This window comes from Pinus tabuliformis, chromosome 8 (genome assembly GCF_031772625.1).
Source record: "Pinus tabuliformis cultivar Carrire ecotype Pingquan chromosome 8, CPIR1, whole genome shotgun sequence".
Lineage (NCBI taxonomy): Eukaryota > Viridiplantae > Streptophyta > Pinopsida > Pinales > Pinaceae > Pinus > Pinus tabuliformis.
In genome coordinates this window covers 977,871,507-977,943,595 of record NC_142294.1, presented here as the reverse complement: position 1 = coordinate 977,943,595, position 72,089 = coordinate 977,871,507, and positions in this window count along the sequence as shown.

The following is a 72,089-nucleotide window of genomic DNA, read 5'->3' as shown; positions in this document are numbered from 1 at the left end:
CTCTTTTTTACCCTTTTCAGACTTCAAACTTTCAGATTTCTCATGGACCATTTGGCTTCTTTGTTCCTCATCTTTGATGTTGTCCTGTTCCTCCATTTCATGTTTGTCTTTTTCATAATTTTTCTCACTGTTTTCTTCTTCCGAAATTTCCAGAACAATTGATTTTATGTTGCTGTCTTTTTCAAGATATTTGCCCAAAATTTCTAAATTCTGAGAGCTATCCCTTTCCTCTTCCACATTTGAAACAGTCTCTTCATCATTAGGACAATTTGAATTGAACAACACAAATGAGTCCAGATCAGAGTGAACAACATACATCGGATGATTCACAAGTTTATCCTTACTACTGATCATGTATTGCATGAGTGGTTCCCTGTATAACCTTCTCAACTGACCTCCAAAAACTGGAATTGTGAGGTAGGACATGTTTGTTTGTAATGCTCTATTAAAATTTTCCATCCAGGATCTGGAAAAAACCATAACATACCTAGGAGGTATGTCCGCCACCACAATATCCATAACCATACACTTTGAAGGAATTTGAGTTAAGGACACTACGAAATCCTTAATTAATCCCAAACACTTCACCTTACTGGAATCAAATGAATACAGGTCCTTGTATGGTCTTGTAATATATAAGCCTAATCTCTCCATGATTACTTTCGACATTAGATTGTGTGCAGCTCCATAGTCTAGCATAGCATTATGCAGAATTTTCTCATGTACATTCAAGCTGACATAGAAAGGAGGAACATCTCCATCCTGCCCTTTGTCATCAATCTTTGGTCCAAAAATAATAGTTGGATGATCATCCAATATGTTGACTATATCAGAGGATTTGTCTACTTTATGTGCCTTTAAAATCTGAGACTTATATTGATTATTCTTTACCAATTCACCAAGAGGAATGGATATCTTTAATTTAGCAATTTCAACTTTAAGGTTAAAGGGATTTGATACCTTGTCAACTTCTTTATGGGAAACTTCCTTCTTTTTTGTAGCATCTTTAAATGTATCTTCCTTTCTTTGTAATATAGTGAGAGGAGGTTCCTTTCTTTGGGAACTTGTGCTAGGGACATCCTTCTTTTGCATACTTGTATTAGGACATCCTTCTTTACATTACTCGCTGCCATTTCTTTCCTTTTTGTACTGCTGATTGGTATTTCTCTCTTCGTTGTATTGTTGCCCACAGTTCAGTTCCTCAAATTATATTGTTGCTACACTTGCATGATGGAATTTTGATACCCCTTCCTATATTCCTTAGATTATGTCATTAACACATGATTTTAAGACTGAGAAAACAACAATTCTTCATCCTCTGCCTCAAAATTTTCAAGCAACTCCTACTCTTCATCTTCTTTAGTTAGATACACATCTTGTTTCCCATCACCAAAAAATAGAATTTGATCTTCCGACAATTTCTCGTCCTCCTCTTCTTGATATTGAGCATAATTCGGCTGAAAAGGTGGTCTTACATGTTGTTGTCACTGCTCCAGAACTTTTTTATCCCTTGGTTTATTTGGTAACTATGGTTGCCTTCGAAAATTTGGATTTCTGATTTGTGGACCAATCTAAGGTTCTCTAGTTGTTGTCCAGTCGGTGAGAGAGATTTTATCCATCATCTTCGTCATAGTTTTGATCAATGTATCAAATTTAGCATCAGTAGAAGTAGTAGGATCCTCTTTTATAGTAACTCTTTTTTGTGACTTCACTTTTGATTTCTTTGCTAAAAAATTAGCCTCCACATTAACTGCATCGTTTTCAATGTCCTCTAGTTTTGCTGGATTTATTTCCCTAAGCTGGTAGACCATTTCAGGGTCAAAAGCATCAGGATAATGAAGCAAGGTCAGCCCAGGAGGAGGCTTGATCTCTGCAGGAATTGAACTATATAGTTTATTGAACCTTACAAAAAAATCCTGAATAGTTTCTCCGGGATGTCTTTTTAGATTATTATACTCAGAGAGAATTTTCAAGGGATTCTTCTTCTCACCCCAACTTGCAAGAAATGCATCTTCCAACTCTTGATAATTGGAAAAATATCCCGGGAAGAACTCCTGAACCAATTATTGACATCACCAAAAAACTCTGAGAAAAGAATCTAATTTTAACATCATCGCGGTCCACTTCCTACAAATCTACAAAATCACTAACCTTATCAACATGTTGCTTGGCAGCAATTTCTCCTACACCCATCATATTGGGGAAGCCTCTGACCATAACTAAGAGGTAAATCATGAAGTTGAGAAAGAAAACTAGAGGGGCATATCTGGCTGCAATGACTACTATATGAGAAGCTGGATGACCGATGGATGGTGTGACTAAAACAACTGAGGACGGTACAACTTGTTGAAACAAGGTTGAAATAGATAATGAGGGATTTTGAGGTGATGTGATAACAAAACTAGGATTTAGACTAGGTTGAGAAGAGACCATTTTCTAAGATAAGATTGTCTTTTCAGCAGCTTTCTAAACTTTGTCAACCAAGCCTTTAAGTTTACTAAATTGTTGAAGGATATTTTGACTAGACTCTATCTCTAGGAATGAGGTATGAGAACTAGAAATGTATGAATATGCTAGAATTTCAGAGATATTTGAGCAAGATCTCATTTTGAACAAAGGAATTTTAGAGGAGATTTGTGGTGAAGAAATAGATCTCCCGAGAGGGAAATTACTAGCTTGACTTTCTACCACAACTCTTTCCTTCCTAAGTAATTTTTCAGGATCATAAACAACTATAGGGGGGTTTGGGTCAGGATTCTGCCTGGTAAACCTCCTAGAAGCCATATATTCTCAGACAAATTTTCATGCAATGAAATTAACTAGCAGCCAAAGCAATATTAACATTCAACCCATGATGTATCTATGAAAATAAAACTTCCTGGGAAAATTAGACTTTTCGATCCCCGACAACAACGCCAATATGTTAGCACTTTGTAATTCCTTTAGGCTAAGGAGAGGAACCAAGAGGTAACTAGAAACCGCTTTGGGTTGATGGACTAGTCTTCTCCAACCAGATGGGGCTCCCTCACTTGAAAATGTAAAGTTTGAAGACTTTATAGCACAATTTCTACAAACACTGTTGGGATGGGGTCCTGTGGGTCAGTTTTGGGGTTAAACCCGAAGTTTTGATGTAATTGTTCTAAATGATGTAAAGTCTCTACAATTTATGGATGCAAAGCGCATATATGGTTAGGAGTCCAAGGGGTTTTATCCCTTTGTTTATGTAAAATATGAGTCGGTTTTGAGATCCACCCATGGTCCGCAGACCATGGGATTTTATGTAAAAATCTATAAGTAGGTGTGTCGTAGAGAGTCTAAGGCATATATCTATTGTAATGATGGATGCAATGGGTGAATAGAAGAGAAAAATATTCAAAGGGGAATTTGTTGGCTTAGGGGTCCTAACCCAGGTTCATAGTTAGTTGCGCCAACCAACAAAACACTACACTACTGGCCCTTTCGGCAACAACCCGCATAGTGCAGGCTGCAGTCTCACCCGAAGCAATATGGGGAGATGCTGGAACCAAGTTTCCACATCCAGAGATCAGTGTGATGTCTTTTGGTGCCCTAGATTTGCCTTTGCGCAGATATATAAGCCCCTAGGGCTCGATACTGCAACTCTACTAAAACAGCCTTCAGACCCTCTTGAAGGTCCACAATTGGTCTTTGCGGACCTTTAACAGTATTTTTATCCACTTACGCACATCAGAGAACTACTCTAGAGTAGGGCTCGCATAAATAAGCTCGGGTTATTAATAAACATTAGATAATTCATCAAGGTCTTCGCAAAATTACATAAACATTCTTGTGTACATCATCTAACAATTATTCAATAGAATTGTGCATCATTAGATCAATATTTCATAAACATATTATTCTTCAACAACATAAATCATAAACAAAAGTAAATATAATACACTAAATTTCTCTAGAAACAACTTCTTTATTGATTTCTAGTTCAAAATACAGACTTAAAACTTCCTTGCGCACTTGGCTGCAGGGGTCTGCGCACTCAGCTGTAGACTCTACCTAGGCCTTTGCGCACTCAGTTACAGAGCCTTTCTCTCCTCTCTGACCCACTTCTCTACGCTAAGGCTTCTCTTCTATCGACCCATTAAATTTTTGATTATCTTATATCATTACATTAGATATCTATGCCTTAGACTCTCTAAGACACACTTATAACTTTTTACATACAATCCCATGGTCCACAGACCATGGGTGGATCTCAAAACCGACTCAAATTTTACATAAACAAAGGGCTAAAGCCCCTTGGAATCCTAACCATATGCATGCTCCACATCCACAAATCATGAAGACTTTACATCATTTACAACAATTACATCAAAACTTGGGTTTTAAACCCCAAAAATAACCTAGGGGACCCCATCCCAATAGGCCCCCAACACAAATATCGTGACTCACAGTTGAGTCACTCGGATGGCACTACGATCTTGTTGCGAAGATCCCCAGCTCCACCTGAACTACTGTAACCTCGGTAGCGTTCTTCGTAGCTTCTTGCTTGACTTCTTCCACTAGCTGTTGTTTAGCTGGTCCTTCTACAGCTAGCCTCATCGTCTGTGCATTAATGAGTCCAAATGGCATCATAGTGTATTGTAAGCAACCCCATTCCATCGCGAAGGTTGTTTTTCTCTTATCCTCTGGCACGATCTTGATCTGATGGTACCCCAAAAACCCATCAGTGAACGAGTAGGCCTCCTGGCCTCCAACATTATCTAATACTTCATCAGTAAATGGCATCAGGAAGGGATCATCGACACACACATCATTAAGCTTTCTCATATTTGCGCAGATTCTTATTTCATCCCTCTGTTTCTTTACCTGCACCACCATCGGACTTACCTAATCAGATTCCTCCACAGGTTCAATGATGCCCACCTCTAGCATCTTTTCCAACTCCTGATAAACCTTTTCCTTGTATATGGGATTAAGATGATATGACCTCTTCTTAATAGGATTCACATCTGGCTTCAGAATGATCTTCATAATGCCCAAGTATCCTATTATTCCCTTCAAGTCCAAAAACTTGATAGGGAATAGATTTTGATATTCGCGGAGTAACTCAACAACCTTATCCACAATAGCATCGTCTTAGTAATCTCCAATATTTGTAAACTTCAGTTCTGCTTCAGCCCCAATGTTTACTTGCTTGGTTTTCAATGATGCGATGATGTCGGGGTTCTCTATTTGTGGACCTTTGACTTTGTGATGCCCCTCTGCCTATGGAATATTAATATTCCTTAGATCATCATCCTCCCCTTCAGCTGACACATTACAACATTCCAGTGCATGGTGCAATTGGGTGCTCCAATCTGGTTGGACCCATTCTAGAGGTTCTTGTGGTATTCTGAAGATGGCTGCCTTAATGTTCTCGAACCCATCTTCAAAACTGAAGGTCATTAAGAATCCTTCCCTCAATATACCCCACTCCATGGTGCCATGGCAGAGCTCTATTCCAAATACCAATTCATAGGGATTGTGTCCAAGGTATGGTAGAATAAACATACCCACTCCGGTTGTGGCTCTGTCCCATAAGATTTAGTCCACTTCACTATATGATCGTGCGAATCATTTCTCCCATTGTATTTCTCGGTCAATTGAATGTTATTTAGACCAAACTACAATATCATCGTTCTTTTGTAATCGTGCCATCCATCCAAGTTATCCTTGTGCGTACCCCACGATCATGCGGGCGTAGTGCACAGTGCCAAGTCTAACGCTTGGAAGCGGTGACGCTCAGGGATTTCACATTCAAATGCATCCAAAAACTTATCCACACTAGTAAAACCATCATAATAAGATAAATTCCTTACCTCTGACGAAACACAACGCAATGATTTTGTCATCGTGTTACAACGTAGTGTAGATACTCCATGCCGTCGATTCTTCCAATTCCCCAACTCTTCCTCTGAATCATAGGTGTAGGAACTTTCCTAGTCCCATGAAATTTGTCCGTCTGCTGTCGGATTGATCCTGCTAAAGCTTTTGGCCAAATTTCATGGGACTAGTACCATGAACTTTCCTAGCGTGGCCCCCATACTCAGTCCTACTGAAGATTTTGGCCTCAGGGGAATTATTCCCACTCCTACGATATAGTTCACTAATACGGGACAATGGTCTTTATCCTGCGCCTGACTCTTACATTTCAGACACCAAACTTCCACGCGCATCTATGGATTAGCCTCCTTATCTTTCTTGAAGCTCTGCAATTCTAAGCATAGGCTCTATAGTTGAGAATGGATTTGATGTACCCTCAAGGTCGCATCTTGCATAGGCATCACATGCAACCTCATCGTGATTTCCAAGGCTTTTGCCTGAGTTCCTATCTTTTGCTGCGACAAAGCAATCCTTAGGTGAAGTAGAAGTGAGGCTATAAACCACTCATGATGTTGACCATCTGTGAGCTTCATATTAGCTTCTTGAATCACACATTTCATCCTTTGATCTAACTCCAAAGGCATCTCATCAACCCTCATCGTGATCTCCTTAAATCCAACTAGTGACTGCCAATCAGATTTAGGCTTACTAATTTTTTTTTTAAAGTAGCCTTATTCTCTGCTAGCGTCACCACAGGATGATCAGAACAATACTTAATATACCACATCAGTGCACGATCCTGCAGAGCAGTAACCAACTGTGCCTTATTTATGTTGTCATCAGTAATCTGTTGCACTTTCCACACAGAATTCACAATAAACCAAAACTGATTTGTATCTTCGCTCCCTATGCCCTTGAAAATTGGCAGCTTCATTGCATTCGACATGTTGAATGGAGGTGGTGGTGGTGGAGATGTGGGCGAAGGTGTATATGATGGAGGTGGAGGTGGAGGTGGAGTGGATGGCTGATGTGTCCATGGAAAACCTTGTCTTATCAGTTGAAAAACACTCCGTGGTGTGGCCTGTACTGATCCCTCATCGTCGCTCGAAGGAGGTCCAATCAATGGGCTATATTCAAGACCTGATCTTTCTCAATCTATGAAGAGTTTTTCACTTCGTGTAGCTCTGAACATCAAGGCAATGGCATAACCTATTTTTCACACAACAACATTTTAATCTAGGTATTCAAAGATATTATATACTTACCTCGTGATCCCTTGAAAAACCTTTGCTCCACCTCGCTGTAGCTTACTGAGGTATGAACCACGAATTCTGTGACAAATCCTCCTATAATTCGATCGAGCTAGTGATCAACGATGCATGTGATCTTATCTTCAGAGGCTTCTAATCATCGCACTAGCTCCGGAGCCCAAACTATTGGACCGTCAAGCTTGCAACTCCCTTGGTCATCTGCCAACTTAGCTAACCACTTGTATAATTCAACCGAGAAGGTGCAGAAGAAAATTTCGTGTATCTTCGTATATAAATACCTGTCCAACAACTATTCCTTTGGCAGGTGCAGATTCATGTTTTCCTGTGCCGCGAATTAGTGAATCTTTCTGTCCAACCACTTTTCAATTTCTTTCTTGGTTGGATTCCAGTGATGCGACATCACACATCTCCTTCTAGCAGATCCCTGTCTCGACAACGGAACCATTTGTTGGCTTAGGGGGTCCTGGCCCAGGTTCAAAATTAGTTTCACCAACCAACAAAACCCTACACTACTAGCCCTTTCAACGACAACCCGCGTAGCGCAGGCTGCAGTATCACCCAAAGAAATATGGGGGGATGCTAGAACCAAGTTTCTGCATCCAGAGATCAATGTGATGTCTTTTAGTTCCCTAGATCTACCTTAACACAGATATATGAAACCCTAGGGCTCGTTACTGCAACTCTACTAAAACTACCTTCAGACCTTCACGAAGGTCCACGATCGGTCTTTGCGGACCTTTGACAGTCTGTTTATCCACTTACACACATCAGAGAACTACTCTAGACTAGGGCTCACATAGATAAGCTCGGGTTATTAATAAACATTAGATAATTCATCAAGGTCTTCGCTGAATTACATAAACATGCTTGCGTATATCATCTAACAATTATTCAATAGAATCAAGCATCATTAGATCAATATTTCATAAACATATTATTCATCAACAACATAAATCATAAACAAAAGTAAATATAAATACACCAGATTTCTTCATAAACAACTTCTTTATTGATTTCCAGTTCAAAATATAGACTCAAAACTTCCATGCGCACTCAGTTGCAGGGGTCCATGCACTCAACTGCAGACTCTACCTAGGCCTCTGCACATTAAGCTATAGAGCCTTCCTATCCTATATGACCCACTTCTTTGTGCCAAGACTTCTCTTCTATTGACCCATTACATTTATGATTATCTTCTATCATTACATTAGATATCTCTGCCTTAGACTCTCTAATACACACTTACTTATAGTTTTTTACATATAATCCCATGGTTCGCGGACCATGGGTGGATCTTAAAACTGACTCAACTTTTACATAAACAAAGGGCTAAAACCCCTTGGACTCGTAACCATCTATGTGCTCCGCATCCACAAATCATGAAGACTTTACATCATTTACAACAATTACACCAAAAATTAGGGTTTTAACCCCAAAATAGACCCAGGGGACCCCATCCCAACAAAGACCGGGTCTGAGAAAAAGGATTTAAATGTATTGAGTTGAAGTACAAATGGTATGGAAGGTGACAACCCGTGATTAATTCTTCTTTCATTCATTTTACTGATGCAAGTAAAATCAACATTTTCTACAAGAGCTTGTTAGGCATGATTTTGGACATAATAGCAGGTTGTAGTATAGGGGAGAAAAACTGAAGAAATTGATCTTTCCTCTGCGAATAATAATACTATTCATTCATAAGAAATAAGGATTAAACAACAGAAATAATGGTGATGTGTATAAAAAATTTCATTTGCAACTGAAATCTGAAAGAAGTTGACTATTGAATTCTAATCAAGCAATATCATTATACTCATAAATGAAAGAGGATAATAGGATAACTGAGAAATACACAAACATAAATCCAAACATCATACCATAAGAATCCTTGCATGGTATAACCTATAACCCTTAAGTTATAAGTATTATAACCATGAATTGACCACAAATTTTGAAAAACTGAAAACAAACCCATGTTGAACCATCAACAACCATTTCATATGTATTCCTGAGTTTAAATAAGCATATAAAAAACATGATAAGAGTCTTAATTCACTGCATCCCAGATCCAAACAATGGATCGATCCAAAATCAAAAGAGTAAAATTTCTATTTTAAATGTTTTTCCTCAAAAGCAAAAACAATAAAGTGTTTTTTGAATTTAAAACATAGACTTTTTCTGCAATAAAATAAAATTGTCTTCGATGATGACTATCATGAAATGAAAATAGCAAAAGCTCAAAAGCTAAATGTTGATTGTGCAAACGCTACGCATCAATCGGTTCTTTTTTCTTTCAAAATTGGTACGTGGCTAATAACTGAAGGCTTGAGCTGGCTACCACATCTGCTCCATGTTAACCCCTTAAAATCCTGACAGGTGGCTCCTTCCAATATGCATGCAAGAGTGTGGGTAGGGACTGCCCATGCAGTTGCACAGTGCCTATGTAGTGAATTTTCAAAATTTCTTGTTGAATGCCCTCTAGCCTTAACAAAATGCCACTGTGCTATTAAATGCCACTCCAAAACACCAAATTCATACTATTGTTCTGAATAAAACAACATCAACAACTTTTGAAATTAAAACAAAATTTTAAACTTGAAGTGAGGCCTGATTACCTCCTCTTCCTTTTGCTTGAAGTCTTGCTGCTGGAGGCTTGTGTCTTTGAGGCTTGAAGAGTGGGGTCATTATGTTCAATGGATGATGACAGAGTAGTTTTAGCTTTATTCGTAAGCTTAGACCTCAGTTTAGGCACCCTTTCACGAGAAGATGCTTTAGATGCTTCTTTATACTTATTTACTAATCCCCATGCCTTGTCTAAACGCTGCTTCATGCTCTTTAACTTTGCATCCAACACCAAATTCCTGACATAGAGATTTTACATTTTTTACTCATTGGAATGGACCATTTTAAAAAATGATTACCTCTGTCAATGACCTTGGATGCCTCTCGAACTTCTTTGTCACAATTCTCAAGAATGTGCTGCACAGGCCTCTTGTAACTCTGATTTGCTTGTATGAACCTCTTGAACTGTTCTTGACTGTCCTCCATCTCTTCTAAGCATCACTAATATTCTTTCCACTAATAAAAATGTGGCTTCCCAAGTGCTTGAGCCACATTTTTCAATTGTTGTAAATAGTCGAGTTTTGATTTGGATGCTCTTGTTGAGGGTCCTCTGGATTCCATTGCCATTTCCTTGGCATGTTCAGAAAATGAGACATGTTTCCCCTTTACCTTAGAATTTTTTTTTGGAGGTGACTCTGCCTTATCATATGTGGGTTCAGTTGTTCCCTTCAGGTCCATGTTTTTACTTTTCAGGGATTCTATTTTCATTTGATATTTTGAAAGTGCTTCTTTCATCCTGACCATCTCGGGGTAATCTTTTTCATATTGTATAACACCTTGTTTAGATTTTGATATATCTTCCTCTTCTTTGGCTGCATTATTTCAACTCCTTTCACTTCCTCTCTGCTATCTTCTTGCTTTTCTCCATGTCTATCTTTAGAAATTTCTACCACTACTTGAGGGGCTACCTCTTCCTCATTCTTTTTTACCCTTGACCTTGTCCTATGTCTCATTACGAACTCCTCCTAGATTGTATCTTCAACCTTTACCTTAACCCTAGTAGATTGTGCTGATGCCACTTGCACTTTTTATTCTTTGATTGTCTTCTTACCCTTTATGCCTTGTTTCTTTGCCTTCTTGCCAAGCTTGCTAATGATTTATTTGATTGTATTTTCATCCTCCTTTTTCACTGATTTTTTCTCCTTGACTGAGTGGATGACTTCCTTCTTAGGTGTTTCCTACACTTTATTTTCTTCCTCATCCATTTTCACTAATGAGGACCCAACTTGAGGCAACAAATCAATACTAGAAAGGAAATTTGACCAATGCATTTTCTTCTTTTCAATTGCAAACTTGATTAAAATTTTGATAAGAGAGAAATGAAATAAACTGGAAACATGATTTTCCTTCTGAATATGAACTTTGGTTGTCATTCTCTCTAATATTTTGAGTAATAAAGAGGGTAAATTCATGGGTTTGATCTCTGTAAAATTCCACAACAATCTCAAATGATATTGATACACCCTACTAAATTTGCCTTCTCAGGTGAAGTACCTCTAGATGACTTTCAAAAGTTCAATATACTGCTCTTGAAGGTATATAGTGGGAAAAGTTGTAGAAAACTTATCCATGAATTATGTCTTAACAAACTGTTTGAAAGTTAGGATGTCTATTTCATCTCCTTTAAACCATTTCCCTCCTGTTGTAGGGAGATTAATGGCATCAACAATGAACTTTTCTGTCATGAAAATTCAGGGCAAACATAATGGTGAGCCTCGTATTGTGACCTATCTTTTGGAACTTTGAGAAAAAATGGATACATCCTGCATTTTCAAAAGCTACCCTAATAGCAAGTGAGGAATTTATTAGGTTTAGGGTGGTGGGCTCAGTGTGCACTAGATCCCCACCTTTCTTGTTGACAACAAGAGCCATTTAATCCTTATACCTGGCAGGTCAAGCACAATTTCACTTAAACAATTATGTCAGGAAATGATGACAGGGGAGGTTTTGTGATGTTGAAGGTGAGCGGGAAAAACTCAAATCCACTTTACAGTTTACTTCAACCTTTCAACATCATAAAATTACCAGATTTATCACTTATGAAACACGATTGAAAACTTGAAAATGTGACTATAGGCTTGATGGTAAAACAGGGTGTGCGTAGTGATTTTTCCTTTCACAGAGAATGTGCCAAAGCTTGGCAGAATTCGATCAGAATATAGAACAGTGGATACAAAGGCAAGGCCACTGGCTCATACCTCTCACAACTCTGAGAATGAACTATGCACTACTGAAAACCCTGCACAACACTGCATGACCTTAGTAGACTCTGCGCAACACATCACAGAAAAATTCCTAAACTTCTCTAATATATGCCTTCAATGGATGCCCAATTCTTTAGAACTCCTGCATAGGAACCATTTCACTTGTCTGTGAGCAAAAACAATCAAAATGGTGGTTCTCTTGGGTGGTTTGAAATTATTCAAATCCTGTGATGACATAATTGAACTAGTTGTTTAATTAGCACTTCACCTAAAATAAATCATATGAAAATTTTGAGAGTGTGAAAAGATATGAGGGTATGATGGACAAAATCATATATGATGTATTTTGGGTGTATTTCAATCACTACATGAAATGATGTTTGGTAGAGGAATTTAAGCGTAAGGTTAGGGGGCTTAGGATAAAGGGTATTTTAGGCCTAAACATAAATGTGGGATGAGATAAATTTTTTGAAATAGGGGATAATTCGAAAGAATGAGGGGATAAGGGAAATCAAATATGTAGGATTATGAGAACAGATAGAGAATAGGGAAAAATAGGGAATGTACGATGAAGGAGGAACTGGAATGTTTGTAACCATATTTGCTTTGTCATCATTCTTTTTTATTGTAAACCCACTATTAACTTGAATGACTTTACCAAACCCCCAAAATTCTGACTCAAAAACATAATGACAACTTTCTAACTCAGACACCCCTTCCCACTAATGATGATGACCTTGATGACCAAATGAAAAACCATTTTCATAATGACTTCACAGGGAGGGGTTAGTGATGAGGACCAATATTGCAGTAAGAATGTTACAACTCTTGGGCTACCAACTTTACTTTATCAACCTGGGGTTCGTACAAACTTGGAGGTGACAGTGTTGTATACACAAGTAATAGTGATGGTTCTGCCTTTTGTCACTATTCAACTGGAAATATACGACTAGGTTTTTTAAGATAAACTTATATGGATTCAGAAGAAGCTTGGTTCCTTGATGAAGGAAATAGAAATCTACTATAAGAGAGAGCTGATCTACTGCAATAATGAAAAAGATTGAAATTCAATGCTAAGGCACATCATTTCCTAATTAACTGCTAAGAGTTATGATTTGGAATGATGTTAAATTGACATGAACAAAATGTCCTAAGAATGGAAGTTAAAAACATCAAACAGAATTGTTATGCATGTAAAGGACTGTAATAAATCTGTTTTGTATTTTTATGCTTTTCATGAAAAATCAAGTGTGCAAGCTAATCTCTTTGGGTGATGTGGCATGTGGTCTAGGGATGCTGGTGGATGGATAGAAGGTTCAGGAGATGGTTGGAAGGTTTGGGGGATCCTTGGGTGACCTTGGGAGGATTCCTAGAGGTTTTCCCTCAATTCAGCCTCAAAACATGCCACTACAGGAAGACTTATAGGATGTACTAGAAAGCTACATGATTCCCTGTATTTCTACAAGATACAGCCATGAGAAAAACGATTGGTGTTGGAGGTGATGGAAGGCTTAGGGAAGGTGGTTAGGGTGGAATGGAGTGAGCAAAGGCCTAGGATCACTTAGAACCCAAAACCAAGTTTAGGAGATGGTTGGATTTACTCAAAATGATTGAGGAACTTTCTATGTAAAATGATGAAATTGGTGAAGGTTTTGATGAAAACAAGGAATGCCTATGGGTGGATGAAGTTAGAAGGTTATTTCTTGTTATGATATCTCTGGCTACTTTTGAAGCACCTTCTCTACATCAAACATGTGCAATTTCCAAAAATTCATGTAAACAAGAAGAATTCTCATGAGCTAGAAAAACAAAATTTAATGAACTAACTATCTAACTTATGCATGAAGAAATTGCTGAATAACATGGAATCATGGACGAGATATACTGCAAGAATGAAGATAGAAGAGATGGAAATGAAATCCTACTTTGCAAAACTGATCAAATGCTAGTTTAAGTACAACAAACTCTAAATATCATGAAAGAAATGGAAATCTGTCTTTTTGGGCTGCATAAGGGTCTTTTCCTCAAATCATGATCCCAGAAGGAAGAAGTGAGGCTAAGACACCTACTGAAATATTTGTGGTGCCTCTTTTATCCCTTCTAACTTGCTATTGAAGTAAGGCACAAATGGAAGAAAACTAGTACACAATTAATCAAAACTAGACTACTTGTAATGAAATACCTCTAAAAACAATTTAACCATGAATCTATGAAGCTAAGCTAAGAATAAAGATACAATAAGAGGAGCCTTGGCTACTAGGCTTGGGCCCTAACCCAAGAGCTTCAGCCCTCTAAGTTCAACTCAGTACTGAATCAAGAAAAAGCTCATTCTTATTACCAAAACAGAAAATTACATCAAAGTCTTCCACAAGTCTGGAGCTCGAAAATAGCTAGAGTTTTTACCACAAAAATTCGAATCCTAATGAGGCTCTAGGCCTCTCTACTTATAAAAATGAAGTCTCTAATGACTTCATTAAATTTAGGGAGGCTCGGCTCCCAAATTCAAGAAGAAACTAACTCTTTGTCTATCACTTGCTCATCTGCCTTCTAATGTTCATGACTTGGATGATTGCACTCTGAGCTGGTGGGATTAATGGAGGAATATTCGAATGGGGGAGGAATAAATGAGGAGGATTTACCTCCTACAATCTCTCTTCCTTGTCCCATTCCAGTTTCAAACCTTAGTCTTGCCAAAATTCCTTGATTTTATCTTCCAAACTTGCATTCAATGCATATTACTCTACTAGGCATAATATCTCACTTTAAGTCGTCTCATTAAACAAAATATAATCAAAACATGTAATAAGTTGTGAGAAGAGTTGGGTTGACTAAGCTAGGAGGTGAATTAAGGCTCATATAATTACCCAATGATGAGGCTTATCATCACCCCCTACTGAAAGTGTTGCTCATCCTTTGAGAAACTCAATCAATATCCATGTCTTTCATAGCTCTAGTGGCCTCCCTAACATCCCATGCCTCTGTTGTGGTTTCCTCTTCTTGTTCATAGAAACCTGCTTTCTTTTCTACCTCCTCCCACTTCCTCCTTTCTTCTTCTTCCTTCCTTCCTTCTAGCATTCCTAGGAGCAGTGGTGGACTGAGTCTCAAGCCAATCTAATTGACTTTGAGCCTTTGCATAGATTGCTTGTACATTGGTTTCCTTTTCAATGCTTCTCTCATTATTTGAGGAGAGTGGTACTCTCTTATCTTTAAACTGTATGGCAATGTGTTCCATCTCCTTAGGCAAGATTGCATGCTGTCATCCCCTAAAAACTGAACATGTCCTCAAAATGTGAAATTTCTTGCTCTTGGGAAGCAAGATACCTGGGTGCAAGTTGAGGATCATTAGCAATTAAATTATGTGTATTGATGAGGGCCATTGGATTGGACTGCTAAGCTCTGATCGTAAGAGGCTATGTTTGTTCTCTTTCCAATATCTTCTTCATTTCTACAACCCTTGCTTCCTCATGTTTCATCCATGATGCCAAAGCCATCAACTGTAAATCTCCTAGCTTGGCATTAGGGTCCCATACATTCATGTCTGTTAAGGCCATGTTATGCAAATAAAACTCAGACATATTGGCCCTGTCTTCCAATGTACTTTGATCACAAAGATTAATGAATTTTCTATAATCCTGAAATGGCATAGTGCCTCTCTATGCTAGGGTCTTGATTTGGAACTGCAACCATTGTTCCTTAAGGTATAGGGCATAGGATTTAGCTGGCATCCTACACTGGATTGCTTCCAAAGAGAGACTAACCATACATGCCAATTGGTTCTCTCTTTCTTGCAGCTGTCCTTTCAACCATGCATTTTCTGTCTCTAACTGATTTCTCATTATGGCCTCTCTGTCCCTCAAGCTACTTAGTTCTCTGCCCATCTCCTTGAGCTTCTCCTCCATGCAACCAATGTCCTCCACCCCTTGGACTTGGAAATATGCATCCATCTATGAGTTCTGGCTCTCTCCTTCTTAAGCTCAAAGAATAATGGAATAGAAAAATTTTGTGGAATGACCCTGCCCCCTTCAATAAATTTGTAGTAGGAGTCAAGGTTAGGTTGGGGTTAGGTTCCCTTAGCTCTGGGTCGTCTTCTTTAGTTTCTTGCTGTACGCTTCCCTCCTTAGCCAATTTTTGAGTCTCCTGTAGGTTTAGCATAGTCTCCTGTTGTTTTGGGAAGTTTTAGTGTCTATGAATAAACGCTTAAACCCCTAGACTAGTAGCTAAATCTAGAACAACAGTGCAAAGCATTCTCTACTTTTTCTATGACCAATAGATTAAATAAGAGGTAAAGAAGCCTATCTATAGCTTTTTATTACTTCTTATCTCCCTTGACCAATTCTGTCACTCCTTTCCATACTTAATCCGCTTGAAGAGTACCTACACACAGACAGAAAACAAAAACCGATCAAAGCATATGATAATGATCTATTAATTAAACATAATATGGAATCAAGTATATAGTACACATATGAAAGCATAAATGAATAACACAAGCATATGGGAAAATATTTTAACACTTTATTAGTAAAAGGAAGAGTTATAACCCAATTTGCTTGATTCAGTATCACTCCTCCAGTTCAATTCCATCCTCTCCTCATAACAAGCAAGACATTTTGAAATCATTACAATACTTGAAATCAACTCAAGTCTCATACTAACAACATCTCCCTATAATTTAATGATTTCCAGCCAAGCTAGCCCCTCATCACTTAGATGAGTGGTCTTTTTATAGGTGAATGAAGGAAGTTATGCCATAAATGGTGATAATGAATGCCCTCCCAAACTTAGAATTTAGTTCCATGGAGGAAGGGATAAAGGGATTGATGTTCCTTGACTCCCTACCTCATCCAAATTCGAGCCCAAAGGAGTATATAAACTTGGGAAACTTCTAGATGCATCCAATGGATAAGAATATTCCCAAAACCCAATGCAATTTCGCTCAAATTCACCCAGCACAGGCCAAAGAGGGCTCAAGTGCACTGCATAGCACCCTAGCAGTGTACTGGACTGCACTGCAACACACCCTAATGAATGCCTGCATGCGCTAATCTTCTTAGAGGCAGTTTTTGGATGATTTCAGTCATGGAACTTCTTGGGAAGCTAGGCATTCTGATGGTTGACTTCTTTAGGGCATGTAACAACTGAATTAGGGTTTGATGGGCCCTAATAGTACTGATCTATAGGTTGGGTTTGATGTGCCCAAATGGCTCTGTAACACCTATAGGACTGCTTTTGCTTCCTACAGGTCCTACTGTGTATCCAGCAGGACTGGTTTTCCTTTGGATGAGGTGAATCTAGTTATAGGCCTTCTCACATAGGTGATAGGAGACTTAGGAGGAGGCATTTTCTCCTACTGTTTAGGTGAGTCCTCAATTACAATGGGAATTTTGGTTGGAGTTTGGGGTTTCCCCTGCCTTATCCTTGTGCTTTTCCTTGTCTTGAAATATAAGGGGGTCTGCCTCTGTCTTTTGCCTTTCTATTTGATAAGGGTGCTAAGAGCAGTGAGGGAAACTGTTTCTTCTCTCTCAGTGGGTTCTGGAGACACCCTAGGTGACTCTTCCTTGTCTTCTACCTCGTCTTTTCCATTGCCATTTTCCTCTATGTTTTCACCCTCTTCTCCTCCTTCTAGATCCTCATCTTGTTTATCAGTACTTGCCTTGAAATATTCCTCTGTTTCCTCATCACCTTCCTTCTCTTTCTCCTCTTCTTCTTCCTCATCTATCTCATCTTCATCCCTATCTGCTTCTTCTCCATCTGTTTCAGTTTCTTCCTCATCCTGTTCACTCACAGTAGGACTAATGTCATATGTGAAGGCTTTGATATCCTCCTCTGTCTGCATGTATCTAAAAATTTCCCATTGGAGAGGAATTCTAAGGACATGGAGGGTATCTTCTCCAATGATTCTAATTAACCCATGGTGGGCCAACTGTTGGTGGTTTCCCTCCCGCACCTTTATTCTTGTGTCTATTAGTGATTGTAGAAGGAAGTATGGTATGCTGAGCCTGTGGTGAGGAGGTGTTTCTGCTCCAAACCTCAATTCTTCAAGAAGCCTAAAGTGATACCATAAACCACACTATACCTACCCTCACATGATATGTATTTGATAAGGTGGTAGCTCACCTCATTCCAAGGGTATGGTAGGCTTGCTCTCCTTACTCCATTTTTGTCCTCAATGGGCTCTTCTCCCTCTAAAAAGAACTTCTTCTTGGCAATCTGGCTATCTCCCTTGTCTTCCTTTCTCCAAGGCACTCCTAGGGGAAGTGTGGTAATTATGCTTATGAGTTCAGGGGTGAGCTCTATGGAGAGGCCTCTCACCACAACAGTGGCATGGATTCTGGTCAGTGGAATGAGGGAGAGAGAAAAATCTTGGGCCACTTCATCATCATACCCTCTTAATTTTTCAAAATACCCCATCCAATTATGCCTTGTGAAGATTTCTAACACCTGAGGGTGTTGGTGGATTCTCACAGTATTAATGGGATCCCTTCTATTAAAGCCCCCTGTCATTTTGTTGGTGAATTTTGAGGAGCTGAGATGGTTGACACAATTTTTAAATGCAGAAGTAAATAACTGAAAGAACTGTGGAGATAATTCCCTTACATAGCTGCCAAATTCACTCGTTACTAGGGGATTTTCTATTCAATTCACTTTGAAAAAGGGAAGTAATTATAGAGCCTACCTATTCATAGCATTTTTTGTAGCCAACCTCCGTGTTTTCCCCTTTGAAACTCTTCTTGGCTAATCCTGTAGACTGTCTATCTATATCCTGTAGGATTCCTGTACGATGCTGTAGGATTTCCTGTGTAATACTGTAGGAAGTCCCGTGCAGGAGAAAGGTAGAATTCCCCTCTTCTGTAGGTTGCCTGGGTATGAGAGTGACCTTGCTAGAGTGACCCTAGAGTTAAAGAATGCATGAGTGCATGGGAATCAACGGGTATTTCCTCTTATGGCCGAGTTATGTGAGGCAGTGTGCTGGCAGCAGAGGTATGTTTTCTATTTTTGGACCATTGGTCCCACGACCACCTCATCATTCCCCTCTCCTTGTAATCAACTCCCAGTTCATGCCTCCGTAGACTTAACTATTTTTGTTCTTCTCTTCTCTTTTTCTGACTTAACTGTTGCCATGTGTGGGAGGACCAACTATTTTGTCTTCGTCGACTGAACGAAGGTGTCCAAGTTAACTAGCCACCTTTCTCTTATAAACCAACTTACTCATAACCTTTACATTTTTTGAATACATTATGCAAATGAGAGAGTGAAGCGAGATACTTAACTATGGTTCTAATACCTTGTTGCAGTTGTTGAAGACCTGAGGTGCTTGCTGTGTGTTGGTTGCATGCTATTTCTCCTTCATTTTTTTATTGGTCTCTAATGATTCCATTGATGTGCAGGTACCTAGTGTTGAAGATGATGGTGGTGCTGCTGCTTTGGAGCTCCTTCTGTCCTTAGATCTTCATGTTGGAAGCTTGATGCTACTCATGATTTTTATTCTGTGGGATAGGCTACTACAGGATTTCCTAAAGGATGTCCTATAGCTACTTCTCCCTCATAACTTTCAATCATACACTCTACTGGGATTTTGAGGATGGTGACATGGATTGAGAGGAAGACTAGGAGTGTGGAGAAAAGAGAAATACTTAGGTGCTTCTCCCTTCTCCCTTCTGCTCTCAATTTCATTTTTTTTCTTTGTGTTTTCTCTTGAAGATTGTGAAAAATATATTTTTTTGAAACTGATTTTTTTATGGTGAATGCAGGGGTGATGAAAGTGAAGACAGGTATGGTAATGAAGTTTTGATGTATAGATGTCATTATTTTGACATGGAAGGTAATTTTCTCTCCCTAGGGTCACTTCCTGTAGGATTTCTGAGCCACTATAATTCCTACATGATCATCCTGTAGGTTTTCATGGGATCCTGTAGGTTTACAGGGTATCCTTTAGAAAACACAGTCCCCTTGTAAACTGAAGCAAAGGAGTGAAAAAAATGAAAGAAATGGTGGAGTGATCAATGAAAATGAGTGGAAAAATAAAAATGGGAGTGAAATAGGTCCCTTTTTAATCCTCCTTGGTTCTCTGATAGTCCTCCTTGCTGACCCACAAATACAAATTTTCATGATTTTTTCTCTTTTATTTTTATTTTTTTGAAAACAACTAGTCTGCCTCTAAGAGGTTTTCATCATGGCTGTTTGCCTTAGGCACCTCAAGAGAGGTTTTCACCCAAGGATATTTTTATTATTTATTTATTTTTTTGACACCATTGGGATGCCCCAAGAGGTTATCAACCCAATAGTGGGACTCAGGCACCTCATGGAGGTTTTCACCTGAGTCCTTATTTTTTTTCTCAATGATTTGATGAGGTAGGAGCTGAAACTTACTCCACCACCATCACTGTTTTATTGATGCCATCAATGAAATCTTGCTTTGAGAATGGTCTTTTATAAACTTTCAATTGGTGTCCATTAATAAGTAAAGGAATGGCCTCTTCATCTATGGTTTTGATATGCACTGAACCATTATCATGACATCTTTCTATAACATAAGGTCCTAGCCATATTATCCTTAACTTACCCTTAAAGTCTTTATATCTGGAATCATATAACAAGGCCCAACCACCTTCTTGAAATTTCTTATCCTTGATGTTCTTATCGTGCCAAATATTCCTCTGAATTTGAGTTACCTCTATGTGTAGAAGGGCCTACATTTTGAACTCATCTAAACCATTTAACTGAAGTAATCTCTCTTTTTGTGCACTTCTGAGATCTAGATCTAGTTGGGCTGCCATCCTTAATGTGTTATACTCAAACTCAATGGACAACAGGTCCTTTTTCCCATAGACTAGCACATAGGGTGTGAATCCAGTGTTGGTATTCCAGGTAGTATTATAGGCCTTGTTACACTAAAAAATGTCACCATGACTATTTGCAGTTAGTATGGCTCCATCCATGGTCATACTATCCTCGGCAAGTCTCATGCCTCTGCTCTTCATGTCAAACTTCAAGAAAGAGAGAAAAGTCATTTAAAGTCAATTATCCCTGGTACGCAGTTTCTCTTAGCCTTACCTGCGTGTACGCAATCCAAGTTCACAATACCTGCGTACTTGTATGCTCTGTATGTAAAGGGGTGGGTGCGTACTCCTGTAAAGGTCAAAAGGCGCAAGTTTCACTCCAAAAAAGTTACTTGTGGTCATTTCTAGAGCATTCTAGAAGCTTGTTTGACGTGTATGAAGCGCCTCCAGATGGTTCATGTATCCCTACCAAAGAGGAACTTATCCCATCAAGAGGGGAGCTATCCCATCCAAAGAGGGGCTTATCCCATTGATGGTGGACCTGAATAACTTCCTCTAGAGCACTATAAATATAGGCATTGGGCCAAAGGGAGGGGAGGTTGAAAGCTGAACATTCCTAAGGGTAGATGCTGTTGGAATTAGGACTTCCTTGTAGAAGCTTGTGAGGAGAGATTACCATCTTTGCTTGTTTCATTTGGAAGTGGGTGAGCTGATCAGAGTAAAGGAGAACTCTTGTGGACCCTGGGAAGGACCTGCACAACACCAAGGCTCAGGTTGTAATGGTTCCTTTTGTTACCTTTTAATACAAATTAGTCCATTCTTCTCAACAATTTGTTATTTATGAGTTGTTTCATATACTCCTTGGTCTATATGTTAAATATGTTTTATTTTATGTGATATTCAGGTGCTATTTAATCATTTGATTGTTAGTGAATGCAGGTTTCGAAGAGAAGGAGGAGCTCATCCGGATCAACGAAGCTGGACTACTACAACAACGTTGGGTTACAGGTAGGATCTAAACACTTGATTTCTCATATTGTAAATTCATATTTAGTGAAGGATTGCTCTTATTTGTCTTGTTTGTCACTAAAAAGTCTTAAGCTTCTAGGGAGGTCGGTTGTGTCCGCACTAACGACTCTTTCCGTATGACAGGCCTAGGTGGCCTCAAGTAGTCTATCTGCCCAATCTTTCCTACTGCTGTTAACCACTTTGGTCAAGATGCCCTCTAATGCTCTGTTGGTCACCTCCACTTGCCCATTAGCTTTTTGGTGATAGGGAGTGGAGTTCCTATGCTTGACCTTGTGTTGGCTAAGCAAGCCTTCAATCATGTTGGAGGTAAATTGGTTGCCTTGATTAGTGACCAACTTTCTAGGGTACCCAAATTTGTAAAATACATTCTCCCTTAAGAACTCAGCTACCTTCTCCTTTGTTGTGCCTTAATTGCCTTGGCTTCAGCCCACTCAGTCAGATAGTCAGTGCACACAATGATGTACTGGTTTTTCATGGAAGGAGGGTTAATAGGTCCAATGATGTCCATGCCCCACTTGTCAAATGGCTCGAAAGTCACTTGAGGCTACAGAGGAATTTCATCCCTTGGAGTAGGCTTTCCCATCCTTTGGCATCGATCACACTGACTAGTTTATCTTTTCACATCCCGATGAAGATTGGGCTAATAATAGCCTACTTGTAACACTTTGAATGTTGTCCTCTTTGCTACAAAGTGACCTCCACAAGGCCCATCATGACAGGTCAAAAGGATGCCAAAGACTTCCTCCTCCCTGACACACCTTCTCAAGATTTGATTTGGGCCAAGTTTGAAGAGATTGCCCCCAATCCAAGTGAAGGGGGCGCTCCTCCTTATAATCTTGCTTTTCTCTTTGGAGGACAAGTTCAGTGGGAACTGTGTAGATGCCAAATAGTTTTCTATGTTAGAAAACCATGGAGAGAGAATTGAAATGGTGAACAAGTGCTCATCTGGTAGCTGGTCATCAACCATTCCCTCTTCACCTATAGGAAAAGTTAATCTAGAAAAAAAGTTTGCAACAACATTCTCCTTACCAGGCTTATCAAAAATAGTCAGATCAAACTGTTGTAATAAAAGTAACAAAATTATAATATGAGCATTGACATTGGGTTTATTCATTAAATATTTGATTGCAACATGGAAAAATATTTGATATCCTGTAATATAACGCCTAAATTTGTTCAATGAATGCACAATAGCTAGGAGCTCCTTTTCGGTCACTGTGTAGTTCAGTTTAGCCTTTGACATATTCTTACTGATAAAGTAAATGGCATAAGTCAATTTTTCATCTATTTGACCTAGGGCTACTCCTATGGCTTTGTGTGAGGCATTAGCATGAATGTGAAAAGGAAGGGCCCAATTTGGGCCTCGGAGAATTGGGGCAGTGGTTAACTTGTTCTTCAGGATGTCCAAGGCCTCTTGATAGCTTTTTGACCATATAAACTCAGATTCCTTGGCCAACAACCCAAATAAAGGAAAGTCCAACTTGTTGAAGTCCTTTATGAACCTTCGGTAGTATCCAGCTAACCGTAGGAAACTTTTGACATCTCTTTGCTTTTGAGGACTCGGTGGGGCCCTTTGGATGATAACTATTTTGTTTGGTTCCACCCGCAGTCCTTGCTGAGATACTGAATGACCTAGCATGGTCCCAAAAGTCATCAATAATTCACATTTCTCAGGACTGAGAGAAAGGTTCATCTCAATGCATTTGTGCAGTACCTTACCTAAGTTGGACAAAGCCTTCTCGAAATCAACCCCATAAGGTGTGAAATCATCCATATAGATTTCTACCATATCATGCACTAACTCAACAAAGATACTCAGTATTTCTCTATGGAAAGTGGCAGGAGCATTGCATAGGCCAAAAGGAAGGACCCTATAGGCAAAAGTGCCCCAAGGACAAGTGAAGGTGGTTTTATCGTGGTATTTTGGGCTAATATGGATTTGGTTGTACCCGCTAAATCCATCTAGGAAAGAGAAAAACTTTTTCCCTACCAGGGCATCTAGCACTTGGTCAATGGAAGGTAGAGGGAAATGGTCCTTCTTTATGGCTTTGTTCAACTCCCTGTAATCAAAACAAATCCTCCACTTACCATTTTTCTTGGGAAATAACACCAAGGGAGAGACCCACACACTATTGGAGATAGGATTAATGAATCCTGCATACAACAGATTTTGCAGTTCTTCTTTCACTATATCTTTAAGAGATGGATTCATTCTCCTTTGGGGTTGCTAGACTGGCTTGAAACCTTCTTTGATGTAAGTGTGGTGAGTACACACTGAGGGGTGTACTCCCTTAATTTCTTTGTAACTCCAAGCGAAAGCATCCAGATGTTCCTTTAGCATGTTGCACAACTTCTCCTCTTGGAGAAAATAAAGAGATGGATTGATTTTCAAAGTTCTCTAAGGGCTGAATTCTATGGTCTTGACATGGAGAGGGTTGGAATCAGACAAGTACAGATCAATTGAGTGGTTGTTCTAGGTTTTCTTTACTACTTCTTCTAGGTACAATGTATTGGGAGTTGGACTTTGGAGTAGGTGTTCAATCAACTCATCTTCATCCTGTTGTCCTCCTCCCATGGTTGTTTCTAAGGTATACAAATGGAAATAATAAACTTCATCTTCTTCCTCCTCTTGCAGCCATAAAGGTAAATCATGCTCTAGAGATGGCTGAGTAGGAGGGTATATGAATAACTACTTGGACATATGGCCATTCTTGATGTTCATATTCCTAGCTCTGCAGATGATGTAAGCATCGACAGTGGCCAACCAAGGCCTCCCAAGGATGAGAGGGTAACCAGTAAGCTTAGCCTTAGGCTGGAGAACCAGGAAATCTGTAGGGTACTCCCAAGAGTCAATGTAAATCATCACATCCTCCACAATCCCATTAGGGGTCATTGTGGAGTGGTCTACAAGTTGCAAGACTATTGTGGTCTTTCTCAGTGAACCTTGGAGGTTGAGCTTGAGCATGGTGTCCTTGGTCATAACATTAATGGTAGCCCCAATATCGATCAGAGTGTGTGGGACAATGGTGCCATTGATGTGCACATCTACTATAGGGCTTCCAGGGTCCAAATACTTTGGATAGATTACCTGCCCCAGAATTAAGTCGGACAGTTGTCCAATGACATTAATGGTAGGGGCATCTCTTTTTCACCTCCCTGGATGCTTGAAAAGCTTCTCCTTAATCAACTTGTTGTAAATAGGTACTTCCTTGATGGCTTGGAGAAGTGGAATCTTGACACACAATTCTCCCAAAATTTTTGTCTCTTCTGGGGTAGGCTGGAGTGGTTGATTTGATCTCTTAGGAAAGGGTGGATTTACTTTAAGAATGATTTCATCTCTTGCTTCTTCAACCTCCCTAGGTGGAGGTGGAGGTTGGTTATTCGGGAGAACTCTCCCAGATATCAGGTTAATTTCCTGGATCTCCACAACATAAGTTGGATAGGATGTCTCTCCACTGTATAATTCTTGTGCTTGTCTATTGTTCGGGTTCAGATTTGGCTAGGCAGGCATTTGGGGTTGTTTAGGTGGAGCAGAGTGTAACAATTGTGGTTGGGTAGGTGGTGAAGGCAATAAAGTAGGAACATTGTTGTACTGGGGCCTCCACCCCTGTGGCGGTGCATTACACTGAGGTTGTGGCGAAGCATATGGTCGAAATGACTAGCTGGCTAGCTGGGAATGATACTGAGATGAAAAGGACCAAGGAGGAGGTGTAGATTAGGAAGGATGAGTAGGGGGTCACCAAGAAGGTATGACTGTGGTCTGGTTGGGGTTGTAATATGCATGGGATGACCATTGCATGCCCTGCTGGTATGGCCTAGGCCCATTAGGTCTCCTTTGGTTTATGTAGCAGAGCTGCTCTGTGACCCATTCAACTCCTTAACATACAACTTTGAGGCCAAGAAAAGAAGTGCACTTGTCTGTGGAGTGGTTTTCTTCACAAACTAAGAAAATTTCAATATAATTTAATGGACATTCATCCCTAGGGTGCCTCCTGGTGCATCTAGGTTAGAAAATGGTCAAGGCTCTCTCTGATTCCTCCTGCTTTCTCCTAATGTGCATAGTGTCCATCTGTAAGGAAAGGGTTTGTAGCATCTCACTCTTGAAATCTTCCAGCATGTTTCCAATTTCACCCTTGATGGATGAAATGGAAGAGGATGTACTAACCATAGGTTGACTTCCCCTACCCTTTTTCCTAGCTACCTTAGTATGGTTTCTAAAGATAGTCTTGATATCCTCATAGGGTAACTGGTATATATATCCTCTTGTTAACAAGTGTAGGGTATCCAAAAGGTCTTCCCTTACTCCTCTAAGCAGGACCAGCTTCACTGACTCAGGGTCAAGTGCGCACTTGGCCCTTTTGTAACAAAGCTGGAATCTTTATTGATAATCCTATAGGGATACATCATTACCTAAGGTCATCCTAAAATTTCTTCTTTAGTATCCTTAGACCTACAGTAGTCTCGATAGTTGTTGTTGAAGGCTTGATACATCTGAGCCCAAGTTGTGATGCTATCCTCAGGTAAACCCATGAACCAGAGCAAAACTACATCCTTGAGGGTAGATGGAAATAGTTTCAACTTATGCTCATCATTTGTGTAGTCATAGGTTCAACATATAACAACAAAATCAAATAGGAAAGTGTCAGGATATTTTGTGGTCAGGCCATGGAAATGAGGGAGGGCAGAGGGGGTTATAATTTTCATCTTAGGGTCCCCATTGGTTTCCCTGATGGGGAAGGCACCCTCAGATCTCTCTCTATTCCCTCTGTCATTTATGTTTTCAGCCATTGGCTTAGTCGGAATGGGTTCTTCTTCTTCTTCTTCTTCCCCTGTAGGGTCTTCAAATATGTTTGGTTGCTCACCTAAGGGTTCCTCCAGTTCATAGCTATCAAAGAAGAGGGAAGGTTGGTTGTTTGATGTAGTGGGGGTATTTGGAAAACAATTCCCTAAGTTATCCCTATTCCTACGAGGCATGAAAGGAAATGTTTTTGGTTTGGTTTTGCGTTTTTTTCAAACTTTGAAAGTGCTTTCTGGAACTGAAATTGCAGATTGAATGAAAACTACTGACTGAGTGAAAAACTAATTGCTAAATTGAAATTGCAGATTGAATGAGAACTACTGACTGAATGAAAAGATCAACTACTTGCTTGAAATCTAACTTGTAGAATGGAAAGGAAAGCAAAGAATACAGAATGAAAAGGAAGCAAACTAAATTAATTTATAGAAATGAAACTAATGGTTGAATATTAGAAACACAAAATAAAGTAGTAATCACATATTACTCAGACACCTTCCTGGAAATGATGCTAAAAAGTGATGAGAAGCAATATTGCAGCAAGAATGCTTCAACTCTTTGGCTACCAGCTTTACTTTATCAACACGGGGCTCGTACAAACATGGAGGTGACAGTGCTGTATACACAAGTAAAAGTGATGGTTTTTCCTTTTGTCACTATTAAACTAGCAATAGACCACTAGGGTTTTTAAGCAAAACTTACATGGATTCAGAAGAAGCTTGGTTCCTTGATGAAATAAATAGAAATCTACTATAAGAGAGAGCTGATCTACTGCAATAATGAAAAAGATCGAAATTCAATGATAAGGCACACCATTTCCTAATTAATTGCTAAGAGCTATGCTTTGCAATGATGCTAAATTAACATGAACAAAATGATACTATCCTCAGCATGGAAGTTAAAAACATCAAACACAACTGTTATGCATGTAAAGGACTATAATAAATATGTTTTGTCTTTTTATGCTTTTCATGAAAAATCAAGTGTGCAAACTAATATCTTTTGGTGATGTGGTAGGTGGTTTAGGGATGTTGGTGGATGGTTGGAAGGTTCAAGAAATGGTTGGAGGGTTTGGGGGACCCTTGGGTGACCTTGGGAGGATTCCTAGAGGTTTTCCCTCAATTCGGCCTCAAAACAGGCCACTATAGGAAAACCTACAGGATGTACTAGAAACCTACATGATTCCCTGTATTTCTACAAGATACAACCGTGAGAAAAATGATGGGTGTTGGAGGTGATGGAAGGCTTAGGGAAGGTGTTTGATGGGTGGAATTGAGTGAGAAAAGGCCTAGGATAACTCATAACCCAAAACCAAGTTTAGGAGATGGTTGGATTCACTTAAAATGCTTGAGGAATTTTCTATGAAAAATGATGAAATTGGTGAAGGTTTTGATGAAAACAAGGAATGCGTATGGGTGGATGAAGTTGGAAGGTGGTTGCTTTCTATGAGATCTTTGTCTACTTCTGAAGCACCTGCTCTACATCAAACATGTGTAATTTCCAAAATGTTAGAAAATTATATATTATGGAGCAATGGAACACATAAAGTATTGCAGAAATATAAACACAGAAAATGCATAAAACAAGAGAGACACATATATATGTGGTTCACCCAGTTTGGGCTACATCCACGGAGAAACAACGAGTCCTTCTTTTATTATATTATCCAGCAAACTAAAGAGATACAACCTACATCAGATCCACTGTAACACCCTCTTCGCTCTCAATCTCCTCTCTCTTCCTCACTCAGAATATAGATATACATAGACGCAATACAATTCCCTCATATATAGTGAGGGGTTTTCTTCTAGGGAAAAAAACCATAAATTAAACATAACTTCTACCGTCAAATCATTTGCCTAATGAATGGTCCAGATTGACTAGAAATTACTAGACTTTTACAAGGCAATTTTACATCTATTTTTAGCTTCGGGGGCGCTACCCCTGAACCCCCACCGAGGGACCACTAGCCCCCGGACCCCCTAGCTGGGGGGATTAGCCCCCCTGGACCCCCGTGGAGGGGACAAGTCCCCCCTCGCACCCCCCCACGTGGAGGGGTGTATAGTCTTCCTAGGGTATACATCCGGTTGAAACCTTTGAATACAGAAGATAATCAGGCTCCACACCTAACAATCTCCCACTTGGAGACTGATTATAGAAACTCCACCGCTGCTTCATTTTCTAGACAATAAATCCACTTTGGACCTGGCTGTTTCTCGTCTTCTTCATCATACTTGAAGACCAATTGAAACTGAGTAGATTCTTAGTTTCTTCCTGGTTACAACTTTTGTTAACATATCTACAGGATTCTGGCTAGTGCGTATCTTTTCCAGCTTCAACTATCCATCTTCCAATGCTGACTGTATGAAATGGTACTTGAGCTATATATGTTTAGTCTTGGAATGAAATGTAGAGTTCTTTACAAGATGTATGGCACTTTGGTTGTCACTGTATAACATGCCAAACTCTTGCTTCTTGCCCAATTCATCCAGAAACCTTTGTAACCAAACCATTTCTTTACTGGCCTTTGTAGTAGCAACATTCTCTGCTTCTGTTGTTGAAAGTGAAACAACACTTTTGATTTTTGAAACCCAATTGACAAATGTTCCACCTACAGTAAGCACATACCCTGTTGTGCTCCTCTGTTATCTCTATCACCTACCATATTTGCATCAACGTATCCCTGCAGAGCAATGTTTGAACCACCAAAGCATAATTCTTGATTTGTGGTACCTCTCAAATACCTAAGAATCCACTTCACTACCATCCAATGTTATTTTCCTAGATTGTTCATGTACCTGCTTACAACTCCCACTGCATGTGCAATATCAGGCCTTGTGCAGACCATTACATACATTAAGCTTCCAACTGCTGATGCATATGGAACTTTACACATATGAGCCATTTCTTCCTGAGTCTTGGGACACGCCTCCTTACTTAATTTGAAATGGCTAACCAAAGGTATACTAACTGGTTTTACATTCTGCATATTAAACCTTTTCAACACCTTTTCTATGTACTCACTTTTAGATAATGTTAATTTGCGATTCTTCCTGTCTCTAGTTATTCTCATACCAAGGATTTGTTTTGAAACACCAAAATCCTTCATTGCAAATGAGTTTTCCAATTTCCTTTTGAGCACATTTATTTCCTGCATGTTAGAACCTGCAACAAACATGCCATCTACATACAATAACAATATAATATAGCTGCCATCATTTTGCCTTTTGAGATAAACACAATGATTAGAGTGACATCTAGTACAACCTTGTTCAAACATAAACCTGTCAAATTTTAGATACCACTGCCTTGGAGCCCATTTTAAGCCATACAAGCTCTTCTTCAACCCGCACACTAGTTTCTCCTTCCCTTTTAGCTCATATCCTTGTGGTTGCTACATATATATGTCTTCCTCCAAATCCCCATGGAGAAAGGCTGTCTTTACATCTAACTACTCAAGATGAAAATCTTTAGCTGCTACTAGACTTGAAAATAGTTCTTATTGAGGTCATTTTAACAACAGGAGAAAATATTTCGTCAAAATTAATACCTTTCTTCTGTGCAAACCCCTTCACCACATGTCTAGCTTTGTACCTCTGTTTTCCTCCATATTCTTCCTTCAGCCTATAAACCCATTTATTCTGCAATGCTCTTTTACCTGTAGGCAACTTGACTAAGTCCCAAGTCTGGTTATGTGCTAAGGAGTCCATCTCTTCTTTCATGGCTTTCTCCCACTTCTTCCTGGTTTCTACTTGCACTCCTTCTTCATAACATTCTGGTTCACCAGAATCAGTCAACAATACATAATATAATGAAGGAGAGTATTGTTCAGGGGGTATACTTATCCTGGTAGATCTTATAACACCACTTTTAGGTGTTTGAAGTGCTTGTTTCTGTTGTGGTTGTTGTTTTGGCTGTTGATCATTATGATTTTTAGGCACCATCACTTTTCTTGTGATATCGTCAAGCGCTGTGTATTCTCTGTTTTCTTTTTCTTGTTTCTTTTTCTGTAATTGATTCTTATACACGACCTTTTCATTGAATATTACATCTTTTCTCCTAATGATTTTGTGATTTTCATAATCATATAAGCGATAACCAAAATCATTAACACCATATCCAATAAAGGTACATTTCTTTGATTTTGCCTCAAGCTTTGTTCTATTTTCTTTGTTAATGGGGATAAAGGCTTCACAACTAAAAGTCTTTAAAAATGAGTAGTTTACCCGTCCATGTCTCCTTTGGAATACCACCATCCAAGGAACTTGAAGGCCCTTTGTTTATTAGATAAACAACAATATCTACAGCATCTACCCAAAATTGTAAAGGCAAACCTGCATGCAATCTCATGCACCTTGCACGCTCCATGATTTTCTTGTTCATCCTTTCTGACACACCATTTTCTTGTGGTGTTCCTGGAACTGTCTTCTCTCTGCGAATTCCATTCTCTGAACAATACCTATCAAACTCTTTGCTGTAGTATTCACCTCCATTGTCTAATCTGAGACACTTCGACTTCTTTCTTGTCTCAATCTCAACCAAATCTTTCCATTTCTTGAAAGTATCAAATACATCAGATTTATTCTTAATACAATAAATCCAAGTTTTTCTAGTTGCATCATCAATAAAAGTAACATAATAATGAGAGCCATCGAGAGATGATACCTAAGCAGGTCCCCATACATTTATATGCACAAGCTCTATTTTTTCACTCTTCTTTTCTTTCCCAACTCTAAGGAATCTGAATCTCTTCTGTTTTCCATAAACAAAATTCTCACAGAATTTTAAATCAACATGCTTCAATCCTGGTAACAAATTTCTTGAGTGAAGAATTTGCATCCCATTCTCACTCATGTGCCCGAGCCTATGATGCCACAATGCCGTATCTTCTCCTGTAGAGGTTAAAGCATTAACAGAATTAGAAATACCATTGCATAAATATAATGTACCAACCTTTTCTCCTTCCGCTATTACCAGGGATGCTTTAGTGACCTTCCAGGTTTTATCTGTGAAAGTAGTTACACAACCTTCACCTCCCAACTACCTTGTTGAAATCAGATTTTTCTTCAGATCTGGAACATGCCTTACCTCCTTCAATAGCCATTGATTTCCATTCTGTTGCTTTATGAAAACTGTACCCATTCCAACGATTTGACAGGGTTGATCATCACCCAATCGAACTTGTCCAAAATATCCTTGAACATAATCATGAAAATGTTTCTTATCAAGTGTGGCATTGAATGAGGCCCTTGAATCTATCACCCAGGCATCAATAATATTTTCTAATGAAAGAATCAAAGCATCTTGCAACACATCACCTGTTACATTCGCTTCATGATTAGTTTCTTGCTGCGCATCTCCTTCTTTTCCCTTCCAAGACTTGCAGTCTTTCTTCAGGTGTCCTTTCTTCCCGCATTTCCAGCACACTATCCCTGATTTGGACTTGTATTTGCCTTTTCTTGACTTACTGTGATATCCTGGGCTCTTTCCTCTTTCCATTTCTCTTCCCCTAGTCTCTGCAATCAAAGCATTACCTGATGTCTCACTGGAGCTTTTCTGTCACATTTCTTCGCTAAGGATTGCACCAACAACATCATCAAAATTTAAAGTACTATATCCAGAGACAGAGTTGCTAACGACCATAACTAAACCATTCCAACTTTCTGGCAATGAGCACAGAAATAACAAGCCCTAACTTCATCATCAAAATTTGCATCTACAGAACTTAACTGACTTGTAACTATATTAAAATCATTTAAATGATCTACAACAGATCCACCTTCTGAAATCTTCATATTAAATAAATGCTTCATAATAAATACCTTATTTGACACCGAGGGTTTTTCATATAGTTTGGCTAATGCCGACATTAAACCCTGTGTTGCCATTTCCTTTGAAATATTAAACGCTACTGATGCTGCTAGGCACAGCTGTATTGTTCCAAGTGCCTTTCTATCCAGAATATCCCATTTTGTGTCTGTCATACTCATCGATTTCTTTGTCTTTCCGCTCAATGGTAGGTATAGATATCTTTGATACAAGTAATCTTCCATCTGCATCTTCCACAATTGGTAGTTTTGGCCATTGAATTTTTCGACCTTAAACCTACCATCTTTCACCATTGCTCCCACTCGAACTAGGAACCCTTCTCTCCTACGAGTTTATCAGCCAAATAGACCTTCGACTCTGATACCAATTGTTAGAAAATTATATATTACAGAGCAATGGAACACATAAAATATTGCAGAAATATAAACATAGAAAACACATAAAACAAGAGAGACACAGATATACGTGGTTCACCCAATTTGGGCTACATCCACGTAGAAACAGCTAGTCCTTATTTTATTATATTATCCAACAAATTGAAGAGATACAACCTACAACAGATCTATTGTAACACCCTCTTCACTCTCAATCTCCTCTCTCTTCCTCACTCAAAATACAAATATACATATATGCAATACAATTCCCTCATATATAGTGAGGGGTTTCCTTCCAGGGCAAAAAACCCTAAATTAAACATAACTTCTACCGTCAGATCATCTGCCTAATTAACGGCCCAAATTGACTAGAAATTACTAGAATTTTACAAGGAAATTTTACATCTATTTTTAGCTTCGGGGGCGCTGCCCCCGAACCCTTGCTGGGGGACCGCTGGCCCCTGGATCCCCCAATCGGGGGGAATTAGCCCCCCTGGACCCCCACGGGGGGGACAAGTCCCCCCCGCACCCCCCCGTGTGGAGGTGTGTACAGTCTTCCTGGGGTATATATCTGGTTGAAACCTTTGAATACAGAAGATAATCAGGCTCCACACCCAACACAAAAATTCATGTAAACAAGAAGAATTCTCATGAGCTAGAAAAGCTGAATTTAATGAACTAACGATCTACCTTATGCATGAAGAAATTTCTGAATAACATGGAATCATGGATGAGATCTACTACAAGAATGAATATAGAAGAGATGGAAATGAAATCCTACTTTTCAAAACTGATCAAATGCTAGTTTAAGCACAACAAACTCTAAATATCGTGAAATAAATGGAAATCTGTCTTTTTGGGCTGCATAAGAGTGTTTTACTCAAATCATGATCCCAGAAGGAAGAAGTGAGGCCAAGAAACCTACTAATAGCTTTGGGTGCCTCTTTTATCCCTTCTAACCTGCTACTGAAGTAAGGCACAAATGGAAGCAAACTAATAAAAAATTAATCAAATCTACACTACTTGCAATGAAATACTTATAAAAATAGTTTAACCATGAATCTATGAAGCTAAGCTAAGCATAAAGATACAAGAATAGGAGCCTTGGCTGCTAGGGTTGGGCCCTAACCCAAGAGCTTCAACCCTATGAGTTCAACTCAGTACTGAATCAAGAAAAAGCTCATTCTTATTACCAAAACAAAAAATTTCATCAAAGTGTTCCACAAGTCTGGATCTCGAAAATAGCTAGAGTTCTTACCACAAAATTTCAAATCCTAATGATGCTCTAGGCCTCTCTATTTATACAACTAAAGTCTCCAATGAATTCTTTAAATTTAGGGAGGCTTGGCTCCCAAACTCAAGATGAACAAACTCGAGATGAACAAACTCTTTTTTTATCACTTACTCGACTGCCTTCTAATCTTCATGACTTGACTGCTTGCACTTCGAGCTGGCGGGATTAATGGAGGAATATTTGAACGGGGTGTTGTAGGGAAAAGTATCTGACTCGGATGACCCTATCCCACTCTAAGGGTGATAGTACCTTAGCAACAACTGTAAAACAAACTACTTAAGGTTTACTTCTTTATGAAAGCAAAAGAGAATGGAGAAATGCACTAACCGTTGCCTTGCGCTTAATGTCGAATCCAAACTCTTCTCTTTGGCTGCTTGCTCCCAGCTCCTTGCTCTTTTGCTGGCCCAGCTACAATGAGATCCTGCAAAATAACAAATAAGGAAACTACAAGAAGCATGCAATCATAACTGGTTCAAGGATTAGTGTAAACCAAACATGCAATTATCACAATATATTATTGAAACAAGAGCACATAGAAGAACCTCAATAGCTTTTATTAATGAAGAAGTAAAGGTTCTGAGAGTATTACAACCATTGAAGGCTCCAATCCAGCAACACCTCCCAGCAGAAAGAATTTCTCCTCTTCACCTCTCTCAAACAATCACCCAATAGCTCTATAGTGAAACCAACAGCATATCATTACTTTACACCAAATTCCAGCCTCCTGAGCTCATAGGAGAGAGCTCAATATATAGATGAATTGAGAAAGGATGAGTCAGCTTGCAACTGATGTGTAGCTGCCTTGTGTCCTCTCTCTCTTCAGTTAATCTTTAGTTGATCTTCAGTTCTTGAGTCCACTTGGAGAACCTTGCTTCCACTTGGAGAAACAGAGCCTCTGACTCATCACAAGGCGAAATACCTGATCCAAGTGTCATTTTTGGAAGATTCCAGAGCAATGACTCAGTGTGCCACTTGTCCCATCTCGCTCAGCGCAGGTGGCCTTTGTCCCACTTGCTTTGCAACGCAGGTACACCATGGAGCAACTGAGTTTCAGCGCAGAAACCTAGTGGAGCACCTGCTTTGATTTCAGGATTGCTTGTTTTTGAGTATTTTCAGGTGGAGAACTGATCTGAGAGCTGTTGGTTTGCTGACCTTGTTCCTCTAGGGGTAGGAACATCATGTTTAGGGAACTTTGGATCCCTTGGATTATTGACAATTCATGTCTGTTGCTGTAAGGCACAAAATTGTCTATAACAGATGCCCCCTAAAGTATGAGGTCGTTTATCGGGTGAAATGCTTTATTGAGAGGATCCGAAGTTCATTCAATCTGCTGAGAAGTGTCCTGTAATAAGATACAATACAATACATTATTTTTCATACATTTTCATGATCTAGCTGAGGCGGGCATTCCCATGCTCAGCTTTATAAATACATTTTGGTACATAGAACAGACGATCGTCTGATTGTAGACTGATAATTCTCTGCTGAAATTATCATCCTTTGAGAAGGATGATCATCTGCTGTAATGATGTACATATCAAATGTCTTTATGTCCTGAATATATATCGCAGCCCGGATGGATGAAACTAGATCCGGGGTCTTCAATCTCTTCCGATCTTCACTCGATGTACAAGTCGATCCATGTGAGAATTTTTTGAAGTCGAACATGGAAAGACATCGCTTGATTACCGGTCAATGATGTAAACCGTTAACAAGCGCGAGAGGAATCACCGATAAGGATGATGACCCTCAAGGTACGGCAGTACAATTCACATGGCGGGAATAAAGGACTTGGCATCGACCACCATGCAAAATCTTCTGGTCGAAGGTCATTGATGTATACCTGTCGCCGGAAGTGAGAAACTTGCCATTGAGGCATGCAAGCTTCAAAGTACTGAAGGGGGTGTTCCTAGATCAACTCCTTGGATAATGAGCTGATGTCAACAAGAAGCGATCCGTCAAAGGAGGGCCTTAATGAATCCCACATCAGTGACACGGAACGGAGCTAGTGATTGTGATGAGGTGAAAACAAACTGTGATGTATGATTCAGGGTGGCGGTCATGAAGTGGATAAAGGATAATGTATGGCAGTGGATGGGACACGGTTGACTCTTTGCAGAACCACATCTCTTGAACATATAACGACACTGATGTGATGGATTGGTAGCATTACCCCAATTGTGGATGGTGTGGCGAGGACAATGGTTATGAGACCGGTGAATGAAACAACCCAACCCGATGTGATACGGAGGACAAAGTGTCATGTTCAAGAGCGACTTGCTACCATTAATGCTGTGAGGTTCTCCCAATTTTTCCCCAGTCATTACTGACCAGTACCTCTTTATTTTTGTCAAGCTTGAGGAGGATAACATATGCTTGTTCTATAACCTGCCCTTCGGGCAAGCCCATCGCTATGTTTTAACGAGCCTAGCGATAGGGAAACTCGTTCTCGTCTAAAGATAAGTTTGTCGCTATTTAATCATTTTAACGAGTCTAACGACAAGGAAAACTCGGTCCTTTTCATTTTTAGAGAGTCTGAAAAGGTATGGAAAGTTAACTCCAAAATTCCTTTTTCGTCTTCTAATCCCTTAAGTCCGAAAAAGTATAAAACCATACAGAAGGGATGAATTTTCGATTTCTTTAACGAGCCGATCAAAACAAGCGCTCGATCTTTTTGTGCAATAATCCCTCAGGTCCAAAAAGATTAAAATCTAGAGGAGGGATAGCTCTTCCGGTCCTTTTAACGAGCTGGAAGGCCAAAACTCGGCAAACTTTTCATATTTTACGAGTCAGTGAAAAGAGCTCAAAGAAGACTCGTCTTTTGAGGAACGAGTGATAAACGGGGATAGCAGCAGATTCCAGGTACAGGTTGGAATTTTCCAATCACGGCAGTGTCACAAGGATGGCTAAGTGAAATCACTCTTCGCAGCTGTTCCTCAAAATAGGTAAACAAACATATGGAGATGAACGATTGGCCAAATGAACGGATGGAGGTGATGGCATATAAACACGACCAAGGGTTTTAATATGGCTTTCAAAGGTTACTTTTCTCAATGGTTATTTACCGGTTCATTTTTTCTGAGTGAGCTTGAACTGCTAGGGAAAGATTGCTCACAATTTATGTTTATTTTTTAACGAGCATGAACTCTACACAAAAACTGCTCGATTCTTGCGTTTATTTTTTAACGAGCATGAACATTGCTAAAACTGCTCAATTTATACCAGTCTTAATACAAGGAATGCCTTAGGTGAGGTAATCTTATTTAAGGAGCGATACCTCACTAATTACTCCAATTTGGCAGGTTTTAACTTTTGCCTTTCATCCTTTCTTTATGCAAGCTGGAAACGGCTAATCCTACGAGTTTAACGGGTTAGACCTACAGGTTTAAAGGGAGGACCTAAAAATTTAAAAAAATAAATAGTCGTCCCGTGCTTGCACTCCAAAAGGTTTGCATGCCCCTAGGTATAAAGTATAATTTCGAGATTCTGTCCTCTGACTTATTATCCGAAAAATGGTTTTGTTTGCTGCCGCAAACTAAACTCTCTTTTCGGCGATGTCTATCATTAGGTTGCTAAGGATGGTGACTACTTATTGCAGCAATTTCCTCTCTTTCTTTGAAGACTGCCCCTACTCTCTTTCAAAACATATTGTTTTAATGGGTGAGGCTTGACATTCAAAGATGGTGCCTACTTGCTGCTACAAGTGGATCTCCTCCTTAGGAGAGCCTACTTTTTTAGACAAAGGGAGCGATCTTTCCGCTTCACATAACTTTGACAAAAGAATTTTATCCTAGAACAACCCTCTCTTCCTTTTTCGGACGGGGTACGGACTAGTCCATTCTTCTGCGGAAATTAACTTTATACCCAAGGTTTTCTCTGCCCAAGGCAGGCCAGGGTGCATGCCCCCTGGGTCCTAGTTCTTTCTTTCCGAATTACTCGCATTCATCGGGAAGTAGAACCGGGTCGGATGACCCTATCCCACTCTAAGGGTGATAGTACCTTAGCAACAACTGTAAAACAAACTACTTAAGGTTTACTTCTTTATGAAAGCAAAAGAGAATGGAGAAATGCACTAACCGTTGCCTTGCGCTTAATGTCGAATCCAAACTATTCTCTTTGGCTGCTTGCTCCCAGCTCCTTGCTCTTTTGCTGGCCCAGCTACAATGAGATCCTGCAAAATAACAAAGAAGGAAACTACAAGAAGCATGCAATCATAACTGGTTCAAGGATTAGTGTAAACCAAACATGCAATTATCACAATATATTATTGAAACAAGAGCACATAGAAGAACCTCAATAGCTTTTATTAATGAAGAAGTAAAGGTTCTGAGAGTATTACAACCATTGAAGGCTCCAATCCAGCAACACCTCCCAGCAGAAAGAATTTCTCCTCTTCACCTCTCTCAAACAATCACCCAATAGCTCTATAGTGAAACCAACAGCATATCATTACTTTGCACCAAATTCCAGCCTCCTGAGCTCATAAGAGAGAGCTCAATATATAGATGAATTGAGAAAGGATGAGTCAGCTTGCAACTGATGTGTAGCTGCCTTGTGTCCTCTCTCTCTTCAGTTAATCTTTAGTTGATCTTCAGTTCTTGAGTCCACTTGGAGAACCTTGCTTCCACTTGGAGAAACAGAGCCTCTGACTCATCACAAGGCGAAATACCTGATCCAAGTGTCATTTTTGGAAGATTCCAGAGCAATGAATCAGTGTGCCACTTGTCCCATCTCGCTCAGCGCAGGTGGCCTTTGTCCCACTTTCTTTGCAACGCAGGTACACCATGGAGCAACTGAGTTTCAGCGCAGAAACCTAGTGGAGCACCTGCTTTGATTTTAGGATTGCTTGTTTTTGAGTATTTTCAGGTGGAGAACTGATCTGAGAGCTGTTGGTTTGCTGACCTTGTTCCTCTAGGGGTAGGAACATCATGTTTAGGGAACTTTGGATCCCTTGGATTATTGACAATTCATGTCTGTTGCTGTAAGGCACAAAATTGTCTATAACACGGGGGAGGAGTAAATGAGGACGATTTACCTCCTACAATCTCTCTTCCTTGTACCATTCGAGTTTCAAACCTTAGTCTTGCCAAAATTACTTTATTTTCTCTTCTAAATCTGCATTCAGTGCATATTAGTCCACTAGGCATAATATCTCACTTTAACTCATCTCATTAAACAAAATATAATCAAAACATGTAATAAGTTGTGAGAAGATTTGGTCTGACTAAGATAGGAGGTGAATTAAGGCCCATATAATTACCCAATGATGAGGATCATCAGTTAGTCAAACTCATAATAGTGAAAACGTTTGTGATTTTGACCCTTTTTATGACAGCAAAACTATGAATTTTTGAAGACATTCGACTACAAATAAACTAACCGGCTCTAAAATTAGCTCCATTGGGGATTTCAACCTCCCAGTGAGGTGCCAAGAATGACACTAGGCCAGAAGCCAATCCATTAGGCAATGAAAACAATGTGTAAAAATGAGAAAAAGACAGACAATTATGGAAAAAGTTAATGACTAGATTGATTGAAAAAAGACTACATAACCGACAGACTCCTATTTGACAAACTAACTTATTTATTGCAGCAGAAAGCTAGGACCTCATGGACTTCACCTTGGGCTTGAAATCCCAAATCCCACTACCCACACTTGCATTATTCAAAAGTAAAATGGTGTAGACATTGAAATGATATTACAACTGTGAAATTATGTGAGAAAATGCTTTAGTAGCTTGCTATTTACAGGCCCTTCCCTGACTGGTTGATCAAATAAATCCTCAAGAAGATAAGAATTTTTTCCCCTGAATGAAACAATATTAAAAGGTCCTTTCCACATATTTTCAATCTTTTCATGTTCATCGTTACCTTCATTTTGGGCATTCCACTTTAATACCAAATATCCAATTTGAAAATTAGTTGCCATCATTCTTTTATCATAAAATATTTTTATTTTTCCTTGTATTAGCTATGTATTTTTAAACACATATTCTCTAGACTGTTGAAGTTGAATCATTTGGCCAATCCTGCATTGCATGTCATTTGACTCTACCTCATCCTCCTGCAACAGTTTCATAACTGGGACTCTGTTACAGATCCATTTGGGCATATCACTCCCATCATTGAGATCAGTTTTTTAGGGCTCATCAAACCCTAATTTCAGTTGCTACATGCCCTAAACAAGTCAATATTTTGAATGCCTCCTTCTCTGACAATTTCATGACTTGAAGAAATCCTGAAATGATCTCTAAAGGGACCGGCGCAGGTAGGCCCATGTAAGGGTGCACTGCAGAGCAGTTAAGTCCATGCTAGGGTGCTTTGTAGAGCACTTAGGCCCTCTTTGACCTGCGCTGGGTGAGATTGAGCGAAATTCACCTAGGGTTTGGGGAATATTCTTATCTCTTGGAGTCTTCTAGAAGTTTCACTCACTTATCAACTCCTATGAGCTTGAAAATGGATGAGGAATGAGTTAAGATGCATCCTATCCTCTCATCCCTTCCTCCATGGAACTAATTCTAAGTATGGAAGGCCATTCAATACCCCCATTTATGACATAACCTCCTCCATCTTCCTATAAATTGAGCACTCATATAAGTGATCAGGGGCTGGACTTTGATGAATTGTAAGGAGATAATGTTACTATGAGAATTGACTTTGAGAAAAGTATTGTTATGCTTTCAGAGTGTCATGCTTTTGATGTGATGTGGATGGGATCAAAGCTGGAGGAGTGACTTCGAATCATACTTCATGGCTGTAATTCTCCCTTCTATTCAATAAAGTATTTGAACCTTTTTCCATATGCTTATCTTGTTATATGATTCTTATATGTGTGAATGTATCTGATTCCATTTACTTGTAATCAATATATCTTTTTCTTTGATTGGTTCTTTGTCTTCTGTTGACGTTTATAGATACTTCTCAAGCATGTTAAGCACGGGAAGGAGCAACGAGACCGATAAAAAGGAGACAAGGGGAAAATGAAACTACAAGTAGGTCTTCTCATCCTCTTTGCTTTATCTATTGCTTATAGGAAAAGGCTAAAGTGCTTTAAACTATTGTTCTAGATATGGCTACTTATCTAGGGAATTAGTATTTATCTGTAGATACCAAATTCTCCAAAACAAATTGGTGACTCTGTTGGGGATTGAACCCATAATCTATGGTTTTGATTAAAATAAATAAAATTAACTGCGGATAACATCCTCCATGCTCACTCCTTAGTTGATATTAGGTTGAGACATATGGTGACAAATCTAGAGTCCACCGATCAAGGAATTCCTTTTGATGGGAATCCTAGTCCTTTTCCTCCATTCATAAATATTGGTTCTGCTTATATGGCTATATTGTCCCTTCTGAGACTTACCATTGGCTTTCCAGCATGATTTTTTTCAACCTCCTTGGTTCAAAATGTCGTGATTTCTCTGCAATTGGGTACTCCTCCAACTAGACAAAATCAACCTCTAGTTGATCCTAAAGTTGACCCTTTTCCTTTTTCCTCGGTTGTTTCTTCCTCCCCTTCTTCCTCTTCGCTTGGTGAAAGTATTGAAACTAGTAACCAGGTGGCTAAGAAGATGAAAGGGAAGAAGAAGAAGAAGAAGAAGAAAATTCAACAGGGGGAAACCAAGCAACCATTGCTTTGAATGCAACTTCTGATGAGAAACCATCAAATAAGCCTCAAAAAGTTTGATATCCATGCAAACTTTGTACGGGAGACCATATTCTTCAAAATTTCCCTATATTCCTCAGATCTTAAATGAATGGTCTTCTCGTTCACATCGTCCTGTGTCATCAACTTCTGGAGATCATGCTGGTGACACACCATCAACTAGTGATAGTAAAGTTCATGGAAAGAAGGGTAAAGTTAAGTTTCCCTGTAGGTTATGTGAAGGGAATCACCCCATTCACCTTTGTCCCTATCTGGATGAAGCCAAAAAAGTGTTGGATAACCATCCTGCTTCTCCGCATCAGCTTCCATTTGGTTATAGGAGACTCTCCCTTAATCCCTCACTAGTTGATAAAGTGACTGACCCAAATCAACTGTCAGTCAAAACCACTCTCTCTGAATGTGAATCCCATGAGTCTATACTTGACCCATCACAGGTTGAGGAAGCAGTTGACCCGATTTCACCTTTAGTTAATCATACCTTTCCCAAAGAGAGTGAATATGATACCACTCAGGTTCTTTTCGTTTCTTCATATTTCAATGAGCTTGGGGGTAAACCTCCTGTTCCATCAAGAAAGGAGGAAAATCATCCTTCTCTCGTAACTCAGGGGGTTCCTTCTCCCGTTCCTATGGTACCCTCTCCAAGTGGTTTGGTCACTTCCTTCGACTGGAATCGATTGGAAGGATGTTGTCTTCCCTCTTATGTGCCTTTCCAGATCATAATACAGGTTTGTAATATGATTATAACTAACACTATTATAGATGAAGGTGCATCAATGAGTATCCTTTCCTCCACTACTTGGCAAGAGCTCGGTTCACTGCCGCTTGTGCCTGTTACCCAGAATTTGTTAGATTTTAATAGAGGAACTAGTCAACCATTAGGGATACTTCCTCAATTGCCTATTAATTTGGGAGGAATTTTTTTTTATCTCAATGTGATGGTAGTCCCAGGCCCTTTATATTACAATTTACTTCTGGGGCATGACTATGTTTATGACATGGGAGCTATTGTTTCAATATTCTTTTGAGTGATGTGTTTCTCGCATGAAGGCAGAATTTTCACCGTTGACTAGCTTTCATTTCCCGGTCCAAATATGGCTTCTAGTTAGCCATATTCCTAAATGGTCCTTTTGTCCCAATGGTATCTTTCCTGCCACATGTTAATTATGTGGCAACCCGTTCCATGCCTACATCAATGGACGATCAATTCCTTGATGTTGTACATTATGTACTGGGGGCATTCGGACCAGATCTCTTCTTCTAGAGCATTGTTCTCCCATTTGATGAGAACCTCTTGGAAGTCATGACCTCTTATGGGTCATGATCAAGGAATATGAGGATAGTTCTTTTACTGTGTCAACCTCATTAAAAAATTAAACAACTCCCATGAGGATAGTTCCTTGTCTTGTGTCAACCTCGTTAAAAAATGAAACAAGGAGTATGAGCATAGTTCCTTGTCTTGTGTGAATCTCGTTAAAAAATGAAACAAGGAATTTGAGCAGAGTTTCTTATATTGTGTCAAACTCATTAAAAAATGAAACAAGGTCCCTTGGAGCAAAGTTCCAAGTCGAGTCTTTAAGTTGATCTCATAAAATCCCAGTCGAGTCTTTCACTTGATCTCGTAAATGAACCTTCATTCCATCCACCTGATAGCCATGAGTAGTCTACTTAGGTGAATGTAATGAAACTTGGGGGCATGCAACTAGAATCGAGTCATCATGCTGGGGGCATGTAAACCAATATCAAGCATAGTTTTCCATGATTCAAGCTTGTGTAAAAATGAAACTGAATTCAAGCATAGTTCTTTGTTTTAAGCTTGTGTAAAAATGAAACTGAATTCAAGCATAGTTCTTCGTTTCAAGCTTGTCTAAAAATGAAACTAAACCTAAGCATAGTTTTTCATCTCAAGCTTGTGTAAAAATGAACCCATTTCCATTTAACCCTCTTGATTGCCATTCTATCAACCTTTTATGTCAGATGAGCCTTGGTTTTTCTCCTTCCATTGTCACTATCTGCTTGGCTGATCATACACTTCACTTGGTTGTTTTACCCTTTTTGAGGAACAGTTACAATGAGTGGTCTTATTAGCCAGCCTCTTCACATAAATCAACATGTTTTGAGAAGTTCCAACATCACCGGAACCATTTTCTATCCTAGACACCACTCGTTCCTCAAAGTGGAGTTCTCTTTAAGCTCTGTTCAAACTCTCGAAATATGCAAATATTGTTGAGTGCTTTTCCTTTTCAGCACGTTAATGGATTGGAGATGACATCTACTCGGTATAAGTTTAACCATTTTTTGGGCCGAGATAGAGTATTTATGAAAAAGGAATATGTTGACCAAACATGGTCAATAGGTTCTCTCTTGTATTGTTTTACGCTTTTTTAGACTTGAGAGACAAATCTACGAAAAAGAACTTGTGGAGTTTTCTTTTTGTCCCTTTTCAAAATCTCTAAACATGAAAAGGACCGAGTTATTATTGTCGTTAGACTCGTTAAAACATCAAATAGCGACAAACTTGTCCATCATTACAAGACCGAGTTTCACCTTCACTAGACTCGTTAAAACATCACATAGCGATGGATTGACTTGAAGGGTGGAATTATGCAACAAGAATATGTTATCCTTCTCAAGCTCGACGAAAAATAAAGAGGTACTGGTCAGCAATGATTGGGGAAAATGGAAAAAGGGGTAAACCACTTTATGGTAGCAGGTTTCTCTTAAACATGACACTTTCACTTCATCACTATGACTACTTGGGTTGGGTTATCAGCTTGATGGTTATCATACCATCGGTCTATCATACCATCCATCACTTTGTTTTGGGTTAATGCTAACAATTCATTTTAGTGTCACCGACATGTTCAAGAGAAGTCATCTAGTTAAAATTCATCCTTTGCAATACCATAAAACTTCATTTTCATCACCGCCATTCCTGAACCTTGTGTCATCAGTCAAATTCTGTCTCCAAAATCATTACACTCGTTTCGTGTTGTTGATGTGGGATACATCAAGGCCCTCCTGCAATGAGTCGCTTCTTATCGACATCAACACATTATCCAAGAAGTTGACTTAGAAACACCCTTCCAGTACCTTGAGGCTTGCATACATCAATGGTAAGTTTCTTGCTTCTGGGGACAGGTTGAAATCAGTGGCCTTCAATCGAAAGACTTTGTATGGTGTTCGACATAAAAACATCCATTCACACCATGCAGAATGTACTGCAGTACCTTGAGGATCATTATCATTATCGATGATTTCTCTCGCATCTGTTAAAAGCTTACATCATTGGTTGTAATCAGGCTATGTCTTCCCATGTTTGAATTTAGATGACATATTAACATCATTAGACTCGTACTTGAGCAAATGATAGAACGAGATAGAAGACCCTGGGTCTAGTTTCATCCATCCGGGCTGCAATTTTAGGAGTGCTAAATCTTATGTACAATGGCCTTACACTGATGGTCATCCATGGGTCTATATCTATAGACGACTGTCTGTGTACATGTAATGAAAGTTTATATGCTGAGCATGGGTATGCCTTCCCTCAATGATTCATGAAAAACATCAAAATATCATGATACATGTATTGTAATTGATGCAAGTCACCTTCCACTTCGAAACCTCCTCCTCACATCGTAAAGAATTTCATTCGACATTTACATTTTGACTTCATGCTTTAGGGGTCAACTATTACAGATCCATTTGGGCATATTACTCCCATCATCTAGATCAGTGTTTTAGGGCTCATCAAACCCTAATTTCAGTCGGTATATGCCCTAAACAAGTCAACCTTTTGAATGCCTCCTTCCCAGATAGTTTCATGACTTGAAGACATCCTGAAATGATCTCTAAAGGGACTAGCGTAGGTAGGCCCATGTAAGGGTGTGCTGCAGAGTAGTTAAGTCCATGCCAGGGTGCTCTGTAGAGCACTTAGGCCCTCTTTGACCTGTGATGGGTGAGAATGAGAAAAATTCACATAGGGTTTGGGGAATATTCTTATCTCTTGGAGTATGCTAGAAGTTTCCCTCACTTATCAACTCCTATGAGATCGAAAATGGATGAGGAATGAGTTAATATGCATCCTATCCTCTCATCCCTTCCTCCATGGAACTAATTCTAAGTATGGAAGGCCATTCAATACCCCCATTTATGACAGAACCTCCTCCATCTTCCTATAAATTGAACACTCATCTAAGTGATCAGGGGCTGGACTTTGATGAATTGTAAGGAGATAATGTTGCTATGAGAATTGAATTTGAGACAAGTATTGTTATGCTGCTGAAGTGTCATGCTTTTGATGTGATGTGGATGGGATCGAAGCTGGAGGAGTGACTTCGAATCAGACTTCATGTTTGTAATTTTCCCTTCTATTCAATAAAGTATTTGAACCTTTTTCCATATGCTTATCTTGTTATATGATGCTTATATGTGTGAATGTATCTGATTCCATTTACTTGTAATCAATAGATCTTTTTCTTTGATTGGTTCTTTGTCTTCTGTTGATGTTTAGAGGTACTTCTCAAGAGTGTTAAGTATGGGAAGGAGCGACTGCACCGATACAAAGGAGACAAGAGGAGATCAAAACTACAAGTAGGCCTTCTCATCCTCTTTGTCTTATCTATTGCTTATAGGAAAAGGCTAAAGTGCTTTAAACTATTGTTATAGATATGGCTACTTATCTAGGGAATTAGTATTTATCCGTAGACACCAAATTCTCCAAAACAGGCTCGCAATGAGGAAGTGAAGAGTGCATATGTTCCATAGACGAGTTGAAATGGGGACATGCCTATTGACTTCTTAGTACTCACACGGTTTTCCCACAATGCATGTACCAACTTTTGGTGCCAAATCTTCTTATTTTCTTGCAATATTTTCTTGATAATATTTACCAAACTTTTTTTTGAGTATTCTGCCAAGCCATTACCCCGAGGGTAATAGGTTGTAGAATGTCCTAAAACAATGTTATATTTGTGACAGAACTCATCATATTTTTAGATCTGAAAGCAGTGAAATTACCTGTGATAGTCTTTTGTGGATAGCCAAAATGAGACAAAATGTTACCTTCCAAAAACTAGATGATTACTGTGTCTGTAGCTTGTTTGGTCAGGGATACTTCAATCCACTTGGTAAAATAGTCGGTTGCTATCAATATCCACTTATGTTGTCTAGAAGAAGTGGGATGAATTTCACGAATAAAATTGTGTCCCCATTACTAAAATGGTGACTCAACTGCTATAGGCTTCAGGGCCAGTGGGAGAAACTTCTTTCTTCCCTCAAACATATGGCATTCCCGACAACTAGCCACTTTTTTATAAAGATCAGCAAACAAACTGGGCCAACAAAGTCCATCTCTTCAGATCTCGTTCGATGTGGTTTTCCAATACAAGTTCCTACCATAATCCACATTGTGAAACTGCTCCATTGTGGCTTGAACCTCATCTTCTAATAAATAATTGAGCGACATTCCACGAGGGTCCTTCTAGTACAAGAACTAATCAATAATACATAATTTTACTACCTTTAACTTTAGAAAACGAGCTTTAGTTTTAGGCAAATTAGGAGGTCCTTTTAAAATCTATAACATACATAAAATATCAACATACCAAGGTGAGGCAGCAAACCTTTCCATAAATTTTTGGACATTGCCATAAAGATCCTCTTCTGCTATGACAGGTAAGAAATTGATTTGGAGAGACTGCAAATTGGATTATGCCATCATTCAATCCAAGCCCTGACCTTTTATCAATTTTGTTGGTTTGATCTGTATGTCATATTCAAGTATTGTAATCATCCACCTACCCCTCCTTCCATCTGGGTCACTTTGAGTCGAGATGTTTTTTACTGCAGCACTAGGCACATAAGCCACAACATGAGAATGAAAAATGTATACCCGAAAGTCCTTCAAGGCCTTAACAAGAGAAAAATGCTTGTTTTTCCATTATATCATATTTGAGCGCAGCATCTATGAGAAACCTCATAAAAAATTCACTAGGTTGTTCGACTCCCTACTGGTTTTTCTGCAATAGGATAACATCGATACCGTAATAAGATGCAAAAGAAAATACTATGAACTCACATGTATAATCTGAACTAGCCAATGTGGGAGCACAGGAAATGCTGCTTTGACTTGATTGAAATATTTCCTACTGTCTTCACCCCATTTCACCTCGCTGTCTTGCTTCAACATGTCTCTAATATTTCTGGAAATTTGGGGCAGATTCAGAATGAACCTTCTCAAAAAATTAATTCTGCCCAAAAAGGAATGAATCTCTTTTTTACTCCTAGGAATGTCCATTTTCTAGAATCACTGAAATTCTATTAGGCTCTATTTTAATGCCATCTTTTGAAATAATATGACCCAACAACTTTCCTTCCTCCAATCCAAATAATGGTTTCTTGGGGTTTAATGAAATTCCATGTTTCCTACACTTCTCAAAGACTCTTCTTAAGTGCTGCAAATTCTCATCATTAGACTATGAGTAAATTGTAATATCATCAAGGTATATGAATAGAAACTTATCCTTTTCTTTTGCAAAAGCTATTTCCATAGCTCGAGAAATGTTGCCCCTGTATTCATTAGACTAAACGACATCTTGGCATATTTGAAAGTCCCCCAAGCTGTAGAAAAAGAAGTCTTATCTTGGTCTTTTGGGTGAACTAGAATTTGGTTATACCTAGAAAAACCATCCAACTATGACATTCTTCTTGTGCCAACAACCTTCTGAAGTATATGGTCCATTTTCAGCAGTGGATAATTGTCTTTGAGTGACACCCTATTCAAATTTCTAAAATCTACACATAATTTAATCTCACTGGTCTTCTTTCTAACTGGTACCAAGTTATACAACCAATCAGAAAATCTAAGAGTTATTATTATGCCAACATCAAACAACTTTCTTACCTCTTTTTCAATCAGGGGAAACAACATTGGATTTATTCTTCGCAACTTCTGCTTAAATGTTTTTTGATATATTTTGACTGGTATTTTATGATGAATAATGTCTTTGTTATACACTTTTAAGTCTGCATACCCCCATGAAAACACATTAGAAAATTTACTCAATAACTGCAAATATTTTCTCTTCATTTTTGGACTCAAAGTTTTAGACATATTTATCATTTTTGGGTGTTCTATTGTACCTATATTGCATTATTCAACTCCTTCTCCTATAGGTACTAGTTTTGGCCTCTTAACCACATCATTCTGGTCAAACAATTCCTCTAAAGGTACAATCCCTCTTGGAAGGACATTGTCTTTGAGATGCAATATTTTTAACTTAGTATCCTGCTTATCTAATTTGTCCTTCAACTGATTAATAAATCTTTCTTTATCTACATCTTCCCATCTGCCACCCCTTTCCAATTTCATTTTGGCAAATTCTTCCTTAATCACTAAAGAAGTCTCTAAATGCTTGTTAATTTCGAAGACTTGCCAGTGCTTCAATGTTATTCAGGACAACAGGCCTATGTGTGACTTCTACCTTATATTTCCCTTTAACACTACTGGGAATTTCAAAATTAGAGGCTGAAGTGGCCAATGTGTCTACAACAACATTACCCCTCCTAGGAACAATTGAAAAAACTGTACTCAACAAAATTTTGCAAAAATCTATGACATCATTACGATAAGCACACAACTAGGGGTGTTTGGTTGTATATTCACCTTTGACTTGTCTAACCACTAGCTCAGAATCCCCGTAGACAACTATTCTTCTAGCTCCCGATTTCTTCAAATTTTGCAGACCCAAAATAAGAGCTTCGTATTCCGCTACTTTGTTAGGACAGTCAAAAACTAACTTGTAGGAACATAGTTTTGACTTACGGACCTCTTGGATGATTATCCATATCTCCACACCAACACCTTGTCTGCTGGCTACCCCGTCGAAATGCATGGTCCAAAAATGTGTTGTCTTTTCTGCTCTTTTTTACCCTTTTCAGCCTTCAAACATTCAGATTTATCATGGAAAGTTTGGCTGCTTTGTTCCTCATCTTTGTGTTTGTCCTATTCCTCCATTTCATGATTAGCTTCATCATAATTTTTCTCACTGTTTGCTTATTTTGAAAATTTTGGAACAATTGATTTTATGCTGCTCTATTTTTCAAGATCTTTTCCCAATATTTTCTAAATTCTGAGCACTATCCCTTTCCTCCTCCACATTTGAAACGGTCTCTTCATCATTAGGACAATATGAATTGAACAACACAATAGGGTCCAGATTAGAGTGAACAACATACACCAGAGGATTCACGATTTTATCCTTACTATTGATCATGTATTACATGAACGGTTCCATGTATAACCTTCTCAAATGACCTCCAAAAAATGGAATTGTGTTGTAGGACATGTATGTTTGTAATGCTCCATTCAAATTTTCCATCAAGGATTTGGACAAAAGAATACCATACCTGGGAGGTATACCTGCCACCACAATATCCATAACCATACACTTTGAAGGAAATTGAGTTAAGGACACCCTAAATCCATAATTAATACTAGAAACTTCACCTTACTGGAATCAAATGAATACAGGTCCTTGTATGGTCTTGTAATATCTAAGCCTAATCTCTCCATGATTAATTTAGGCAGTAGATTTGGTGAAGCTCTAGAGTCTAGCATAACATTATGCAGAATTTTCTCATGCACATTCAAGATGACATAGAAAGGAGGAACATCTCCATCCTGCCCTTTGTCATCAACCTTTGGTCCAAAAATAATAGCTAGATGATCAACTTCTATGTTGACTGTATCAGAGGATTTGTCTACTCTAAATGCCTTTAAAATCCGAGACTTATATTCATTTCTCTTTACCAATTCACCAAGAGGAATGGATATCTTTAATTTAGCAATTTCAGCTTCAAGGTTAAATGGATTTGATACCTTTTCAACTTCTTTATGGGTAGCGTCCTTCTTTTCTGCAACACCTTTAAATGTATCTTCCTTTCATTGTAATATAGTGAGAGGAGGTTCATTCTTTGGGAACTTGTGCTAGGGACATCCTTATTTTGCATACTTGTACTAGGGCCATCCTTCTTTACATTACTAGCTTCCATTTGTTTCTTTGTTGTACTGCTGATTGATATTTCTCTCTTCATTGCATTGGTGCCTGCAATTCTATTCCTCAAATTATATTGTTGCTACACTTGCATGATGGAATTTTGATATCCCTTCCTATATTCCTTAGATTCAATCACTAACACATCATTTTGAGATTGAGCAAACAACAATTCTTCATCCTTTGCCTCAAAATTTTCAAGAAACTCTTGCTCTTCATCTTCTTTAGTTAGATACACATCTTGTTTCCCATCACCAAGAAAAAGAATTTGATCTTCTGGAAATCGCTCGTCCTCCTCTTCTTGATCTTGAGCATAATTCTGCTGAAAAGGTGGTCTTACTTGTTGTTGTGACTGCTCCAGACCCTTTTTCTCCCTTGGTTTATTTGGTAACTGTGGCTACCTTCGAAAATTTGGATTTTTGATTTGTGGACCAATATGAGGTTCTCTAGCTGTTTTCCATTCAGTCAGAGATATTTTCTCCATCATCTTATACATAGTTTTCACCAATGTATCAAATTTAGCATCAGCGGAAGTAGGAGGATCCTCTTTTATGGTAACTCTTTTCTCTGAATTCATTTTGGATTTCTTTGCTAAGAAATTAGCCTCCACACTAGCTGCATTGTTTTGCATGTCCTCCAGTGTTTCTAGATTTCTTTCCCTAAGATGGTAGGCCATTTTAGGGTCAAAAGCATTAGGATAATGAAGCAAGGTCAGCCCAGGAGGAGGTTTGATCTCTACAGGAATTGAATTATATAGTTTATTAAACCTTACAGAAAAATCTTGAACAATTTCTTCGGGCTGTCTTTTTAGATTATTATACTCAGCCTGAATTTGCAAAGGATTCTTCTTCTCACTCCATGTTGCAAGAAATGCATCTTCCAACTTTTGATAATTGGTGAAAGCTCCTGAGCAAGAACTCCTAAACCATTTCTTGACATTACTAGAAAAACTCTGAGAAAATAATATGATTTTAACATCATCATGGGCCACTTCCTCCAAATATACAAATCATTGACCTTATCAACATGTTTCTTGGAAAAAATTTCTCCTACACCATCATATTGGGGAAGCCTCTAACCGTAATTAAGAGGTAAATCATGAAGATGAGCAGGAAAAACTAGAGGGTCATATCTCGCTTCCATGACTAATGTGTGAGAAGTTGGATGACTGATGGATGGTGTGACTAAAACAAATGAGGATGGTACAACTTGCTGAAACAAGGTTGAAATAGATAATGAGGGATTTTGAGGTGATGTGATAATAGAAATAGGATTTATACTAGGTTGAGTAGAGACGATTTTCTGAGATAAGACTGTCTTTTCAACAACTTTCTGAACTTTGTCAACCAAACCTTTAATTTTACTAAACTTCTAAAGGATATTTTGACTAGAATCTATCTCTGGAAATGAGGTATGAGAACTAGAAATGTATGAATCTGCTAGAATTTCAGTGATATTTGAGAAAGATCTTGTTTTTAACAAAGGAATTTCAGAGGATATTTGTGGTGAAGAAACAAATCTCCGGAGAGGGCAATTACTAGCTTGACTTTCCACCACAACTCTTTGCTTCCAAAGTTATTTTTCAGGATAAGAAACAACTATAGGGGGATATGGGTCAAGATTTTTCCTGGTAAACCTCCTAGAAGCCCAATCTTCTCTGATAAATTTTTATGCAGTGAAATTAACTAAAAGTTAAAGCAATATTAACATTCAACCCATGATGTAACTTTGAAAATAAAGCTTCCCAGGAAAATTAGACTTTTCAATCCCCTACAACGACACTAATATGTTAGCACTTCGTAATTATTCTAAGTTGAGGAGAGGAACCTAGCAGTAACCAGAAACTGATTTGAGTTGAGAGATTGATCTTCTCCAACCAGAGGGGCCTCCTTCACTCGAAAATGTAAAGTTACAAGACTTTATAGCACAATTTCTATAGAGATTATGTCTAAGAAAAATGATTTAAATGTATTGAGTTGAAGTACAAATGGCATGGAAGGTGATAACCTGTGATCAATAGTTCTTTCATTGATTTTACTTATGCAAGTAAAACTGACATTTTCTACAAGGGCTTGTTAGGCATGATTTTGGACACAGTAGCAGGTTGTAATATAGGGGAGAAAAACTGAAGAAACAAATATTTCCTATGCGAATAATAATACTATTCATTCATAAGAAAGAAGGATTAAACAACATAATTAATAGTGATGGGTATAAAAAATTTCATTTGCAACTAAAATCTAAAAGCAATTGACTAGAGCAGCTTAACTGAATTCTAATCAACCAATATAATTATACTCATAAAACGAAAGAGGATAACAAAATAACTGAGAAATACACAAACATAACTCCAAACAACATCCCATAAGAGTATTTGAAGAGTATAACTAATAACCCTTAAGTCATAAGTATTATAACCATGAATTGACCACAAATTCTAAAAAAAAAAAAAAAAACAATGTTGAACCATCAACAACCATTTCATATGTATTTCTGAGTTTAAATAGGCATATACAAAACATGATAAGAGTCTAAATTCACTGCATCACTGATCCAAACAATGGATCGATCCAAAATCAAAAGAGGAAAATTGTTATTTTAAATGTTTTTCCTCAAAAACAAAAACAATAAAGTTTTTTTTGACTTTAAAACATAGAATTTTTCTAAAAGAAAATAAAATTGTCTTCGAAGATGACTATCATGAAATGAAAATAGAAAAAATCTCAAAAGCTGAATGCTGATTGTACAAAGGTTGCACAACAATCGTGCTTTTTTATTTCAAAATTGGTACGTGGCTGATAATTGAAGGCTTGAGCTGGCTGCCACATCTGCTCCATGTCAACCCCTTAAAATCCTGATAGGTGGCTTCCTTCCAATATGTGTGCAAGAGCGTGGGCAAGGTCTACGCAACAGTTGCACATTGACTGTGTCGCGCTTGCGAAGTGAATTTTCAAAACTGCTTGTTGAATTTCCTCCCGCCTTAACAAAATGCCACAATGCTACTAAATTCCACTCCAAAACACCAAATTCATACTATTGTTCTGAATAAAATAGCATCAGCAACTTTTGAAATAAAAACAAAATTTTAAACTTGAAGTGAGGCCTGATTACCTCCTCTTCCTTTTTCTTGAAGTCTTACTTCTAGAGGCATGTGTATTTGAGGCTTGAGGAGTGGGGTCATTATGTTCAATCGGTGATGACAGAGTAGGTTTAGCTTCAGTCATAATCTTAGACCTCATTTTAGGCACCCTTTAAGGAGAATATGCTTTAGCTTCTTCTTTATACTGATTTACTAATCCCCATGCCTCATCTAAAATCTGCTTGATGCTCCTTAAATTTGCATCCAACACCAAATTCCTGACATACGAATTTTTACATTGTCCCCTCATTGGAATGGACCATTTTACAAAATTCTTACCTCTGTTAAGGGCTTTGGATGTGTCACGAACTTCTTTGTCACAATTCTCAAGAATATGTTGCACAAATCTCTTGTAACTCTGATTTACTTGTCTGAACCTCCTGACTTGTTCTTGACTCTCCTCCATCTCTTCTAGGCATCTCTAGATTTCTTTCCACTGATTAAAATGTGGCTTGCAGGTTCTTTTTGGCTTAGTGGGTCCTGACCCAGGTTCAAAGCTAGTTGCGCCAAACAAATCCCTATACTACTGGCCCTTTCGGCATCAATCCGCGGAGCGCAGACTGAAGTCTCACCTGAAGCAGTATGGGGGGATGTTGGAACCACGTTTCTGCACCCAGAGATGAGCATGATGTCATTTTATGCCCTAAATCTACCTTCGTGCAAATCGATAAGCCTTGTAACTTCCTTTAATCAGTCTCTATACCTTCGCGAAGGTCTATGACTATCTTTCATCGACCCTGAATCAGTGGATCCACTACTTACGCATGTCAAAGATTACTTATAACTCAATAATTACTCAGATCAACTTAAGTGTTTGATAACTTCAAGATACAACAAGATAATCTTTGTGTAAACAATTAACAATAATTGCATTCATATAATAGTATAAGTCATGTAAAGTTGTGCATCAATACATCATTATTTCATAAACCCTTTATAACATAAGGCACATTCATATAAATAGAAGTAACGATTTAAACACAAGTATTTCTGCAACAATCTTTTTTATTAATACTCAGTTCTGCCTACAGAATCAAGAATTCCCTGTGCACTCAGCTGCAGGGGTCTATGCACTCAGCTGCGGACTCTACTCTAGGGCTCTGTGCACATAGTTGTAGAGCCTTTCTTTCTACTCTTCTTCGCTAACTCTTTAGACGTCTCCCATATACCAAACTTCATTCTCCTCTTCATGACCATGTCTTAGACACTCTAAGACACACCTATTTATACAATCCCATGGTCCATAGACCATGGGTAGATCTTCAAAAGCTGACTCAACTTACATAAAATAAGGGTAAAACCCTTTATGTATCTTTAGTTATCTACGCGCTCTGTGACCAAAACTTTTGGAGACTTTACATATTGATACAAAAAAACTTGGGCTTTTTCCCCAAAATTGACCCTAGGGGACCCCATCCCAACAAGCCCCCAACACAAAGCTCGTGGCTCGCCCTCGAGTCACTCTATTGGTGTGAAGATCTTACTACGAAGATCCCCCATCTCAACTCGCACCACTACTATCAAGGTCACGCTCTGAGTGGCTACCTACTTGATCTGCTCCACCAGTTACTCTGTTGCCAGTCCTACATTGTCCTCCTTGATTTTTTGTTGCGTACTTTGTAAAATTGCTAATTTCTCCTGAACGTTGGTGGAGACGATGTAGGCCTCATCCAACCAAGGCCCCAATCTTGCCTTGAGGATTTCCCCTCTCTTCTGTGCTGCTTCCACCTATGTAAACATCTACTTCGCCTCCTGCAGCTTAGCAATGTGTTGTGCGGCAGCAACGGTGTGCACCATTGACCTTACTTCATCATACTGTTGCTAGAGTTCGTGAGATTCTGTATTCAAGGCCTGCAGGGTGTGATATTCCTACAGAGTTGTGACTACCTCCATTGCTTGCACAAAAAGCATAGTGCAGTCTACCACTCCGACATCCACTGTCACGAATCCATCCTTTACAATGGCTTCATGTTGTTCCCTTACCTTTGGCGGAGTTGAGGGCTGTGACTTCATTCCAACTCTGTTATCTTTAGGTTCACCTTGAACTGAATGTGGGCCACGTCTGTCTTGGTGTCGCGCATGCCTGCAACTAGCTTTCTGATCTTCGCCTCCAACAACATTTCCTCCAATATATGCAATTCAAGTACTATTTTGTAGGCTTCTACTACCACGGCTGCAAGCTAGGCATTTTGCCCTTGATATTTCTTTTATGCTTCCAACACCTTTTATTTCTCAACCAACATCTGTTTGTTGTTTACTCTTTATTCACTTATAAGGTTTAGTGCATGCTGCTCCCACACCCAGAACTCTGCTAACACACCTGCCTACAGTGTGTGTAGGTACTCATTCGGGAGCGTGGCCAGGTTGAGGCTGATGTTCTTCAAAGAACTCACTATGGCCTTGTCATCAGTCACCTCCACTCTCAAAGATTCATCAAGCAGTGCAACTGCTTGGAGGTCTAGTGATCGAACCATCTCAACTGCGTGAGTGGTCCCTAGTGCCAAACTTGTTGATGTAGTGTTGATCTGCCCTGCACCTATCTAGATTCCACTTATCTGAATCTACACCTCGCACAAATCCTTCTAGATGGTGCTCAGTGCCTGCTGTTGCTGTTGCTGCCGCTTAGATCCTGCTGTTGCTGCCGCTCAAACAGTTGTAGTGTCAGTCTTGTTAGCCTGTCACGTAGATCAAATGTGCTTTTAATATGCTTGTTGAGAATATCAAAATCAAAATTTTCTATGTCACGAGGTTTACACAGCAAAATTTGGTCACTGTTTGGTTAGTCTAGAGATGAGGTCAATCTTTTGGAAATTCACTCATGTTGGTCACCTATCACACTTTTATTGAGGTGTCATAATAAAAACTTGTAGGTCATCATTATCACTCCATTTAGTCTCAGGTCATTCATTAGGTTGCTAGGGTTTCCAAGGTCCATCATTTTCATGAATAAAACCAACAGTGAATAGAGCATGACAAACAGATCTTGGGTATTGATTTGTGAATTTTCACACATTCATCATGTTTTCATGTTCAAAAAGTTCAAGAAGAAGGAGTTCCAGCACTCAGGAAAGTAAAAGGCAGCTCAGGTTTTCAGTGATAAAGGTAACTCTATTTCATAAGTGAAAAACCAATTTTTAAAGGATAGTGGGTCCCATTTCTTTAAAAAAAAGAGAAATAACTTTCCCTATGTAAACTAAAAAGCCCCCAAACTTGTTCATTTACCTCCTATTCACTCTTGAGTATCGAGATATCCTGTCTAAGAGAGAAAAAAAGTTGATTTCCTAGGAAAATTTGGCAAAAATATTCATGCCTTACAATTAGGAACAAAGCGATGCACTCAGAGCAGAGGCATTATGCTCAGGCGCTGCGCTTAGGTGCTATGCTCAGGCACTACGCTCAAGAACAAAGCGTTGTGCTTAGGACAAAGTACCCAGAATTCACTCAAAACTCTCCCAAATTTCATTTTTTGGCTTGCAAGCTTAATTTTATTAACTTCTAAGCTAAGAGACAAGTAACTACACCATCATTATCTATCATTTTATTTTCCAAATTCATCCCATGTCAGTGATTCTTCAAATTAGGGTTTTTAGTGAAAGTTTGCATGGGAAATGATAGGGTGAAAATAGTCATTTTAATTTTTGGTTTTTAAAACATGTAAAATGTTGTCCTACACCTGCATACATGTTAATAAACCATTTTAACCATTTAACTGACTTCAAAACAAAGTTTTACCACTCAAAAAGCAAAACCCTAGCTCATTCCTAGAGGTTTTTGGGCATGTTTCATTACAAACCCTGTTATACCTCCTTGCAAATAGATCACTCTTCCACTATTTCTTCACTCACTTTCATCAGCTTCCAAAGTTCATATCCACCGTTTTCAAACCTCCTCTATCATTTTTTCAAAATCCACCTTCACATTAGTTCATTTCCATTCATACCTCACACTTTATTTTTCGTTGCCTCCTACTAGCATTTTTTTTCATCATGGAGGCATAATCTTCACCAGAGAGAAAAGTACATCATAAGGTAGGGAAGATCCTCAAATATGAGCCATCAGACTACAATGCAATCAACTCCTATCCTTTCATCAAACAGTGCTTCAAGGATGTACATTGCTTGGAGTTTTGCAAAAGAGTGAGCGAGGTGGGGTTTCATGAACAATTAACAGATTGGGTGGCAACTCAGTTGAAAGGTGAAACTACTGTCATCACCGGTGTTGAGTTCAGATTTTAGTGGCCTCCATTTCACTTAAAACAACGTTACCAGACAATGGTAAATATTGGTTCTAAGGAATGAGCCTAGATCTTGAATACTACAAGCCTTTCTTAAAGACGCCATACAGAGAAAAACATGCTCACCTTATGCCTTTCAGATATTTATTAGAGAAATATGCCCCTTTGATGAAGAGTGTCATGAGGTTCTTTACATGTGAAGGGAGATTCTCCAGGTTATATGCATTTCACCTCTCAAAAGCCACTCAACATGTGTAACTACCTATCCAGGAGCATTTCCAAAATGTCGGAAAAGATAAAATTGAAGGACAAAGAGCACTCCCCAAGCTTGTTTCATCATAGTCTAATCAAAACTATTGTCCTTCACCAGCTTGCAGAGAAAGGTATGGCTTGGGAAGCCTTTTTGGAAACAACCTTGAAATGGCATGAAGCCAATGTAGCAGCTCAGTCTCCTAGTGTACCAAAACAACAAATAGAGGTGGGGTCCTGTAGCAAATCAGTGGAGAAAACTCAGCTACCTAAGCCTGAGGTGACTAGAGTGTACAATATAGGATAGAGGCTTGTGTTTTCTTCTCATGGAGAGAAAGGGGCCAAGCCTTCTTCATCAACAAAGCAGGGACCGACAACAAAAGATAAAGGCACATTTGAGCATGAGTTTGAGCTAGTTGATTCATAGGCCAAGGATTAGACTTCAAGCATGCGACAGGAAATCAAAGAAAAGGACTATCAAATCAAGGAGCTAACAATCAATATGGAAAGAGAAAAATATGCCATATCATTTCTTGAATAGAAGAATAGTCAGCTCAAAGCAAAGGAATTGATCATGGAAAAGTTTGGGCATGGAATCCCCCCAAGGCACGTTTTGGGGCTTAAAGCCCAAGTTTTGACCAAGTCTTTGTGTAAAAGCTCTGCGAATTGTGGGTGCAGAGCGCGAAATCATGATAGAGTCACAGGGTTGTCTGCCTTGTTTTTGTAATGTAATGTCGGCTTGATAGACCTACCCATGGTCTGCGGACCATGGGATTGTATAAATAGAGCGAGGCTCTAAGTAGAGAACATAGCAATAATAGAATAGAAGAGCATGAGAAGTCTATGCGATTAAGCTTAAGTGTAAAGTGTGTCTTTGGGTTGTAGGGTAGGGAAAGGATCTGCAACTGAGAGTGCAGAGGCCCAATAGTCCAAAGCTGAGTGCGCGGACCCCTGAGGCTGAGTGCACAAGGCAGGTCGAGTCTGTAACCATTGGAAGAATCAATAAAGAGAAGTTTACCATATTTCTGTGCATCTTTTCCTGTTTTAATAAATGATTGGGTATAATTTGCAAGTATACTGTTTATTTTTGTGTGAACTTATATGAATGTTTTGTATAACTAATTATAACATACGACATCCAAGTACGTGAAGGTAATTAATTGGTATAGAAAGATAAGTAAGATCTTAGGTAATAGTGCAGAGCGTGGCTCTAGCAATGCGAAAGCTCCACAACCCCTATTTAGGGCTACGCGAAGGCAGTGTATCAGGGCGTGAGGAACAGAGAAGTGTGTGAAGTAACCTACACGCATAGACAAATGATTGGACTAGTTGAACCTCTCAGACATCTCAAGGGTGCAGAAACATGGTTCTAGCACCCTCCCATACTACTTTGGGTGAGACCCCAGTCTGCACTCTGTGGACTATTGCTGAAAGGGCCAGTAGTACGGGGATTTATTTGGCTAATTAACTCTGAACATGGGTCAGGCCCCAACAAGCCAACAAATGGTTCCATTTCTGGGACTAGGATCTACATAGAGATGTTTGATGTCGTATCACTGGAATCCAACAAAGAAAGGAATTGAAGATTGGTTGGACAGGAAGATTGATGAGTTCGCGGCGTAGGAAAACAAGAATTTGTGACTATCAAAGGAAGAGTGGTTAGACTACTACTTATATACAGAGAACCACAAAATTTTCTTTTCATCCTTCCCCATTGAGTTATACGAGTGAATCGTGAAGCTAGCAGATAGCTAAGGAAGGTGTAAACTCGAAAAACCTATTGTGTGGACTCTAGAATTGGTGCGCAGATTGGAAGCATCAGAAGATAAGATCGCGCGTGCTGTCGATCATTGGATCGATCGAATCATAGGAGGATTCATCACTGAATTCGCGGTAGATACATCAGTCATTTATAGAGAGGCAGAACAATGCTTCCTCAAAGGACCATGAGATAAGTATGTTAAATCTTTGAATACTTGGATTAAAATGCTACTGTGTGAAAAATAGGTTATGCGAATAAATTGATGTTTGGGGCTATGCAAAGTGGTTGAATCGACAAAAACGAAGGTAGCACAGAACTAGAAACTAGCCCCTTGATTTCACCTCTGTGAGGGGGCGAAGAAGAGCTCGTGAAGGTCTTTCCAAGAAGTGCGATAAATTTGATAAGACAAAGAATTCCATGCATACCACCCCCACCCACACCACCACCAGTTTCACCGTCTTCACCCTTGTCTTTTCCCATACCACCTCCACCACCATCGTGAAGCAATATGGAAAGTGCGATAAAGCTACCAGTGTTCAAGGGAGTAGGGAATGAATATCCGGACCAATTTTGGTTCGGGATAAAAGCTGTATGGGAAGCACAGGGAGTCACATATGATAATATAAAGAAGGTAATGTTGGTAAACGCTCTGCAGGATTGCGCGCTGACCTGGTACATTAAGCATTCAAATTACAATCCGAATGTGGGGATTGTGGATATCCAAGCTGTGCTAAACAAAGAATTTAGTAGGCCAAAGTCAGAGGCATAGTCGTTCATTGGGTTCAAGGAAATCACAATGCTATCAGGTGAGACCCCGTGGGAGTTGGATCAAATATTGAAGTGCACAATTCGCGAAGCAAACATGACATTAACAGATGGGCAACACCGAAAATGGTTTGTAGCATCGTTAACGCCATATATACGGAATTCATTGTCGCAACAGAGGCTAAGCACTCAGGCTGAGGCCTTGTAGGTCATGATGAGATTGCATGAGACCTGGATACAAGATCCCAACCTGCGAGTTCAGCAGATTCACGCGTAGCTGAAAAACTTGTGCCTTGAGATGCAGAGTTTGAAACAAGACAGGACAACCTGCCCAGAGATGCACGATGAGGTATGGTGCGTAAAATGCAAGGGCCAGGGGCATGACAAGGACCACTGCCTGGTGTTCATGAATTACCTTACGGGAGGAGGGCCAATGCAACTAAGACTGTAGGCATAAGAAGGACCAAGCGTAGTGCTGAAACTATGGTGCGCAATTTGTCAGATAGGAGGAAAGCATGCTACAAATAACTACCATCTATTACAGAAGTATACACATAATTCACAGTAGTTGTTTTGTAATACACATAATTTACAATTGCAGAGGGCCAGGGCATTATGCCTGTGATTGTATGAATCCAACGTGACCATCATGCTTGTATTATACGTTTTTTTGATCATGAGATGGAGGATTGTCTCACACTGGTAGCGAGGTTACGCGATAAAGGAGCACTCTAACCTCCCCCAACTCAAAACCTGCAAATGATGAGGTTTGAGCCACATGAGGAAGACCCTAATGTAAATATCATGCTCTGGAGAGGAATTATGATAGGGGATGACAAAGGAAAGCAACCTAAAGAAAGTACCTGGGTTCGCAAGGCTCCAACGAAGGAGCCAAAATTTGATTTGGAGTGCACTAAGGAGACCTTCATGGAAGTTAAGAGGAGCTTCGCTGATGCTGTTAAAAAATTATATATTACAGAGCAAGGGAACACATAAAATATTGCAAAAATATAAACATAGAAAACGCATAAAACAAGCAAGACACAGATATACGTGGTTCACCTAGTTTGGGCTACATCCACGGAGAAACAATCAGTCCTTCATATTATATTATCCAGCAAACATAAGATATACAACCTACAGCAGATCCGCTATAACTCCCTCTTCACTCTCAATCTCCTCTCTCTTCCTCACTCAGAATACATATCTACATAGACGTAATACAATTCCCTCATATATAGTGAGGGGTTTCCTTCTAGGGAAAAACCCTAAATTAAACATAACTTCTACCGTCATTTCATTCGCCTAATGAACGGCCCAAATTGACTAGAAATTACTATACTTTTACAAGGCAATTTTACATCTATTTTTAGCTTCGGGGGCACTGCCCCCGAACCCTTGCCGGGGGACCACTGGCCCCTGGACCCCCCAGCTGGGGGGGATGGGCCCCCCTAGACCCCCGCGGTGGGGACAAGTCCCCCCCACGTGGAGGGGTATACAATATTCCTGGGGTATACATCTAGCTGAAACCTTTGAATACAGAAGATAATCAGGCTCCACACCCAACATATGCCTCCACTTCAGGAAGTAAAGACAAACTGGATCCGAAAATGGACCCATCGATGCTCACTACGTTCTTGGAGACATGCATGAAGCTGCTGCGCGACAACAAGTGTTATGAAACCAACTCAAGAAAATATAGAAAAGATAGATCAACGCCTTAGAATTCAGCCTCTTCGAGGGGGCAACCTCCTTTACATTACATAAATGAACAATTCTTGGATCATACAAATGAAAAGACCTCCTTTCTATATATAGGAGTCTAAGGGGTCATAACATAAACAGAGCCGACATAACAATAATAATGTAAGGGCACAATAATAACAATAGTGGGCTTCTATGGGGCACATTAGTAACAATATGGGCACTACATGGGTACATCAATATAATAAGTGGGTTAATAACAATAAGGGGTTACACTAGTAGTATAGGGGCCTAACATGCCCCTCTCCTTCAAAAAGCGTTGTCCTCAACGCTTGAGTAGTTCTTGATGCTTCTGTATAAAATTCTTGTCCTCCCATGTGGAATATTCAGCGGGTAAGTTCTTCCACTTGATGAGATACTTTGAAATTGATCGATTTCGTAGCTGTCGGGTTCTTGTTTCTGTGACTGCTCCAGGTTCCAATATGATTTTTCCTTCCTTTTTAATATCTGGCAATATTGTTTGAATTGGGATCTTTTGCAAGTTTTGAATAAGTGGCCATACTTCTTTTTCCTTCTTCCATTCATCCCTTGCTTCGTTTATCCAATCTGGTTGGATAATAGAAATAGCACAAAACAATGCTTCCACATCCTCATCCTTGAAGAGTCTTCCCATTTGGTAAGGTCGCCATTTTTTAAGTGCATGTAGTATTGCCGACGTTTCGTTCTCATAAATAGCTTGCTTTAGATGTAGCAGTAAAAATACCCAATCGCCTACATCAAAACATTTTTCACTATGATGTTGATCTACCCGTTGTTTCATTTGATTTTGCACTGAAGTGGCGCTATCCTTTAAAAGTTGGAGAACTTGTTGTTGATGCTCGATGTGATCTTTCACTGCTTGAACCTTTTTCTTCTTGATATGTCCTTCTATATTTAGATTTTGAGGAGTGTTAATTTCTTCCAATCCTTTACAAGATATGGTCGGATTCATTTCTTGACGCTCGATGTGATCTTTCACTTATTGAACATTTTTCTTCTTGATATGTCCTTCTATCTCGCTAGTTTGAGGAGTGGTAATTCTGACTAGTGAATTACAAGATATGGTTGGATTCATTTCTTCTTTCTTGATGTGATGTTTCACTTCTTGCACCTTTTTCTTCTTGATATTTCCTTCTATTTTGAGATTTTGAGGAGTGGTCATTCTTGCCAATAGTTTACAAGATATGTTCTGATTCATTTCTTCTTTTTCTGGGGTCGGGTCCTAGTATATATCCTCTTCTTTTGATGTTTCTTGATCCTTTTCTTCCTCCTCTTCATACTCTATGTAAAATAATTTCTTCTCAGCACACTTATGACCTTTAGTGCATTTGCTATCACAATTGTAACAAAGCCCTTTTTCTCTTTTTTCTTCCAATTGTTGTGGTGTAATCCTTGTAGGTTGTGGAAGGCTAGGAGGAACAACACGTCCATTTTTATAGTTGTGAGGGGTAGACTTCCTTGTTTCCATAATTTTACTTTCAAATATGTCACAAAGCCCTTTTACTCTTTCCAATTGTTGTGGTGTTGCTATAAAGAAGGTGTTGCTCTTTGTATCCTCATAATGTGCTATCATTTCCTCTGTGAGAATTGACCACGTAACAAGTTTTTTACGAGAACAAATCCCTTTATACCATAAAAATTGATCCGGTTCTAAATATGAAGATGCAATACATACCTTTTGTAACATTGGTACACCATGTAGATCAAAATATTGCTCCATCTGAAGTATCCAATTTACTGGATCCTTGCCATCAAACTTCCTCATCTTGCTTTTTCTTGATTTTAGGACCTCGAACTTGAAACGAATGTAACTCTGTACTTGCAGATATTTAAGTTCTAAAATTTCTATCTTTAGTAGCCCTATGTGTCCTCTTTTCAATGCCACCAGACTGATCCAAATTGGATTCCCCAAAAAAGAGTTATGCACAATCTCCCAAGATGACCTGATTATAGACCTTTCTCGAAGAGCGAACTTGTATGAAGTGCCACGTGTCAATTTTTCGACCTATGGATCTGAAAAATGCATAAAAGAAACTACAGCCCGTCCTCTTTCTGTAAGTTCTTACGAAATTTCAATCCAATTCTCAGAGAGAAAGTTATGACTATTTTCCCCAGGTCACCTGTTTTGAATGTAATTCCGGAGTCTGCAAAAAGACCAACTTACTCAGATCATATCTCCGCAAATATTGCGCGAAAAGCTCTGAAATTTAGACCCACGGTTCAGCGCGGTTTCTTTTCAAATGGGTTTTTTGTTCGACTTCTGAAACGTCACAGAAAAAAATTTATAGCGAAAATGCCATGATGACCTGTTTGGAGCAGCGAAACCCTAGAATCCAAAGCTCTGATACCAAATGTTATGAAACCAGCTCAAGAAAAGATAGAAAAGATAGATCAACGCCTTAGAATTCAGCCTCTTCGAGGGGGCAACCTCCTTTACATTACATAAATGAACAATTCTTGGATCATACAAATGAAAAGACCTCCTTTCTATATATAGGAGTCTAAGGGGTCATAACATAACCAGAGCCGACATAACAATAATAATGTAAGGGCACAATAATAACAATAGTGGGCTTCTATGGGGCACATTAGTAACAATATGGGCACTACATGGGTACATCAATATAATAAGTGGGTTGTACTAATAACAATAAGGGGTTACACTAGTAGTATAGGGTCCTAACAACAAGGTTGTAAAGGGGTTGCAAGAACTCATAACTAGATGTGCTGGGACCATGCCAAGAGAAATGTGCGTAGTCCGAAAGCTCGGGAAGCACATGACGTGAAAAATAAGGGAGATGAGATTGACCATGTGAATTGGGGAATATGAGATGGACCAAGTGATTTTGGATCTAGGATCAGATGCAAACATCCTGCCAAAGCAGACATGGGAGCACATGGGCACGCCTGTGTTGCAATGGTCTCCTATCCAACTGTGAATGGAAAACCAAAAAAAGATCCTACCTATGGGGAGATTGCAGGGAATCACAGTAGATATTGAAGGAGAAAGTGCGCTAGCAGATTTCAAAGTGATAGAGATTGTTAATGACAACAATCCCTACCTCGCGCTATTGGGAATAGATTGGGCCACTGACATGAATGGAGTGATAAATCTAAAAAGTGCAAGATGATATTTGAGAAAAAGTCCCTGCGCGTAGTGGTACCTTTAGACCCTACAGAAGGATCACGCTACATGGAGCCAGTGCGTGACTACAACAATGACAACGATCTAAACTGCATATACAAGATAACCACGTGGGAGTAAGACTGGGTAAATCCAACTGCGAATGGATGAATCTCATGGGAGCACGAAAGCTCTTGCACATCAGATTATGACGAGGTCGCTGCGTTGCATAGCAACAAAGGTAATAGATCTGCCTATTTATGACAGGTTAAGTGAGGTGGATGAATTCCTGAACAAATTTGAAAGAGAAGTACCAGAATAACAATGTTTCGATGCTCTGAAATGGGTACTACGAGCTACGCTCGCAAGATGGTGGGGTAGGCACCAAAGAAGTTTTGAGGACTGGCACAAATGCAGAAGGATGATGTGCATGCAGTTTGGGAAGCCTCTAATGTGATTAACAAACAAGACTATTAGACGAACCGGCCCATGCACTCACCTATCCAGATGGATATAGGCATATGGTGTGAAACCTACATGAATGCACACAATCCTTGTGGTAGGAGACATGATTAGTAAGCAGGTGAGGGTAAGGCAATAGTGTGAATGACCCATTCAGTTGGGATGATGAAGTATGGAAAGACTTAGTGCGTAGAAGGATATCCACGCAAAAGCTTTTAACAAAATACGCAAAGCATTGAACAAGGTCCACAATGAAAAGCAGACTGACTGGGACCTACGCGTACCAGCGGTTCTATGGGCTTATAGGACCGTGTACAAGAACCTGGCCGTGCAGACACTGCCAAGGTTGGAGTTTAAAGAAAACGCTATGAGCCTTATAGTATATGAAAATCTTAGACCGCGCATGATAGAACTGGTAGATACGACAGTTCGCAGAACCTTGGAAGAATAAATCCAATAGGGAAATTCTAGGCTCCAAGAACTTGAAGAAGAAAGGGTATGATTAAGGAAGAAAAGCGCTCTGGTAGATGCAGAAGTCAAGAAGTTGGAGGATGAGATAAAGGAATAATTTCTCTGCAAAAAGACCAGGGTGATAAGGCAGGGTGCACATGATCACGAGGACAAATTTGATGCCTATCACCGCAAATTGATCAGTTTGATGCCTTGGCTTGGACCGCACATTACTAAGCGAGTTGACCAGGGTAGCGCATTGCCGATGATAAAGTATGCGATGCTGCCTGTAATAATAAAAGGTGGGTATTTTCCAGGAAATGTGATGGATGACAGGTTGAAGATTTACACAGGTGGTGTGACCACCTAACTAGCCTAGGGAAGTATAGTCTTAGCGCTCTAGGCAGTTGAAAGGAAGCGCGAGACTATAAACTATTATTCCTGGGAGCTGCACGCAGAAAAAAAGAGTCACAAGGTTCACAACCGTGCACGAGGGGCTGCACTATCACGCGGGTTGGCTAGAAAGTGACCATTGAAGTCACTTTTCACGATGGGATGCTCAGCTTGAGACCAAATGCTGCAGGCAACAGGCATTTAAGACGCGATTTATGGGTTAGATTTGGGAAAATCTGCCACCAAGGGAGCATTAATGAACTGGATTTGGGGGGAATGGTCAAATTCAAATTCAAAAAGCCCTATAAATTACAAGGGGCTGCCCAACAAACAACACTTGTTCACTTTCGAATTGGGCTATTGAGCAGAGCCCTGTTTGTTTTGTGCCGAGCGTTGATTGAGCCCCTGAGTTCGCAAGTGATAGATTTCTAGACAAGCACGATGGCAGTAGCTAAGGAAGTTATGGAAATGATAGAAATAACCATCAAAGAGGCCATGCAGGACCTGACTGTGGGGGATGCTCCGGAAGGCGCCGGGATTGTGGTAGAAATCCTGAAATCACTGTGCACACCAAGACCAAAGAAGGACAAACAAGCGATGGTTCCCATACGCGTGTCCCTGCGGAACCTGCTGCGCACCAAGATGTCAATGGAGGACAAGGGGAAAGCCGTCACCATAGAGACTGATGAAGAAGGAGAAGACCTGGAGGACCTTATTATCGAAGAGGACGAGGATGAAGGCATGGAGGAGGAAACTGAGCCTGCACACCCCCTGACGAAAGATGCTTGCCTATGTCCCCCCGCAGAAAGGGAAGGCTAAAGTGCCCAAGGACCTTGACAAGACCAAGAGCTCACTCCAGGCCTTGCTCCTCCCAGACAACATTATTTTTGAGGGAAAACACCTGAGACAGGTGCCAAGCTTAAAATTTGAAGATTGGGACCTCGCTGACCATGAGAAGTTCCCTCACCTTGAGACTTCACACCTCATGAATCCTAAGCAGAACACTGCAGTGGGGGTTACAGAATTAGAGCCGCAAAAGTGGTTGCGTGGAGTGGTAAAGACAGGGCTACTTAACTTGCTCTAGGTGCCACATTTCCACCGTGCCCAAATAATAATTTTTGTCATCAGGCAGCTACTTTTCCTGGTGCATGGTGGGTGTTTATGGCTTGAGGAGCCCATCCCCATCATGGAAGACTTGATTCACCGCATTACCTGGCTGCTGCACAAAGGATAGGACCCGTAGACATCTCAGAGGGGAAGAGTAGTGACTTGGTCATCGTGGAGGCCATGAAGAAGAAGTACAAGCTGGAAAAGAAGAAAAGGGACTACGCCATATCCAGTATCAATGCTAAAGCAGTGAAAGTGGCAACCCAAATACTGGCCAGTAAGATTATGCACAAGTTCCGCGCGGATGAGGTACTCATGCTGGTGGTAGCACTAGCTGAGCAGTGCGTGGAGGGGGTCTAGTTTAAATGGTTTGAGTTCCTCTACAAGGAGTTCCTAGAAAATTGCTGCGAGGCCTAGGAACAAGGCAAAACATTCCACTATGCATGGCTTCTGCTGTCCATAGTGCTTGTGGCTAGGAAACTGCCGGAGGATAGTCAATTCCCCATAATTGACAGGGATTTGTCAGAGGTCGTGAAGTAAGTTTCACTTTTGGCCACAAAGTAAGCAAATAGGATATGCGGAAGTAAGATATTCTGGGTGTTCATGGAGATGAACCTTAGAATGGGGATCAACCGTAAGCTGCGGCTGTCACCCACTGTCTACAACAACCTGTAGAGTTTTGCAGATTTTAAAGCATACATCCAAAGCATATACATAAGAGCATGCAAGGACCCGACCAAGCAATGGAGAGAGCTACCCTTTGTAGCCATAGACGATGTAATCTTCATGTAATGGAGACATGGATGCCGGAGTGGCATGTTCCAGACATTGCGGAAATAGAGAAGTCGACAATGTAGAGGAGGAAAGAGGCCAAATTTCATTACACAGTTGGTGGAGAAACAAAGGAAGGAGGTAGTAGAAACAGAAGCATAGGCGGTGCGGGACATTACACAGACAAGAACTGAAGAGGAAAAGGTCGTAGCAGTAGAGCGCAGGAGGCAGCCACGAAGATGCGTGAGGGCCAAACGTCGCCTTCGCATGGGCAAGAAGCAGAGGAAGAAGAGGGAGGCAGGGACCCGCAAACCATGTCAAAACAGTTGAAGCACCAGCACTCGACCGAGTGGATAGGGCCGCGAAAGAAGGTCAAGGCATCGAAGTTGTCTGTTGACCCGATCACCCTAACCGAGGGTGATATGCACGACATCGGTGAGATAGTGCGCAATGTCTCTGCCAATGCCCTCCAAAATTTTATGCAGGAGAACCAGATTCTGTGGTGGGCCCTCAGAGTGCAGCTATAGGAGTTACATGTGCGCCCTCCTCGGCTGGTACCCTTTTGACCAGCCTTGCAGTCAGAACAATGACAACAAAACAAATGTTGTGCGCTCAGGTGACAAATACCGTAGTGCTGCCAAAAGGGGCACTAGTGACAACAAATGAGGTCGACATGCCTATGGTTATCATGCTAAAGGGTCTCAGCATCAACATGGTTGCACTCCCGTGGGAGACCTTATACATTCTGTAGGATGGGATAACTGTAGAACTGCGGGCTAGGGAGAGATGAACACTGCAAGTCCTCAGCAAGTAGAAAATCAATATGGAATAGTTGAGCTTGTATCTCAACGAAGTGGTGTCACAGAATTGACAGCTGGTACAGGTAATAGATGAGCTTGTTAAATCGTCTCGGAGCTGGCCATCCCAATAGACACACCAGCAGAGGCATGCATCCAAAGGTTAGCAGCAGGAGTGCATGAGGTGCCGGAGGAAATGACAAAGGTTCAGCTGGAGCTGAACCTTAAGAGAGCCGAGTTGCGGTTAAAGGCACATCTATCCACCCCTCTGAAAGTCAGAGAACATCACGATAGCATTATTACAGTGAGACTGGACAAGATTGGCAGTGCAATGTGAGACTGCACCAGCATGTTGGAAGAGTCATTTGAGGTCCTCACAAATCTGTAGGAGGACCCCAACATCCAGCGCTTAGAGATAGAGGCGTGAGAACTCCAACAACAATATGTAAGTGTGAAGGGAACTGCGTAGACAATGGCCCTCACTCAGAGGTTCACACGGATGCAACAAGCCAAAGCGCTGAAAGAATAGGTGGACGTGACACGGCACAAGGAAGCAGTCCTGAAGGTGCGTGTTTAGCCTTGGATCGACAATGCCTTCACCTTCATAACAAAAATTGAATGCAAGCTCGCATACGTGCAGGGGATATAGGCACAGATGTAGAGAATAACTTTTGACATCACAGTCTTAGAACAACGCATGCAGCAGATCCAACAGACAACAGCTCAGTGCGCTGCTGACCTTGCAGCAGTTTGAGCAGAGTTGGAAGGACTCTGAACAAATATCTCTGTGCCGACAGAGTGACTCGAGGGCGAGTCACGATGTTTGTGTTGGGGGCTTGTTGGGCATGGAATCCCCCCAAGGAACATTTTGGGGCTTAAAGCCCAAGTTTTGACCAAGTCTTTCTGTAAAAGCTCCACAAATTATGGGCGCGGAGCGTGAAATTATGATAGAGTCATAGGGTTGTCCACCCTTGTTTTTGTAATGTAATGTCGGCTTGATAGACCTACCCATGGTCCGCAGACCATGGGATGGTATAAATAGAGTGAAGCTCTAAGTAGAGAAGATAACAAATATAGAATATAAGAGCATGAGAAGTGTAAGTGATTAAGCTTAAGTGAAAAGTGTGTCTTTGGGTTGTAGGGTAGGGAAAGGCTTTGCAGTTGAGTGCGCAGAGGTCTAGTAGTCCATAGCTGAGTGTGCGGACCCCTACAGCTGAGTGCGCAGGAAGGTCAAGTTTGTAACCATTGTAAGAATCAATAAAGAGAAGTTTACCATATTTTTGTGCATCTTTTCTTGTTTTAATATATGATTGGGTATAATTTGCAAGTATACTATTTATTTGCTGCACGAACTTATATGAATGTTTTGTATAGCTAATTATAACGTAAGACATCCAAGTACGCAAAGGTAATTATATAGTATAGAAAGATAAGTAAGATCTTAGGTAATAGCGCAAAGCACAGCTCTAGTAGTGCGGAAGCTCCACAACCCCTGGTTAAGGTTGTGCGAAGGCAGTGTATCAGGGTGTGAGGAATAGGGAAGTGCGCGAAGTAACCTGCACGCAGGGACAAATGATGGGACCAGTCAAACCTCTTAGACATCTCAAGGGCATGGAAACCTGGTTCTAGCACCCTCCCATACTACTTTAGGTGAAACCTCAGTCAACGCTCTACGGACTGTTGCCGAAAGGGCCATTAGTACAAGGATTTGTTTGGCTAATTAACTCCGAACCTGGGTGAGGCCCCAACAAGCCAACAGAAAAAGAACAAGCCAAGTTATTGCAGTAGGTTGGAAAATGCAAGGAGATCATAGAATCAAGCATGCTTGAAGGATCAAAGGGTAAAGGAAAGAGGAAAAGGCCAAGAACAAGGGGCCTAAAGAACACATTGCAAAAAGAGCAAGAGCACATTCTATTGAATGAAGACCTTAACATAGAGGATAGGATTGCCCTTGAGGTCCATCAAGACAAGGAATATTGGCTCCATAGGGTGAATGAACACTTAGAGAAGCTCCTTGAGAAGGAAAATAGGGATAATGAGTTGCTCAGACATATGGCGCACCACTACCAAGCCCAAAACATGATCACCAATGTTAAGGTGAAGCAACTTGAAAAGAAGCTCAAGGAAGCCAAAAAAGACCAAAAGGATGAGGGAAACTTGGATATTCTTGATGAATAATATATGAAGGTTTAAAAAACATATTTTTACACCTTCCATCCAATTTTGAGCAAATTTTTAGCACTTTAAGTTTTTTGAGAATTTTTGGTCTAAATTCAAAAAATCAGCTGCTCTAGATGCGCATCATCTTAGCGCTACGCTTTTTCCTCAGGCCTCC